The sequence below is a fragment of the Macaca nemestrina genome, chromosome Y (assembly GCF_043159975.1).
Source record: "Macaca nemestrina isolate mMacNem1 chromosome Y, mMacNem.hap1, whole genome shotgun sequence".
Classification (NCBI taxonomy): domain Eukaryota; kingdom Metazoa; phylum Chordata; class Mammalia; order Primates; family Cercopithecidae; genus Macaca; species Macaca nemestrina.
Genome location: NC_092146.1, coordinates 376483 through 448571, shown reverse-complemented (window position 1 = coordinate 448571; position 72089 = coordinate 376483).

Here is a 72089-nt window from a genome sequence, read left to right as displayed (position 1 = left end):
GTACTGATTGACATAGATGATTGATACATAGATGTATTGATAGATAGATGGTAGATAGATAGATGATAGATAGATAGATGATAGATACAGGAATAGATGACCGATATAGAGATGATATAGATAGATATATAGACAGACCTAGAGAACTAGAGAGATGATAGATATAGGTAGGTGGATGACAGTCAGATGATACTTAGATAGACAGAAGACAGATAGCTTTAGGTAGCAGATAGGATAGATAGAAGATTGAGAGAGAGATGACAGAATATAAATAGATGATAGACGGATGAAGGATAAATGGAGATAAATAGATGGATAGACAGAGAGACAGATATAAAGAATGGATAGATGAACGGATAGATTGACAGATGAATAGATGGATGGAGAGATGGTAGATGGATAGATGGAGAATGCATAGGTGGACAGACGGAGACACACCGAATGGATGTATCTATCAAACCAACACCTGTTAGGTTTTCTGATCAGGAGACCTGGTTGCTGTCCGGAGTTGATGACACTCTTTGTGACCATGATATTGCCAGCATTTGTGACCATGACGTTGCCAGCATTTGTTAGTTCTATCTTTGGGAGCAGGTTGGGAGTCAGCTCAACTCTCCCCGTGACTACTGCTGAGGAATGAGACTGACTCTTCTTCAGCCTCAGTCTCTTCATCTGTGAAATGGGGAGATGACGTATCTCAAAGAGCCACAGCAGAGCAAGAAGGTACTTTCTTGGGTCCGACTGGGTCATGGCCACCGGACACATCGCCACAGTTGTCCGCAAAATGCTCTATCTACCCCTGCATCTGAGCACGCAGGTATAAGCCAGGAGTGCGCTGCAGAAAAGAACAAGCCCGCAAGGTGGGACGTGAATGGTGCATCCGTTTGCAGGTGACCCGGACGGACTGGGATAACTTGGCTGTGGGGTGCTCACCTGAGAAAAGAGCCACGCCCTGTACACCAGGCATCTGTGGTAACCAGCTGTGAACACAGGAAATGAACTGGGTCGTTTCACACCCTTCCGACCACACACCTGCCTTCAGGAATCTCCCAGCGCCCCCAGTTCCCTTGAGTTTGCAAACCAGGCTGTCACGGATGCTGAAGAATTCGCACACAAGCGTTACCCAAGTGCTCCCAGCTAGCCCAGGTCACCTTTCGGGTTCTGCCACCGTTCTCCCAGCGTGGGAAGACCCTGTGAATGTATCATTTTGTTTCCTGTGGAGACCAAAGGAAGCCACCTGACTCTCACAGCGGAAAATGAGGCAGCAGGAAATGAGGCATTTTGCAGAAGGTGCCGGGGCTGTCAGCGAAGTAACAGACACGTTTCTCTCTCTGTCAGTACCGGCTTGTCACTCATCTGGGCTGTGACAGGACGCGGTGGATCGTCTGATAACTGCAGAAGACTCGTAAAGACACACGGATTCATTTGCCTGTTGGTGAACGTGCTAAACTCCCACGCGTGTCGGCGAGGTCCGCAGGGGCACCAGCTTCCACGCAGGTAGACCTCAGACCCCCCGTTCTGCAAATCCTCAGCAAAGCGACCTCAGACCCCCCGTTCTGCAAATCCTCAGCAAAGCGACCTCAGACCCCCCGTTCTGCAAATCCTCAGCAAAGCGACCTCAGACCCCCCGTTCTGCAAATCCTCAGCAAAGCGACCTCAGACCCCAGACCCCCCGTTCTGCAAATCCTCAGCAAAGCGACCTCAGACCCCCCGTTCTGCAAATCCTCAGCAAAGTGACCTTGGACATCCCATTTTGCAAATCCTCAGCAAAGCGGTTCATCCACGACAACCCCAAATGGGATCTTATCTTGCTCCAACAGCCGACGAGAACGTCAAAGGAAATCCTCAAGCACGAAAATGTACGATGAGATGTATAAAGAGTTTTTTTTAAAAAAATCTATGAATAAAAATCCCACACGCCCAAAAAAAAAGCTTATCCGGACTCCTGATGTATTAACTCTCTGGCTTTCATTTTTGTGTCATGTTAAGATTTTTGATACAAACTCTTACTACTTGTGTTTTGTGAAGAAGCAAATCAAATATTTGGTTTTTGTTTAAGAAGCAAGTCAAATACTAGCTTTGAAATTCTGAGAGCTGTCAGAATAAATTACTATTGAATATTTTCATAGTAACTGTAAAAATATAAAATTATTATATTTAATATAATAAATTTAAATTATTAAAAAATAATTATCATAAATATTTTAATAAATTTTTATATACTAATTATAAACAAAATATTTATAATGTAATTATATTTTCTAATATTTTAAAATGTACTATATTATATATTTATATTTTTAACATTTTTATTATATTATATATTTATATTTATAATGTATTTAATATATTTATTATAATATATTTATAAAATCATAAATATATTTAATATATTTGTTAACATATTATAAAATTAAAATATTTTTGTAATATTTTCAAAATATTTATTAAAAATACAATTTATGTTTTCAAAATATTTATTAACTATACAACAAATGTTTTTATATTAATTATAGAAATATAAATTTTACATCATATTAAAATTTTTATACAAACTCTCAGCACTTAATTTTTTTAAAAAGTCAAATATTCCCAATAGCAAAGATTTGGAACCAACGCAAATGTCCACCGGTGACAGACTGGATTAAGAAAATGTGGCACATAGACACCATGGAATACTATGCAGCCATAAAAAAGGATGAGTTTGTGTCCTTTGTAGGGACATGGATGCAGCTGGAAACCATCATTCTCAGCAAACTATTGCAAGGACAGTGGACTACAGTCCTGGGTAGAGGAATCAGGAACCGATTTGTAGACGGACTGCCCTGGGGTGCAGGTGTCAGGGCTGACTGGCCGGGTTCTGTCCACCCTTGACGTCTGAACAGCCACAGCCCTGTGAACTCATGTATCTGCGGCTTGGCATTGCTAGTCAAATTCAAATACTTCCCTTACCCTCATTTTCCTGGCTGTGTTTTGGGCGCCCAAGTTTCTTTTTCCACGTGACTGTAAATCATTTTCATTCTCCTCAATGGTGTCTTCTCCATGCCTGAATGCAAGCTCTGACAGGATAGGCTCCTTGGTTCCATAAACAATTGAAATAAAAGAGCATAAAGGGTGTTTTGTTTGTTTGTTTGTTTTTTGAGACAGATTTTCTCATCATCCCGGCTGGAGTGCAGCGGTGCAATCTCAGATCACTGCCATCTCCACCTCCCAGGTTCAAGAGACTCACCTGCCTCAGTCTCCCAAGTTGCTGGGATGACAGGCACCTGCCACCACTCCTGGCTAATTTTCGTGTTTTTAATGAAGAGAGGGTTTCACCATGTTGGCCAGGCTGGTCTCGAACACCTGACCTCAGGCAATCCACCCTCCTCGGCCTCCGAAAGTGCTGGGATTACAGGCGTGAACCACTGCGCCCGGCCTAGACTTTCTTAAGAAGACTCAAATATTAATGTATTTTTTTTGCCCTGTATTCCATCCTAGGTGTCACCCAGGACACAATTCCCCATTCCAGCAATAGCCGTTGTGTATCTTTCTGAACTGATGAACTCATTCGCGATACAGGACGAAACTCGTGGGCACAGCCCAGTTCAGACACAACATTTGCAGACAGTTGCAGGGCATTGTCCGGAATGAAGCGTCAACCTCTCCACTTATGTTTTGACCTTCTTGTTTTGTCGACACATGGAAGACGTCAGACATGAGGTCAAGAGATTACCTGCCGTAACTAAGCTGTTTTGGTGGGTTGGGATCCTAGAAGCAGCATTTGTGTGCAAAATATTTAACTCAGTTTCACTGAAATCAAAGAAGAAATGACTGCAACACAGTTACCCACATAATCCAGACTCATAGCTCAATTACCAAGGGAAGGCCAGTTCAGTTCTCAGTGGTAAACAAAGGCACAAAAAATTAAGCATGATGATAATTTATTCTTTCTCTGTTTCTGTTTTGGTTTTGTTTTGTTTTTTTCCAAGACAGGGTCTTGCTTTGTCACTCAGGCTGGAGCACAGTGGCACGATCACACCTCACTGATGAAACCAATCAGATGCTTGGCTGATTTTTTTTTTTTTAAGAGAAAGCTAGGGGTCTTGCTATGTTGCCCAGGTTGGTCTTGAGCTCCTGGCCTCCAGTGATCCTCCTACCTGGGCCTCCCAGAGCACTAGGGTGAGAGACATGAACCACCACGCCCAGTCAGCTCGTTCTCACTCTGTCTTAACAGCACAATTCGGCTGGGCGCGGTGGCTCACGTCTGTCATCCCAGCACTTTGGGAGGCCGAGGCAGATGGATCACCTGAGGTCGGGAGTTCAAGACCAGCCTGGCCAACATGAAGAAACACCGTCTCTACTAAAAATATAAAAACTAGCCAGGTGTGGTGGTGGGTGCCTGTAATCCCAGCTACTCGGGAGGCTGAGGCAGGAGAATCGCTTGAACCCGGGAGGTGGAGGTTACAGTGAGCTGAGATCGTGCCCCTGCACTCCAGCCTTCGTAATGGCAGCAAGACTCCATCTCAAAAAAATCTATATATATGTGTATGTATATATATTTTGGGTATGTCTATTTTTATAGTGTATTATAATATTATTATATATATTATATAGTATATAGTATATACAAACATATATACAGTATATATAATTATATATTATCTATAAAATGTATACATTTTGTATTCTTATATTTTATATTTTATGTATATATGGCTGTGTAAAAGCACAATGTTAGCAACAGTCTAGGGAGTGCAGGCAGCTGGGGGAGCCTTACAAGGCAGCAGAGACAAGACACACTCTAATTATAATATATAATTATATATGTAACTATACACAGTCTATAATTGTATAATTATATATTATATATAATATATAATAGATCTATAATATAAATATATAATATATTATATATTATTATAATATAATAACATAATAAAATAATTACATTTATATATTTATATATCATTTATATATTATATAATATTTATATATTGTTTATATATTATATAATATTTATATATTATATATGATTTATATAATATAATTATAACATAATATAATAATATATTATATATTATTATAGATTATAGATTATATACATTATATAATATATCATATATAATATATAACATATATAACATATATAACATTATATATGATATGTTATATAATGTATATAATCCATAATCTATTATATTTAATATACATAATATATAATGTATATGATCTATATAATCTATATTATATAGCATACATAATGTATATTATGTATATTATATAATGTGTATAATGTATATTACATAATGTGTATAATGTATGTTATGTAATATACATTAATGTATGTACATAATGCATATAATGTGTATTATATGTAATATACATTATATACATTATATATTATGTATATGATATTATATAAATTATGTAATATATAATATTATTATATATACATCATATACATCATATACATTATATGCTATATTATATATAATTACATATTATACATTATATGCATTGTATAATGCATATAATCTATAATATAATGTATATAATCTTCAATGTGTATTATCTATGATCTATACTGTATATAATGTATATAATCTATAATCTATGATATCTATTAATATATAATATAGCTATAATATTGATATATATACTATACAATATATAATATACCTATTATATAATATATTTCATATAACATATTATAATATTATATTATATATCATATATTATATCATATGTCAATATTATATAACATATGTAAATATATAGATACTACATGTAATTATATATTGTAGATACTTATATATTGTATTGTAATCATATATTGTAGATAATTATAAAATGTAGATACTACATGTAATTATATATTATCTGTGAAATATATATATTTTATATTTTATATATATATATGACTGTGTAAAAGCACCATGTGAGCAACGCTATGGGGAGCCCAGGCGGCTGGGGGAGTCTTACAAGGCAGTAGAGATAAGACTGTGTCACTGCACATGGTAAGTATTCAATACATTGCAATATCATCATCACAAGTAGCATTTCCTACACTGGTTCCCCTGTTCATTTCCTTACAGGAATGACTAGTAACACACACCATTATTTGTCCTTTTTATGACAGTTCTCTGCCTTTTGCTCTCTATAATAAATCTTTACAAGTTCAAACGAAAAGAGCACATGATTGCACAATTGCCTATAACAGTGAAAACATTGCAAACTGTGATCGTGGCAAGTGGTTGCAGGATGTCAGGCAATTATCTCCTCATGTGGGAGCGGGAAATTGGAGCCACAGATTGGAGGGAAAGTCAGTGCTGTCCATGACAATTAAATGCACGTTTTCTTCTGACCAGGCAATCCCACTTCTAAGTATCTACGCTGGAGAAACTGTCATACTCAGGCACGCCATAGTATGAGGAAGAAATGCTTGTTGCAGCAAAGGCTGTGATAGCAGAGAAACGGGTAGAGTTTAATTGTTCGCCCAATGGGGAACCTGAGGGATCCATCCTGTGGATAACATTGAACAGATAAAATGCAGAAAGTGAGCCTCTGTGTGTGGCTAGGGCATATCTCCAACACAGATTGCTGAGTGACAAAAGCAACTTGAAGAATCTCCATACTACAGTTCGATGGGACAGTAGGAATGTTTTCACAAGTCACACAGGTGCAACAACAGGTCCAAATGTGTCTAAACGTGCGGAAAATGTTCTGGAAGGACATTAAGTGACCACGGCAGTTATCTCTGGGGAGTGGATAAGAAATGAGATGTGTCTATTTGTTCCCAAAGCACATTTCTAAAATAATTTCTTGAATGTCTGCAAACCAATATATTTGTCTTTGAAGATGACGAGGCGAAGGCAGAGTAAAAGGGAACACATAGAATAAAAATCATTTTTGTTAAAGAATGTCTGAACTTATCTACTCATCTATCCCTTCATTCATCCACACACCCATCCAGCTATTCAATCATACATCCACCTATCCGTCCATCTATTCATTCATACAACCATCCACCCACCTACTTATCCATTCATCCATCTTTCCATTCACAAGCACATCCATCCCTCCATCTACTAATCCACCCATCCACTTATCTGTACACCCATTCATCCATCCACTCATTTGTCCACCCAGCCATCCACTCATTCACCTACCCACCCACCCACCATCCATCCACCCATCCATCCATGCATCCACCCATCTGTCCATCCATCTATCCACCCATTAACTCATCCATCATCCATCCATCTATCCACCCATCATCCATCCATCTACTCATATACCCATCCATCCATCCATCTTCCATCCATCCATCCACCCACCCATCCATCTATCCACTCCTTAACTCATCCTTCATCCATCCATCTATTCATCCATCATCCATCCATCTACTCATATACCCATCCATCCACCCACCAATCCATTTATCCACTCATTCGTTTTACATCCATCTATCTACTCATACGCACATCCATCCATCCATCTAACCATTCATCCACTCATCCATCTGCCCATTGATCCACTCATCCACCCATCCATCCACCCATTCACCCATTCATCCATCCATCCACCTATCCACTCATTCATTATCCATCTATCATCCCATCTGTCATCCATCCATCCGTCTACTCATACATCCATCTACATACCTATCCAGCCACTCATCCACCCATCCATCCATTCATCCACCCACTCATCTACTCATCCATCATGCATCCATCTATCCATCCAGCCATCTATACAACCGTTAATCCACCCACTCACCCATCCATCTGTCCGCTCTTCCACCCATCCATCCATCCATCCATCCCTTCATCCATCCATTCATCTGCTCATCCATCATGCATTCATCTATCCATCCAACCATCTATCCGTCTATACAATCATTAATTCACCCTCCCACCCATCCATCATCCATCCATTTGTCCTCTCTACCATCCATCCATTCACTCGTCTATCCACCCACTTACCTATCCTGTTTCATAGATGGTGACCTCTTGGTGTGTCCTCACATGGTGGAAGGGGCAAGGGAGCTTTCTAGGATCCCTTTTCTAAGGGCACTAATCCCATTCAGAAGGCTCCACTCTCATGACCTCATCACACCTCAGAGGCCCCACCTCTTAACACCATCACCTGGGGGTGAAGAGTTCAACATAAGAATTTGGGAAGGACCCCTACATTCAGACCACAATGAGGGCAGCTTCTACCACATGAGAGACAATATTAGGGATCCCATTACATAGTAATGTTTTAGGGCCCTGTAGTCTTCAAGAACACAATACTTCCTCATTGTGGACACACTCTGTATTTTCAAATTTGCTTATTCACTACAATTTATTGGTAATCTCAAAGTTAATGCGAATTAGGTCTTTGCTGTCTTTTCTGGACGTGAGAAGAGTGAAGAAACATTGAAGTCCGAGGCCGGGCGCGGTGGCTCACCCCGGTCATCCCAGCACTTCGTGAGGCCGAGGTGGGCAGATCACGAGATCGGGAGATCGAGACCATCCTGGTTAAGACGGTGAAACCCCATCTCCCCTAAAAATACAAAAAAATTAGCCAGGCGTGGTGGCGGGCACCTGTCATCCCAGCTACTCAGGAGGCTGAGGCAGGAGGATGGCATGAACCTGGGAGGCAGAGGTTGCAGTGAGCTGAGATTGTGCCTTTGCACTCCAGCCTGGGGGGCAGAGTGAGACTCTGTGTCCAAAAAAAAAAAAAGTGAGTCGGAATTCTGCCCCATGGGTGACATTGTGCAATGACTGAAGACATTTCTAGTTATCACGAGCAGGGAGGAGGTGGTAGACACTACTAGTTTCTTAGTGGGTAGAGCTCAGGGACACGGTTCAGTATCCTACAGTATGTGAGACAGATCCCAACACGGTGAATTACCTGGCCCCAAATGTCAACAGTGCCTCCGTTGGAAACACCTCATTCCAAGTTGCAGAATCAGCAAGAGGAATATCGATTTTCACCAGGGTGTTGGCATGGTGCAGTCACAGACTCTGTATTATCCTGTGTCACTGTGCTCTAACATTCAGACACCTAAAGCATCTTTCCTGACTCATCACCTAGGCCTCCTTCTCCCTCTGCTTTCCGTTTGATCCCTGTACATCCAACCCGTCGTAGAAAGAAAATGCCTGGAGAAAGGCTTGGAGGCACCAATTTAAAGAAGCTTTGTAAAACTGAACAGGAATCTGGACAACCGTGATACTCGATGGTTTATTTATTTGACATGAAAGGTGTTCTTTTGTTAAAAAAAAAAAAGCTGCCACATGGCAAAAACCGTGGAAGGATGGCTGTGGATAAAATCGTACTTAGCGGAGAAACAAGGCTAGTGAGAGTGGATAAAACGGCACTGAGAGTGCAGTTTCAGAAAAGTTAATTTACAAATACACGTTTTGCATCTTTCACTGAAGCTGGGAAGAATGCACGTAGGTAAAAAAAATATATATTCAATAAAATAGGCAGCTGGGGGAGTCTTACAAGGCAGTAGAGACAAGACACAGTCTAATTATAATATATAATTATATATGTAATTATACACAGTCTGTAATTATAATATATAATTGTATATGTAATTATACACAGTCTATAATTATATATATTATATGTTATCTATAATATATAATAGATCTATAATATAAATATATAATATATTGTTATTATAATATAATAATATAATAATAAAATAATTACATTTATATAATATTTATATATTATTTATAGATTATATAATATTTATATATTATATAATATTTAAATATTATATTATATATAATATATTATATTATATATTATAATATATAAATATTATATTATATTAATATATTATATTTATATATTATATATTATTTATATATTATATTTTATATAAATATAATATTTATGTGTTATATTATATATAAATATGATATTTATGTATTATTTATATAATATGATTATATTATAATATAATATAATAATAATATAATAATAGATTATAGATTATATAACGTAGACATTCACCTTCTGATGAATGGAAAATAAGACTTTACATTCTTGGGATCTGTGTCCATTACGTGGCATCTTGTTAAAAAGAGAGATTATGTTTCAGGAGGCTTGGAATAGGATTTAGGAATCTGCATTTTTTTTCAACATTTTCGAAACCTTTACATTTTAAATTATCATACTATAAAATTGATTTTCGTGATGTGCAGTTCTATGAATTTGAACACATTTTTTGAAACATGTAAACAGCATCACGTTCAAGATAGAGACTAGTTCTATCTCCTCCCCCAATTGTTTATCATTCTATTTCTTTATAGTCACACGCACATGCAGGCAGGCACACACGTGCATGCACACCAACATCTAAGGGAATCTGCATTTTCAACACGTACCCTCGGCCGGGCGCGGTGGCTCACGCCTGTAATCCCAGCACTTTGGGAGGCCGAGGCGGGAGGATCACCTGAGGTCAGGAGTTTCGGACCAGCCTGGCCAACAGGGTGACACCCCGTCTCTAGTAAAAACACAAACATTATCCTGGCATGGTGGTAGGTGCCTGTAATCCCAGCTACCTGGGAGGCTGAAGCAGGAGAATTGCTTGGACCCAGGAAGTAGAGGGTGCATGAGCCGAGATCGCGCCATCGCACTCCAGACTGGGATGCCAAAGTGAGACTCTGTCTCAAACAAACAAACAAACAAGCAAACAAGTACCCTCACATCATCCCTACTTGGTAAACCAATGGTATGGTGAAGTCATCCTCAGAAAGCTTCAAGACTGAATCAGGCTGAAGGGTTTATTGGCTGGCTAGTGTGACTCTTGTCAAACTATTTATCTCTGAACCTCACTTTGCAAAACAGGGATAATATGTATCTTTCAAAATGGGCATGAAGAAAAAGAAATAAGATAAGCAAAGGGTGGCATACAATGCGTGTTCATTAAATAAGGTCTATTATAATGTTTTTAGAAGTCAAGGTTTTAAACATAGAGTTTTAGATAGATAGGAAGACAGGTGGATAGATAATAGATAAGATGATAGATAGATAGATACATACATACATACATAGAGAATATGGTTGATAGATACGCTGATTGCTAGCTACAGAGATACGTAGATAGAGAATATGATACATAGAGAAGATGATGATGATTGATAGATAGAGAGATAGAGAGATAGATAGATAGATAGATAGATAGATAGATAGATAGATAGATAATAGATGGATAGAGAATATGGTTGACAGATAAGCCGATCAGTAAGGAGAGAGATAGGTAGATACACAATACGATAGAGAAGATGATAGATAGATAGATAGATAGATAGATAGATAGATAGATAGATAGATGATAGATAGATAGATAGATAGATGACAGATGATCTATTGGTACATGATAGATAATAGATAGATACACACATAGATAGATACATAGATAGATAGAGAATATGGTTGATAGATAAGCTGATTGGTAGGTAGAGAGATAGGTAGATAGAGAATAAGATAGAGAAGATGATAGATAGATAGAAAGATAGATAGATAGATAGATAGATAGAGATAGATGACAGATACATGATCTATTGATACATGATAGATAATACATAAATAGATAGATACATAGATAGATAGAGAATATGGTTGATAGATAAGCTGATTGGTAGGTAGAGAGATATGTAGATAGAGAATATGATACATAGAGAAGATGATAGATAGATAGATAGATAGATAGATAGATAGATAGATAGATAGGTAGATAGATAGAGAATATGGTTGATAGATTAACTGATCAGTAAATAGAGAGATAGGTAGATACAGAATATGATAGAGAAGATAGATAGATAGATAGATAGATAGATAGATAGATAGATGATAGATAGATAGATTAGATAGATAGATAATATGATAGATAAAGATGATTGGTAGGTAGATGGATGGATAGATAGGTAGACAGATAATATGATGGATAGATAAGATGACTGGTAGATAGATAGGTAGGTAGGTATATGATAGGTAGATAGATAGATATAGAGAATATGATACATAGGTAGAAAGATGATTGGTAGGTAGGTAGATAGGTAGATGGATAATAGGTAGATAGAGAATATGACAGGTAAGACGATTGGTTGATAGATAGGTAGATAGATGATAGATGATAAATAGATGATAGAAGATAGATAGATAGATAGATAGATAGATAGATAGAATGGTAGATAGACAGATAGATGATAGATAGATAGATACATAGATAGATAGATAGATAGATAGATAGATAGATAGATAGATAGAATGGTAGATAGATAGAGAGATAGAATGGTAGATAGATAGAATGGTAGATAGATAGATAGATAGATAGATAGATAGATAGATAGATAGATAGATGATAGATAGAATGGTAGATAGATAGATAGATAGATAGATAGATAGATAGATAGATAGAATGGTAGATAGATAGATAGATAGATAGATAGATAGATAGATAGATAGAACGATAGATAGATAGATAGATAGATAGATAGATAGATAGATAGATAGATAGATAGAATGGTAGATAGATAGAATGGTAGATAGATAGATAGAATGGTAGATAGACAGATAGATAGATAGATAGATAGATAGATAGATAGATAGATAGATAGATAGATAGATAGATAGATAGAATGGTAGATAGACAGATAGATAGATAGATAGATAGATAGATAGATAGATAGATAGATAGATAGATAGAATGGTAGATAGATAGATAGAATGGTAGATAGATAGATAGAATGGTAGATAGACAGATAGATAGATAGATAGATAGATAGATAGATAGATAGATAGATAGATAGATAGAATGGTAGATAGATAGATAGATAGATAGATAGATAGATAGATAGATAGATAGATAGATAGATAGATAGATAGAATGGTAGATAGATAGATAGATAGACAGACAGACAGACAGACAGACAGACAGACAGACAGATAGATAGATAGATAGATAGATAGATAGATAGATAGATAGATAGATAGATAGACAGACAGACAGACAGATGGATGCAGGTTTCTGCTTTTGACCAACATGAATTCACAGAGATCAGAATTATCTTCCACTGGGCAAAATACATGAAACGATGATGTTCAAGACCCTGGATATGAGGCGATGAGCATGATCTCTGAGAGATGGAAAACTAATGCCCTGTGATCACCCGGCTTACTGCCGGAGAGATTGTGTAGGCAGCAGTACAAGGAGCAGCAGCCCAGATGGAACCTGGAAGACCCCTTGAGTTGAGAAGGTGGAGCTGAGAGTCTGGGGAGACCAAGGCAGCAAGAGTTCACAGGACAAGGCAGCAGATGGGAGAGAGCCACGTGGAGAAAGGAGCATGGAGACCTTCTGCAGAAGGTCCACCTAGAGGGACTCCAGCTGGGAACTGATGGACTTGTGTCTATGAGGAAATTATTCAAGGTCAGGGAAAGAACCACCAGAAAGCAGCCGTGGGAAGAGGAACCAGTGACCAGCGCTTGCACAATGCTCAGAAAGTACCTGTTCTGACCTGCTGGTTGGAAAACTTCCATAATTCACGGGGCATGACGTAGGATAGTGACGATGACCTTTCCTCAGTAGCTCGGAGAAATTAATCCCGAATTGAACATCGCTCTTCATCACAACAAAATGAAAGCAAGACCTGAAGGGCTCAGACGACTTCCAGGTGTCCTCACAGAATCCCAGAACCAAGCTTCAAAGTAGTGAGAGGAATATGAAGCTATTCAGGACAAGGTAAAATTAAAAATGCTATCCAGGCCAGGTGCGGTGGCTCACGCCTGTAATCGCAGCACTTTGGAAGGCTGAGGCAGGTGAATCACCCGAATCCAGGAGTTTGCATCCAGCCTGGCCAACATGGCGAAACCCTGTCCCTACTAAAAATACAAAAATAATAGTAATAATAAAATAATAATAAAATAATAATATTATTATTTAATAATATTTAATATATAATAAATATTAATTAAATTTATATTATATATTTATATATAATATAATATATAAATAAAATAAAATAAATATATAATATATAATATATTAATATTTATATAATATTTTTATATAAAATTAATATATAATATTTATTATTTATTATTATATAATTAAATTATATAATTAAATTAAATAATGTATAATTTAATATTTAATATATAATGTAAATATATAATATTTATATAAAATATAAAAATATATAATATATTTTTATATATTTGTATATTACATATTTATATATAATATATTATATATAAATATATAAATAATTATTAAATATATTATATATTTATATATTATTATATATTTATATATTTATATATCATTTATATATTATGTATTACATATAAAATATATGTTATATAAATATAATAACTATTGATTAAATAAATAATAAATACATAATAAATAAATAAATAAATTAATAATAATAATAATAAATTAGCTGGTGGTGGTACCTGTCATCGCAGCTACTCGGGAGACTGAGGCAAGAGAACTGCTTAAACCTGGGAGGTGGAGGTTGCAGTGAGCCGAGATTGCGCCACTGCACTGCAGCCTGGGCGACTAGAGGGAAACTCCATCTCAAAAAAAAATGCAAATGGAAAGACAGCACAGGTCAGGCGCGGTGGCTAACGCCTGTAATCTCACTTCAAGAGGCTGAGGTTGGCTGATCGACTGAGGTCAGGAGTTCGAGACCAGCCTGGACAACATGGCGAAACCCCATCTCTACTAAAAATACAAAATTAGGCTGGGCGCAGTGGCTCAGGCCTGTAATCCCAGCTCTTTGGGAGGCCGAGGTGGGCGGATCATGAGGTCAGGAGATCGAGACCATCCTGGTTAACACGGTGAAACCCCGTCTCTACTAAAACTAGAAAAACAAGCCGGGCGTGGTGGTGGGCACCTGTAGTCCCAGCTACTTGGGAGGCTGAGGCAGGAGAATGGCTTGAACCCAGGAGGCAGAGCTTGCAGTGAGCTGACATTGCACCACTGCACTCCAGCCTGGGTGACAGAGCGAGACTGTGTCTCAGAATAAATAAATTTATCCTCCAGGTTTATCTTGGTGACTGGACACAGCCTATCTTCCCGTTTCTCGAAGCTATTTTACAATCCATGATTTGAGAGCTATGAAGATGCAGGGCCGTCTTGTCTGTGCGTTAGCAAGTCTACAGTAGACAATGAAGGCTGAGAGGATGTAAAGCGTTTTCTTATCTTCCAGGAGGGGACAAAGACCAGGGAAGGAAATCGGGAAAAATGTTGGTTTTATTTCCCTCTCTTTAAAAATACATGTGATCAGCCAGGCACAGTGGCTCACGGTTGTCACCCCAGCACTTTGGGAGCCCGAGGCGGGTGGATCACCTGAGGTCAGAGGTTGGAGACCAGCCTGGCCAACATGGCGAAACCCTGTCTCTACTAAAAATACAAAATTAGCCAGGCGTGGTGGCAGGTGCCTGTCATCCCAGCTACTCGGGAGGCTGAGGCAGGAGAATCGCTTGAACCCAGGAGGCGGAGGTTGCGGTGAGCCGAGATGGTGCCACTGCACTCCAGCCTGGGTAATAAGAGTGAAACTCCATCTCGAAAAATAAAATAAAAATAAAATAAAATAAAATAAAATAAAATAAAATATAAAATAAAATATAGGTGTGATCCTTGAAGAATACACACATTGGCTCAACTTCTCAAGATGGATGGTGTGTAATGATTTTATCTCTGCCCCTCTTAATGAATCGTGTGTGTGTGTGTATGTGTGACTTTTGTTTCGTTTGATGGAAATAAATTTTGCAAGGTTTGGGCTATGAGACTAGGAAGATAATTGATGATGATGACATTAAAATTATATCAGGAACGGGATGTGTCTTCAACAAAACTTCATTAATGGGAATCTCATAAATTCACAATTTAGGCAGAAATTTATCTTAGCGTGGGCTCTTAACCCAAGACTGAGTAAATTAACCGTGTAAAGATTTCAGGAGCGAAGAAAGCAAGATTTTCCATAGCTTAGACGCATTTTTTTTTCATCTGAAAATGTGAGTTTAATTGGGATTGTCTATCAAATAATCAGATTTTCCACCCAACCGGTATTTATCAAAACTTTGAAAGTCTCCAATATCATACTCACGGAAAGTAAGTGTATTTTTATAACATTCTGTAATAGTTAATATAAATTGGTGATTTTTATTAGAGCGCCTTTTAGCTGAGTGCAGTAAATGACTTTCTAAAATTCCGTTTTATAGATTCTGCCAATCCCTTACTCTGCTACTAGTTGATGGTTTTTTTTGCTGAGGGCCTCTTTAGGACTGACTTCTAGTTCTATCTTGCTGATGTCTGCTTTTATTTTATTTTATTTTTTAGACAGAGTTTCACTCTTGTTGCCCAGGCTGGAGTGCAACGGCACGATCTCACCTCATTACCACCTCTTGTCTCCTGGGTTCAAGCGATTCTCCTGCCTCAGCCTCCCAAGTAGCTGGGATGACAGGCACCCACCACCACACCCAGCTAATTTTGGTATTTTTAGTAGAGATGGGGTTTCACCATGTTGATCAAGTTGGATGGTCTTCAACTCCTGACCTCACGTGATCCACCTGCCTCGGCCTCCCAAAGTGCTGGGATTACAGGGGTGAGCCACTGTGCCCGGCCACTGATGCCTGTTTTTTTGTTTGTTTGTTTGTTTGTTTTTTACTTGGATGGGATGCTCAATCTCTCGGCGGGTATTTTGTTATGTGTAGCATCAAAGACCAGATGGATTTAATAATTTCTCGAATTGCTGGGGTGCAGTGGCACGATCACGGCTCACTGCAGCCCCAAACTTCTGGCCTCAAATCATCCTTCCCCTTCAGCACCCCGAGTAGCTGGGACTACAGACATGCGCCACCATGCCCAGGTAATTTGTTGACTTTCTATAGAGATAGGGTCTTGCTATGGTACCCAGGCTGGTCTCAAAGTCCTGGCCTCAAGTCATCCTCCTGTGTCAGATTCTGGAAGCACTGCAATTACACAGCATGACACTATGGCAAATTAATAATCTTTATATTGTGGGGGTTTTTTGTTTGTTTGTTTGTTTCAGACAGAGTTTTAGTCCGTTGCCCAGGCTGGAGTGCGGGAGTATGATCTCAGCTCACTGCAGCCTCCATCTCCTAGGTTCAAGCGATTCTTGTGCCTCAGTCACCCGAGGGGCTGGGATTACAGGCGTGAGCCACCACGCCCAGCTAATTTTTGTAGTTTTAGCAGAGACCAGGTTTCACTAGGTTGGCCAGGCTGGTCTCTAAGTCCTGACCTCGAATGATCCACCAGCCTTGACCTCCCAAAGTGCTGGGATTACAGGTATGATATATTGTGGTTTTCAACTGTTTTCTACTTGATAAATACAGACATGTGGGAGGCTATGTATGAGGAGGATATATTTAATGTGTTTTCTGCAGGTGTGTTTCTTTAAAATAATATTAAACTGGAGATTATTAATATTATTTAGATTAATATTTTAATAATATTAGTATATTAATTATTAAATTATTGTCCCAAAATTATTAATTTAATAATTGCTTCTTGATTAACCATTCAATAACTGATTATCTAAATAATGTTGTATTGAAGCTTATTAATAATATTTAGATTATGTTGAAGATTTTTGATATTCAGATTATTATACTGAAGAGTAATAATAATATTTAGATTAATATCTAAATAATATTAGATGGAAGATACAACATTGCCATTTTCATAGATTAGAAATGGGCAAGGGTTGGCCATTTAATGTGTCTCAAACTTACTAATTTATATGCATATCTTAGTTTTCCTAGTCATGATTCCGAGAGGGTGGGGTTAGGGTATAATGTTCCTGCATCCAGCCAAGAGCCTAGCCCCGAGCCTTCCAAATTAGCTTGTAGCAGTCAGCTATTGGTACGTAACAAACAGCCCCTTCACTCATAAAAGGATAAGCTCTTATTCTTGTTTACTCAAGTGTCATAATATTAAACTGAAGGAAATTATTAATATATTTAGATTAATATTCTAATAATGTTAATATATTAATTATTCCACAATTATTAATTTAATAATTGCTTCTTGATTCATTGACCATTCAATAATTGATTAATATCTAAATACTATTGTATTGAAGCTTATTAATAATATTTAGATTATTATATTGAAGATCATATTTAGATTATTATATTGAAGATTATTAATAACATTTAGATTACTATCTAAATAATACTAGATAGAAGAGATGACATTGCGATTTTCATAGATTAGAAGTGGGCAAGGGTTGGCCATTTAATGTGTGTCAAACTTACTAATTTACATGCACATCTTAGTTTTCCTAGCCATGATTCCGAGAGGGCGGGGTTAGAGTATAATGTTCCTGCGTCCAGCCAAGAGCAGCAGTCAGCTATTGGTACGTAACAAACAGCCCCTTCACTCATAAAAGGATAAGCTTTTATTCTTGTTTACTCAAGTGTCAACCGCTGATCTCAGCTGGGCAGTAGGAGTGGAATCAAGGAAGTGAATTTGAATCAAGGAAATGAATTTTTTTTTTTTTTTTGAGTTGGAGTCTCGCTCTGTCACCCAGACTGGAGTGCAGTGGTGCAATCTCCACTCACTGCAACTTCCACCTCCTGGGTTCCAGCGATTCTCTTGCCTCAGTGTCCAGAGTAGCTGGGACTACAGGCACCTGCCACCACACCTGGCTTATTTTTTGTATTTTTAGTAGAGACGGGTTTTCACCATGTTAGCTAGGCTGGTCTCAAACTCCTGATTCTTGTGATCCACCCCCTCCTTAGCCTCCCAAAGTGCTGGAATTACAGGCATGATCCACCATGACCAGTTACTTTTCTTGAGTGTGTACTTTTCCCTTTGCAGTAAATCTCCATACTTTTACTCTTTTTCTTGTTTTTATTTTTTCAGATAGAGTCTCGCTCTGTTGCCCAAGTTGGAGTGCAGTCGTGCGATCTCAGCTCACTGCAAGCTCCGCCTCCTGGGTTCATGTCATTCTCCTGTCTCAGCCTCCCAAGTAGCTGGGACTACAGGCGCCCACCACTGTGCCCAGCTATTTTTTTTTTTTTTTTGTATTTTTAGTAGAGACAGGGTTTCACTGTGTTAGCCAGGATGGTCTCGATCTCCTGACCTTGTGATCCACCCACCTCAGCCTCCCAAAGTGTTGGGATTACAGGCGTGAGCCACTGCACCCAGCCCTTACTTTTACTCTTTTCTGACTTGTCCTGAATTCATTCTCACCACAGTGTCAAGAGCCTGGATGTTGGCTGGGGTTAAGGTCCCACTGGCATCTGGGGATGTCTCCCAAACCACCAGTATCATTACCATAAGCATTTGTAAATAATTTCCCAGAATAACCCTTGTATTCATCTGTTTTCACGCTGATGATAAAGACGTGCCTGACACTGGGTAATTTATAAAGAAAAAGAGGTTTAATGGACTCAGAGTTCCACGTGGCTGGGGAGGCCTCACGATCATAGCAGAAGGTGAAAGGCATGTCTTACATGGCGGCAGACAAGAGAGAACGAGAACCAAGGGAATGGGGTTTTCCCTGATAAAACCATCAGATCTCACGAAATTTATTCACTACCATGAGAACAGGATGGGGAAAACCACTCCCATAATTCAATTATTTCCCGTGGGGTCCCTCCCACAATACAGGGGGATTACGGGAGCTACCATTTAAGATGAGATTTGGGTGGGGACACAGAGCCCAACCATATCAGCCCTTAAGTCGGCAGCTCTTTGGTTTGGCCCAACTTGGTGTCACAGGTTGACTTGAAGTGGAGTAAAAGAGAGACTGTCTCTGGCCTCAAACCCAGTGACTTTGTGTGCAATTCCCAGGGATCCTGAGACGGCTTAGAATTTGGTATGTGTTTGGGGACATGAGAAAGGAACACAGCTCCTGCCCCTGTAGCAACAATGGAGGGAGAATCTCATTGCCCTAGACTCCTCTTCTATCTCTCGGACTTGCCCATCCTCCTTCCCTCCCAGGGCTACTTCTTTGATTGTCGCTGACGTTTCTCCTTCAGCATTTCTCAGACTGAACCATCCGCCTTTCCTGGCAACCAGCAACTCGCCCACCATGACGCTCAACTGAGACGTTCACGTTCCGGTGGCGCCAAATGAAGGTCTGATCCACTCTGAGTGGTGGACACAGCTGTGTGTTAATGGTTGGTTATCAAACACCAGTGGTGTGGCAACACCTGAGTTTACTAAATTGTCCCAATCTCCCCAAAGGGACATACTGCCTTTGTTTCCCAAATGAGATGAAGAGACATTTTGTGATGGTCGCCTGACCACAAAGTGTCAGGACTCGTATTCCCTCCAGTACCTGCCTGGCCCCAGAGCCTTTATGGGCTACGCCGGACTGTCTAGAGCCATTAGCTGTGACTTTCTCCATCAATGTGGGATGATGGCCACCATCTTGGATTTAGCTCCATTAACTGAACTTGAGTTTCCTTAGGACTTATCCAACAGATACTGTTTGTATCTACTAGATAAAATAGAATGTATGTCTGCTGGAAGGATGGCGCGTGTGAAAGAAAGATGTATTTTCTTACAACTGGCCAACCTGTAGAATATTTGCAACTGGTAACACACATGTTTACGGCAGCATTAGTGGCAACATTCAGAAGGTGAGAAGCGACCCAGGTGTCCATCAATGGGTGGATGGATGAACGCAATGAAATATATTCATACAATGGAATGTCTCTGTGATATAATCATACAATGGAACATTATTGAATATATTTATACAATGGCATATCTCTGTGATATAGCCATACCATGGAGTATTATTAAATATCGTCATACAATGGAATATCTCTGTGATATGGTCATACAATGAAATATTATTAAATATCGTCATACAATGGAATATCTCTGTGATATAGCCATACCATAGAATATTATTAAATGTAGTCATACAATGGAATATTATCAAATATATTCATACAATGGCATATCTCTGTGATATACAATGGAATATTATTACATATTTCTGTGATATATTCATATGGTGGAATATTATTTAGCCTCAAAAAGAAAGGAAGTTTCGACACCTGCTCCCACATGGATGAACCTCAAAGATTTGATGCTCAGTAAAATCACCCAGTTACCAAAGGACAAGTATTTTATGATTCCACTCACAGCTGGTCCCTAGAGTCATCGAAATCACAGAGAAAGGAAATAGAATGGTACGTTCCAGGGGCTGGAGGAGGGGGAGTGCGGAGTCTGTGTTTAATGGGGGCAGAGTTTGAGTTTGGCAAGATGAAGAGTTGTGTAGACAGATGTTGGTGACAGTTAAGAAAAGAAAAAAACAGACAAACAAACAAATGAAAAGCAGCACCTTTATTCAGGAAGAAAAATATGTTGAAAAACTCTGAATGAAAAGATCACAGGTCATTCTGATGAGGATCCACCAGGGTCTGAACCAAGCTCTGCTCACTTTTCAAAGTAACCAAATTTAAGAAAAAGAAGGCCAGGCTGTAATCCCAGCACTTTAGGTGGCTGAGGTGGGCAGATCACTTGAGGTCAGGACTTCAAGACCAGCCTGGCCAACATGGTGAAACCCTGTCTCTACTGAAAATACAGGAAAAAAAAAAAAATTAGCCAGGCATGGTGGCAGGTGCCTGTAGTCCCAGCTACTTGGGAGGCTGAGGTGGGAGAATCGCTTGAACCCGGGAGGTGGAGGTTGCAGTGAGCTGAGATCATACCACTGCACTCCAGCCTGGGCGACAGAGTGAGATTCTGACTTAAGAGGAAAAAAATAAGAAGAAGAAGAAAAAATAAGTGAAAGAAGATATCAGTCCTATTGGATCAGGGTCCAGCCTAGTGGCCTCATTTTACCTGAATCACGTCTTTAATACTCCTGTCTCCAAATACACTCCCATTCTGAGATGCTGGAGCTTACGTTTTCAATATATGAGTCTGAGGAGACAGGGACCAGAATTCAGCCTGACTGTCCCTCAGTGTCTTTTTTCTTTTATTTTTATTTTTTATTTTTTATTTTTGTTTTTTGAGATGGAGTCTTGCTCTTGTCACCCAGGCTGGAGTGCAATGGCACCATCTCAGCTCACTGCAGCCTCCGCCTCTCAGGTTCAAGCGATTCTCCTGCCTCAGCCTCCTGACTAGCTGGGATTACAGGCATCCGCCACCACGCCCGGCTAATTTTTGTATTTTTAGTAGACAGAGGGTTTGTCCATATTGGTTAAGATGGTCTCAAACTCCTGAACTCAGGTGATCCATCTGCCTCGGCCTCCCAAAGTGCTGGGATTACAGGCGTGAGCCACGAGTCATTTTAAAACATCATCTGGCCGGCCACAGTGGCTCATACCCATAATCCTAACGCTCTGGGAGGCTGAGGTGGGAGGATGGCTTGAGGCCAGGAGTTGAAGACCAGCCTAGGCAACACAGCAAGACCCCATCTCTAGAAAAATTAAAAACAGAAGGAACAGGCCCAGTACGGTGGCTCACGCCTGTCATCTCAGCACTTTGGGAGGCCGAGGTGGGTGGATCACCTGAGGTCAGGAGTTCAAGACCAGCCTGGCCAACATGGAGAAATAGCATCTCTACTAAAAATGCAAAAATTAGCCAGGCGTGGTAGCGGGCGCCTGTGATTCCAGTTACTCAGGAGGCTGAGGCAGGAGAATCGTTTGAACCCGGGAGACGGAGGTTGCAGTGAGCTGAGATCGAGCCACTGCACTGCAGCCTGGGCAACAAGAGTGAAACTCCATCTCAAAAAAAGGAAGTTACTAGATGTGGTGGTGTCTGCCTGTGGTCCCAGCTACTTGGGAGACTGAGGCCAGAGGATTGCTTGAACCCAGGACTTTGAGTCCAGCCTGGGCAACATAGCAAGACCCCATCTCTACCAAACTAAAAATTAGCCAGGCATGGTGCCTGTAGTCCCAGCAACTCGGGAGGCTGGGGTGGGAGGATCACTAACGCATGTTAGGTAGAGTCTGCAGTGAGCCGTGATCACATCACTGCATTCCAGTCTTGGCAACAGAGCACACCCTGTCTCTAAAAAACAAACAAACAGGCCGGGCACTGTGGCTCACGTCTGTCATCCCAGCACTTTGGGAGGCCGAGGCGGGCGGAACACCTGAGGTCAGGAGTTCGAGACCAGCCTAGCCAACATGGAGAAACCCTGTCTCTACTAAAAATATAAAAATTAGCCAGGCGTGGTGGCGCATGCCTGTAGTTCCAGCTACTCGGGGGGCTGAGGCAGGAGAATCGCTTGAACTCAGGAAGCAGAGGTTGCAGTGAGCCGAGATCTCACCACTGCACTCCAGCCTGGGGGACAGGGTGAGACTCTGTCTCAAAAAAATAAATTAATTAAAAAGATAAATAGATAAAATAATAAACAAATAATAAATAATATATAAACATAAATAAATCATCAATAAATAAAATAATAAACTATTTATTATATAATTGTTTATTATTTTATAAATATAAAATTATATAATTATATAACATAATTATATAATTATAAAATAATATAATTATATACAAATATAATTATATAATAATATAATTATATATTATATTAAAATTATATAATTATAATATGTAAATTATATAATTATATAATATATAAAATTATAAAATTATATAAATATAAAATTATAAAATTATATAATATATGAAATTATATAATTATATAATATATAAAATTGTATAATTATATAATATATAAAATTATATAATTATATAATATATAAAATTGTATAATTATATAATATATAAAATTGTATAATTATATAATATATAAAATTATATAATTATATAATATATAAAATTGTATAATTATATAATATATAAAATTATATAATTATATAATATATAAAATTGTATAATTATATAATATATAAAATTATATAATTATATAATATATAAAATTGTATAATTATATAATATATAAAATTATGTATTATATAATATATAAAATTGTATAATTATATAATATATAAAATTGTATAATTATATAATATGTAAAATTATATATTATATAATATATAAAACTATATAATATATAAAATTATATAATTATATAATATATAAAATTATATAATTATAAAATAATAAACAATTATATAATAAATAAATAAACAATAATATATAAATAATAAATACATTAATAAATCCATAAAATCAATAAGTAATAAGTAATCAATAAATCTACAAGTAAATAAATAAATAAAACGAAAAAACCTGAAACCAGAAAACCAAGGGTCATCCTTCCCTGAGGTCCAAGCAGCTTCTCCGCCGCCGACGCCGCACCAAATCCCTTTCTGTGCCCTGGAGAGAGAAGCCTGCACGTGAACGTCAGACCTCTGCACACCCTCCGTGAAGGATTTAAAGACAGGTGTGGTCAGGCGTCCAGCTGCCCATTTTTGCAAAGTGCAACGTGCAAAACCCTCCTGGCCTTGGACGTAAGGCGCAAATCCACCTGCTCTGGAGATTTCTGTCACTGGACAAGGGGGCTGGCTTTTCCCCAGAGCCATAAAAGCAGCTGAAAATAAGGTAGCTCAGCTCTGATCGGATGACGTGTGCCTGTTTCTCTGCGTTTAACATGGTGATTAAATCTGGTGAGGTCCCCCGGGGAACGGGGGGGGGGAGAGAATTTTTTATTTGAAGGTTAAGCCAATATTAGCAAGAAAAATAAAATAAAGTGAGTGAAGTTGCCCTAAGCCACACGGGCGCCATCGATTCCAGGAACGTTTGGCTACGAAATGAGCTTCTGCGTAATTGTGTAAATGCTGCTAATTGCGTGTGCAGAGCCCCGAGCCGGGCCACTGCCTGTAACTAATAAGAAATCAATTAGCTAATGAAGTACCCATTAAATGCATTGCTAATCTGAGCTGGGTTTTTTTATTTTTAATGTTTCTCTCCCCCCCCCCACCCCACTCTCTCCTTTATGATTCTGTTTAATTGTGAGTGCCATACGGAGCGTGCAGTGTACGGCATGTCTAATGAAACATCATTATATCGTCGCTGGCATTCTCCGAAGGGCTGAACGAGACCTGCTTCCCAATTATTTTTAATTGCCAGACATTCTCACAACTGCGTCTTCCACGGCACGCTTCAGAGGCCCGGCTGTCATGTCTCTCTCACACAGACACACACACACACACACACACACACACACACACACACACACACGCAGTTTCTGCTTTCTCTGCAGCGTCTGAACGTTCGGCTGTGGTTTCGGCCACGGCCGGTGACAGAGGACAGCGTGGCAAAGCATAAATAGCGCCAGGGCGAAAATACTTCTCCCTTCCTTTGATGGAGGCTGGGGTAGGACCTCTGCATACGTCCCCTCTCCAGTGCACCTGCTCCATACGTCCCCTCTCCAGTGCACCTTCTCCATACGTCCTCTCTCCAGAGCGCCTTCTCCATACGTCCCCTCTCCAGTGCACCTGCTCCATACGTCCCCTCTCCATATGTCTCCTCTCCATACGTCCCCTCTCCAGTGCACCTGCTCCATACATCCCCTCTCCAGTGCACCTGCTCCATACGTCCCTTCTCCATACGTCCCCTCTCCAGTGAACCTGCTCCATACGTCCTCTCTCCAGTGCACCTGCTCCATACGTCCCCTCTCCATATGTCCCCTCTCCATACGTCCCCTCTCCAGTGCACCTGCTCCGTACGTCCCCTCTCCATACGTCCCTTCTCCATATGTCCCCTCTCCAGTGCAGCTTCTCCATACGTCCGCTCTCCACAGCAGACCCAAGGCGGCCAGTCCAAGCGGGGCTGGCTCTGGGGTCAGCGGAGACCTGGCACCTGACACGCCTGTGCTGTTCCCCCGGGGACACACCTGGCCCCCGACATACGTGTTTCCAGCCCTAGACTCCAGCCTTTCCGACACGTGGGGCACATTGCAATTATGAAGTGGCTTAGATGGCGTAACTCTGCAAGTGACAAGCTGTCTCCTCGGCAAAGCACGCTTCTGACCTGGCTGCGGTCCTCGTCCCCTGAAATTGGCAGCCGACGAGAAGACTCCTGGTGCCCCGACCGTTTGATACGTTCCCAGGGAGATTATGTATCTGTATCTCGGTTGCGGGAAGCCTGCATGGCCTGTTGAAGCTTTAAATCTTGGCATCTAAATCTTGCATCCCTGATGTGGACCAACCCGGGTCAGGACGCCTCCTCCTTACCATCCGACACCTGGAATCCATACCATAGCCATTGAAATTCTGCTTTAAAAAGTAGTAATAACGGCAGGGCACGGTGTCTCATGCCTGTCACCCCAGCACTTTGGGAGGCCGAGGCAGGCGGATCACTTGAGGTCAGGAGTTCGAGACCAGCCTGGCCAACATGGTGAAACTCTATCTCTAGTAAAAACACAAAAATTAGCCAGGCGTGGTGGTGGGCACCTGTAATCCCAGGTACTTGGGAAGCTGAGGCAGGAGAATCGCTTGAACCCGGAGGCAGAGGTTGTAGACAGCTGAGATCGCACCACTGCACTCCAGCCTGGGCAACAGAGCGAGACTCCGTCTCAAAAATAATAATAGTTAAATTCAAAAAAATTAGCCGGGCGTGGTGACCGGCACCTGTCATCTCAGTGACTCAGGAGGCTGAGGCAGGAGAATCGCTTGAACCCGGGAGGCGGAGGCTGCAGTGAGCCGAGATGGTGACACTGCACTCCAGGCTGGGGACAGAGGAAGATTCCATCTGAAAAAAAAACAGTAATAATAATAAGTAATAATAATAATATAATAATAATATTATTATAATAAACAGTAATAATAATATTATAATAACAGTAATAATAATAATAATAACAGTAATAATAATAAGTTCCATCAGAGGAGGTGTGTGTCTCTCCTAATTAGTTAATCCAGCCAGTCCCCGTCTACCTCCCCATTTCAGGAAACGCTGCCACCAGCAGCTGCCAGGGGTTCGGACGTCAGGGGAAGAGAGATCTGATGTGACATTTTGTTCATTAAATAAACAAACCTGGTTCGGATAACAGCATTAGGTAGAAAGGCCTATCAATTCTCTTACCGTTAGTTCGCGTAACGAGAAGTGACATTTGTTCTTTTACATTCACAAACGCTCTATCGAGGAACAAAAGGGGGAGAGGCGCCCGGCAACCACAGTTGCTATGAAAAAAAAAAGAGAGAGAGAGAGAGAGAGCGAGAACAGTTGATGTATATTAATGAGAAACGTAACTTCTGGCCCAAGGCAACCTCAAGTCCATGGGGCGTGGGCCTCTACTAACGAGGTTATGGGGGAAAGAAAAAAAAAATCGAACCAGTATTTTTTGTGGAACGGTTTCATTATTTGGGGTTTTCCCCCTGGTTGACTTGGGGCATTCGAGGGAGTCACTGGCCATGAAGAAGACAGCGGGGTTTCTACGTATGAGAAGGAAAAATGGAACCACCGAAGACTTGTACATTTTTCCAGCTGGAGATGATGCGTTGTCTTCAGAATAGGCTCAGATCTGGGAGGAAACGGAGTAAAAATCTGTCTTGAAAGACTCTCAACCCACAGGACGCCTGAGCACGTGGGGACTTTAAAACTTCCATTGCTTTTGGGAGGCTGAGACAGATGAATCATGAGGTCAAGAGTTCGAGACCATCCTGGCTAACACGGTGAAACCCCGTCTCTACTAAAAATACAAAAATTAGCTAGTCGTGGTGGTGGCAGGTGCCTGTAGTCCCAGCTACTCGGGAGGCTGAGGCAGGAGAATCGCTTGAACCCGAAAGGCGGAGGTTGCAGTGAGCCGAGATCACGTCATTGCACTCCAGCCTGGGCGACAGAGTGAGACTCCGTCTCAAAATAAAATAAAAGGCAATTTATGACGAGAATTAACTCAGATGCCATCACAAATCCACCTGTAAACTCAAGGGTCAGGGTCAACAAATCCACCTGTCAAGTCAGCGGTCAGGGTAAACAAATCCACCTGTAACATCAGGGGTCAGGGTAAACAAATTCACCTGTAACATCAGGGGTCAGGGTCAACAAATGTACTTGTCAAATCAGGGGTCAGGGTTAACAAATCCACCTGTCAAGTCCGGGTCAGGGTCTGCGGTCAGGGTCTGCGTCCAGCTCTCAGGTTAGGCTCACGGTTCTGCTGTTAGATACAAATCTCTTCCACAGTGGACTCGTATCTGAAAGGACCTAAAATGTGGGACTTGAACACTGAGAACACATGGACACAGGGAGGGGAACGTCACACGCCGGGGCCTGTCGGGGTGTCAGGGGCTGGAGGGCTAGGGGAGGGGAGAGCATTAGGAGAAATACCTAATGTAGACGACGGGTTGATGGGTGTATCAAACCCCCACGGCACGTGTACACCTGTGTAACAAACCTGCACGTTCTGGACGTGTACCCCAGAACTTAAATATAATTTTAAAAAGTGAAAAAGAAAATGACAGAGAGACAGGGGGAGGCAAAGAGGCGCACAAAAGAGAGACGGGGGAGGGAAACAAATAGACACACATATATGTAGATGTGTGTATCTATAGGCAGGTTTATACATGTTTAGAAATATGTTTACAGAGATATGTAGACATATGCAGACATCTACACACAACTGCAGGTGTGTACGTATACACACACATGCACGGTTATGCATAGATGTATGCCTAGAGAGGGATATGTAGACATCTATACACTACAGGTGCTTACATATAGAAGAATGCATGCTTATATATAGACTATAGACATATTTCTCTCTGTGTGCACATCTATACACATGTACAGGTGTTTGCACATAGACACATATATGCTTATGTGTAGACGTATGTCTATAAAGAGATACATATGCATATGCACATCTATACACATATGCAAGTGTGTGTATATAGACGCATGCAAGCTTATGTGTAGACATATGTCTATAGAGAGATATGTATGCATACAGGTATCATACACATGTACAGGTGTTTACACGTAGACCTATACACGCTTATGTGCACACATAGGTCTATAGAGATATGTGTGAATATGCACATCTATACACATATGCAAGTGTGTGTATATAGACCCATGCACGCTCATGTGTAGACATATGTCTATAGAGAGATATGTATGCATACAGGTATCATACACATGTACAGGTGTTTACACGTAGACCTATACACGCTTATGTGCACACATAGGTCTATAGAGATACGTATGAATATACACATCTATACATTTATGCAAGTGTGTATATTGTATATATACACTTGTGTATATGCAAGTGTGTATATTCTATATACACACTTGCATATATAGACACATGCACACTTATGTATACGCATTTGTCTATGGAGCGATATGTATGCATACCGACATCACACACATGTGCCGGTGTTTACATGGAGACCCATGCACGCGTATGTGTAGACATATGTCCATAGAGAGATATGTATGCTTATAGACATCATACACAGGTACAGGTGTTTACATATAGACGCATGCACGCTTATGTGTAGATATATGTCTATAGAGAGATAGGTATGCATATAGACATCATACATGTGTACAGGTGTTTTCATATGGACACATGCACGCCTATGCATAGGTGTATGTTCATAGACAAATATGTATGCATATAGAAATAGACATATAGAGGTGTTTATATATAGACACACACATGCTTGTGCAGAGAGAGAGACAGGCAGACATATATAGATGTATACATATACAGAGACCGTGTGCATAGAGACGCAAAGACACGTGCCCTAACATCTACATAGCTCTAGGCAAATATAGGTAGCCATCTCCATGTATGTATACCCATGCATGCTTATGTGTATCTATACATATCTAATATATGTGTACATGTGTGTGATGTGTATCTCTACATAAACATGCATGGATCTCTATGTAAACTCCTGTACACGTGTATATACGCATATATCTCTCTCTACAGATGTATGTCTACACATAAGCATGCTTGCGTCTATATGGATGGATAGATGAATTAACAGATGAATGAATAATGGATAGATGAAAGAATGAGTGGATGGATGGATAGATGAATGGATATATGGATACATGGGAGGATGGAGGGATAGATGCATAGATATATGGATGGATGGATGCATAGATAGATGACTGGAAGGTTGGATAGACAACAGATGAATAGATGGATGCGTGGGTAGGTGGATGATGAATGGATAAATGGATGGATGAGTGGATGGATGGACGGATGGATGGATGGATGGATAGATGCATGGGTGGGTTAACGGATGGATAGATAAATACATGAGTGGATGGATGAATGGATGGAACGCTGGATGGATGGATAAATAGATGAGTGAACAGGTGAATGAATAATGGACAGATGAATGAATGAGTAGATGGATGGATGGGTGGAAAGAAGCATAGATAGATGGATGATTGGGAGGTTGGATGGATAATGGATGAATGGATGGATGAGTGGGTAGGTGGGTGGGTGGGTGGGTGGGTGGATGGATGGATGGATAGATGGATGGATGGATAGATGGGTAGATAAATGGACAGATGGGTGAGTGGGTGGATGGATGGGTGAATGGATGAATGGGTGGGTGGATGGATGGATGGATAGTTGCATGGGTGGGTTAACAGATGGATAGATAAATAAATACATGAGTGGATGGATGAATGGATGGAACGCTGGATAGATGGATAGATAGATGAGTGAACAGGTGAATGAATAATGGACAGATGAATGAATGAGTAGATGGATGGATGGATGGAAGGAAGCATAGATAGATGGATGATTGGAAGGTTGGATGGATAATGGATGAATGGATGGATGAGTGGGTAGGTGGGTGGATGGGTGGGTGGGTGGATGGATGGATGGATAGATGGATGGATGGATAGATGGGTAGATAAATGGACAGATGGGTGAGTGGGTGGATGGATGGGTGAATGGATGAATGGGCGGGTGGATGATGTGTAACGAGCTGGCTGGAACGACGTATGGAAAGATGAATAGATAAAGAGATAGATGGGCAGGTGAATGGGCAGATACATAAGAAAAAAAAACTGTCATTGAATATATGTGTCTAGACCGTGTCTGTCTATCTAGTTTTTAGACGGTTGAGCTTCCTCATCCCATTTCTTTAGTGTCATCCAAGAATTCCACGTTCGCTTGTTGACGGAGCGATACGGCAAAGCTATTTTTAAGCCAGACAAAGTTTAACTGTGTATTTTGTCATACAGGGAATTTTTAAACAGAAGAAAATTCTCCTTGCCTTATCATTAAAAGTAGGGTAAGTATTTTCTCTTAAAAAGCTTATATATTTTTTTTGCCTGAGGAAATAAATAAGAAGGGCTGACATTGGTTCAGAAAACGAGTCCGCTGATGCAGCCAGAGAAACCTCTAGATAAGCAGAAAATAAACTCGGACAGAAGCGAGAACCCCCCTAATTAATGGAGCGATCTGCGCAGGCTCTGGCGGTGACTGAGGACAGTCCCGTCTGTCACACGGCGAAGGTGGGGCATTTAATCCTGGCAGGTGCACATTTTTATAGACATCTGTGGAAGTTACGAACAGCTGATTAGTGCAGTTACAGAGATACAGCAAAAGGCCTTCAGGCAGGTCTGTGCCCTAAACTGGGGCGCGGAAATTAAGAGCAGTGACCAAAGAAATGCGTGATCAGGAAAATAATGAATCCAGCATCCCCAGAAAGAGAGACGGACAGCCACCCGCTTCGACAAAACGGTGCGTCCCCTCAAGGAGTTCCAAATGATAAAAACACATTAAACGCTTTTCCAGCCACACCGAGAATCTGTCTTGTTCATTTTGGACCCGCTTACATTTTGTTGTACGTGAGCAAACCGTTTCCCTGGTGGGGGGGGGGGGGGGAGGGAACAAATAACCATACAATAAATCAGTTTCCTCGAGTCATTTAATCCCAGAGTCAGCTCCAGAAATCAATACGATAAAAGAACGTCAGTATTTGTGTCATAAGTATGCAGTTGTGTTTTGTTCTGTTTTGTTTTTTTGAGATGGAGTCTCGCTCTGTTGCCCAGGCTGGAGTGCAGTGGCGAGATCTCGGCTCACGGCAACTTCCACCTCCCGGGTTCAAGTGATTCTCCTGCCTCAGCCTCCCGAGTAGCTGGGATGACAGGCACCTGCCACCACAGCCGGCTAATCTTTGTATTTTTAGTAGAGACGGGGTTTCACCGTGTTGATCAGGCTGGTCTTGAACTCCTGACCTCGTGATCCGCCCATCTTGGCCTCCCAAAGTGCTGGGATGACAGGCTTGAGCCACCGCACCTGGCCTGCTATGTAGATCTTGAGTCAGCATTGAGGCTCAACATCCTTCCTCATTACAGACATTAAAACCACGACATATCACTTCATACCCACAGGAATGGCTATTAAAAAAAAAAAAAAAAGATGTTATTAAGTGTTTGTGAGAATCACTGTGTGTAGAAATGTCAGCTGATACTGTCACTTTGGAAAACGCGTTGACAGTTTTGTAAAAAGTGGAACACACACGCCTGTCATCCCAGCACTTTGGGAGGCCGGGGCAGGTGGATCACCTGAGGTCGGGAGTTCGAGACCAGCCCGGCCAACATGGAGAAACCCCGTCTTCACTAAAAACACAAAAATCAGATGGGTGTGGTGGTGGGTGCCTGTAATCCCAGCTACTCGGGAGGCTGAGGCAGGAGAATCACTTGAACCCAGGAGGTGGAGGTTGCAGTGAGCTGAGATGCAGCCACTGCACTCCAGCCTGGGCGACAGGAGAGAAACACCACTAAAAAAATCAATAAAAAGTTGAACACAAGCTCACCATTCAAACCAGCCATTCCTCCTGTGGGCATCTACCCAAGAGAAATGAAAACTTATATTTACTCAGAGACCTGTCGGTCGATATTCCTAGCAGCACGATTTGTAACAGCCAAGACGTGCGAACAGGCTGTTCAACAGCAGGTGAACAGATCAAGAAATTATGGTCTTTGCCCGCAATGGAGTATTATTCAGCCAATGAGATACTAATATATGTTCCAACACGGGTATACCTCAAAAACACTAAGCTAAGTAGCAGTCTGGGATAAAAGACTATATGTTGTGTAAAGGCTACGGGCAGAAATGGGGTAGAAGGGAAGCGAAGGGAGTGCTGTTAGCTCTACAATTTCTTTTTCGGGGGTGATAAAAATATTCCAGAATTAGATTGTGGTGATGGCAACTCTATGAATTCACTAAGAAGCGTTGACCCGCGTAGTCAAAATGAAAGCATTTCATGGGATGCTGATTAAACCTCAATAAAGTTGTGTTTTTGTTTGGTCGGTTGGTTTTGTTTTGTTGCTTTGTTTTGGAGACAAAGTCTCGCTCTTGTCATCCAGGCTGGAGTGTAGTGAGGCGATCTCAGTTCACTGCAACCTCCGCCTCCCGGGTTCAAGCGATTCTCCTGCCTCAGCCTCCCGAGTAGCTGGGATGACAGGCACCTGCCACCATGCCCAGTTAATTTTTTGTATTTTTAGTACAGATGGGGTTTCGCCATGTTGGCCGGGCTGGTCTCCAACTCCTGACCGCAGGTGATCTGCCCGCCTCAGCAGTTGTTGTAAAAAAATCAACATGTAAGTTGATTTTAAGATTCTGCATCGTCTAAGTTACCATTTTAGAGTAAAATCCTTTTCCTCTCTGTTCATCCGTCAGTATCCTGATGGATCCTCATCTTTCCCTGGTTTGAACAAACTGAAACTGTGTCTCCATTAAACCCTGACTCCCAGCCCATGGCACCCACCTCGGTACTTCCTGTCTCTATGGATTTGACCACTCTCGGGACCTCAGAGAAGCAAAATCCTACTGTGTTTGTCTTTATGAAACGCTGACTGAAGCTGTTTTATTTACCTATACAAATCCTCCTGCAAAGTGGGAGCTGAGTCACCCCGAATGGAGACGGGAGCTTCATGACTAAAGGGTTGGCCAGAGTGAAATGGAGTTCAACCAAGATGAGTTCATACTTCCTGGCACCAACTTTAATTAATTAGTTAATTAATTTAATTATTATTTTTTGAGATGGAGTCTCGCTCTGTCGCCCAGGCTGGAGTGCAGTGGCCGGATCTCAGCTCACTGCAATCTCCGCCTCCCGGGTTCAAGTGATTCTCCTGCCTCAGCCTCCCGAGTAGCTGGGATAACAGGCACCTGCCACCACGCCCGGCTAATTTTTGTATTTTTAGTAGAGACGGGGTTTCACCATGTTGGCCAGGCTGGTCTCGAACTCCTGACCTCAGTTGATCTGCCCGTCTCGGCCTCCCAAATTGCTGGGATGACAGGCATGAGCCACTGTGCCTGGCCCTTTTCTCTTTCTTTTTTTTTATTTTCTTTCCTTTTTTTTTTTTTTTAAGAGTTTCACTCTTGTCGCCCAGGCTGGAGTGCAATGACACGATCTCGGCTCACTGCAACCTCCGCCTCCCGGGTTCAAGTGATTCTCCCGCCTCAGCCTCCCGAGTAGCTGGGATTACAGGCACCTGCCACCACGCCCGGCTAATTTGTGTATTTTTAGTAGAGACGGGGTTTCACCATGTTGGCCAGGCTGGTCTCGAACTCCTGACCTCAGATGATCCACTCGCCTCGGCCTCCCAAAGTGCTGGGATTACAGGCGTGCACCACTGCACCCGGCCCAAATAACGACATTCTTATCACGCATGACTTCCTGAGGCCTTAGAGGTGACCTCCCAGGGCTCAAAGGTAAAGGCCAGACCTCTTTGGGGACAAGCTTCCATCTTTGCTACACATTCACCCAAAAAAAAAATAAAAACTGTTTTTTCTAGATACCAAGACCGCTGCTAAAATTGGTTACTGCCATAAACATGTGGCCGCATTTTGCACTTTTCATGACTGTGTGAGTCACGGTCAGTGCCCACGTCGGACGCTTCCTGTCCAGCAGGATCCAGGAATTCGCGATGCCCGTAGCCCAGCCGCTTCTGTGGCCCAGCCTGGGCCCTGCACGCAGGAGCCTGCTCTGCAAATGGGATGCAGGGGATGCAGCCGGGCCAGCCAGCGCCGCCGCTCAGGGACCCCGGCCTCCCAGGCCAGCCGGTGACATCCCCTTTCTTGGGAGATTAAGCCCCTATTTGTTGTGGTGATTTGCAGTTTCATCCCTAATGATCCGCGGCCCCGCTGCAAAGCTGTGTTCCTGACAGCCAGTGTCACGTGTGATTAGCGGCCCTGAGAGGGTTGACTCCCCCCCTCCCCCCGCACCGTCCACATGCCTGCAATCTAATCACTTCTCAGACAGACAGCGAGGTTCCAGGGACAGGGAGCAACCCGCAATCTCCCCCCTTCTCCCTGCAATGCCTGCAAACACTAACTGGGCCTTGGTCTTCTCCGTGCCAGTCTTGGTGATGTCCTGGACAGCAGCAGCTCCAGGCAAATCATCCAAAAGACCAACGCCCGCTGGCTAGGGGATGGCCAAGTGGTGTCTGAGGCATGAGGCCGACAAAAAGTTCAGAGTTCATCGGATGTCACGGCTGCTAAAGAAAGAAAGGGCGGGCCGGGCGCGGTGGCTCAAGCCTGTCATCCCAGCACTTTGGGAGGCCGAGACGGGCGGATCACGAGGTCAGGAGATCGAGACCATCCTGGCTAACACGGTGAAACCCCGTCTCTACTAAAAATACAAAAAACTAGCCGGGCAAGGCGGCGGGCGCCTGTAGTCCCAGCTACTCGGGAGGCTGAGGCAGGAGAATGGCGTGAACCCGGGAGACGGAGCTTGCAGTGAGCTGAGATTCGGCCACTGCACTCCAGCCTGGGCGACAGAGCGAGACTCCACCTCAAAAAAAAAAAAAAAAGAAAGAAAGAAAGAAACGGTGCCTCCCTCCACGTCTCCCAGACACACACAACCAAGACCTGTTTCCATAATTGGTTACATCTCCCTTTTTACTTCTCACCTTGTATTCATTCGGCGACGGCTCCTGCACGCACCTGCCATGCCCCGTCCCCAAACCCCGCCACTCCCGCTCCGCCGCGACCCCCACCGGGAATAAAAAGACAGAACTCTGGAACTGGAACCAGGGAAGCCATTTATTTTTCCTAAAATCATCCGAGACATCACCTAACTCCCGCCTCGCCGAGGTCCCTCAGGTCTTCTTTCAGTAGGGTGAGCCATTCATTTAAAGGGGGATGTGCAGTGTGAGGTCGGCTAATCCCACTGAACAGTTCCCGGCAGGTAATTCGGAGTAACGTGAAGCCGTCACAGTCACGGACGTCTTGAAACGAAAGAGCAAGGGGGCAGGTTCGTGTCTAGCCCTGAGGAAGCAGCGGGCATCCGAGCCTGCTTACACCCGGCCAAAGACAGATCACAGACGCCCACGCCCAGGTCAACTGAAAGCTACAGAGTGTCTACAGCTCCTCACGCATATTCCAGCTCCCCCTGGACGGCAGCTCCCCGGGTTAAACGCACAAACCTTGTTTGCAACCTGTTACTATTCGTCGTTTTCTTTTTTTTTTTTTTTTTTTTTTTGAGACGGAGTCTCGCTCTGTCGCCCAGGCTGGAGTGTGGTGGCCGGATCTCAGCTCACTGCAAGCTCCGCCTCCCGGGTTCACGCCATTCTCCTGCCTCAGCCTCCGGAGTAGCTGGGACTACAGGCACCCGCCACCTCGCCCGGCTAGTTTTTGTATTTTTTAGGAGAGACGGGGTTTCACCGTGTTAGCCAGGATGGTCTCGATCTCCTGACCTCGTGATCCGCCCGTCTCGGCCTCCCAAAGTGCTGGGATTACAGGCTTGAGCCACTGCGCCGGGCCTATTCGTCGTTTTCTTGACTGAGTGTATGCAAATCTCATTCGAAACCTCCTGACAACAGTTAAGAAACAAGATTCTCCTCCTCAGTGGTCAACAGGGAAGTATCGGTTCGACTTGCCCCGATCACCGGATCCAGCCTCTGGTGTATTTCAAAACATCTCCAACCGTTTCTCACATGATTGGGGTTAGGGATGAGGGGCCGGGCGCGGTGGCTCACGCCTGTCATCCCAGCACTTCGGGAGGCTGAGGCGGGCGGATCACCTGAGGTCAGGAGTTCGAGACCAGCCTGGCCAACATGGTGAAACCCCGTCTCTACTAAAAATACAAAATTAGTTGTGCGTGTTGGCAGGTGCCTGTAATCCCAGCTACTTGGGAGGCTGAGGCAGGAGAATCGCTGGAACCCGGGAGGCGGAGGTTGCACTGAGCCGAGATCGCACCTCGCACTCCAGCCTGGACGACAGAGCGAGACTCCGTCTCAAAAAACTCACAATTAATCCGTAGACACCTGCTGATACCAGTAGCCAAAAGAAATTCCAAATCGTTCCTTTACGGTGAGTTCATGTTCTCCTTTCATTTCTGGCTCTCCCTTGAAGGGTAATTATTTAAAAGAATTATCTTTTTGTTGGCAATGATCTCATTTTTAACAGTTACCCGCAGACCTACCCCAGACTCAGCTTTTTTTACACGTTATTCCAATGAAGAAAAAAAAAAAAACAGCTGTGAGAAAATTCAGTCTCATATTTCAGAAAAAATGAGGTGGAAGGGGGGGATCCTATTTGCCCAGAAATATTCCTCCTGGAATAACAGAACTTTGCCAGCGTTCCTCCCACTTAGCTGGTTGTATTTTTAAATGATATTCTATCCAGGCAAAGAACGCAGACGACTATAAATAAAACCAGTATTTTAACACTTTTCTCTTTTGAAATTTCTTATTTATTTATTTATTTACTTATTTTATTTTATTTATTTATTTATTTATTTATTTATTTTTTTTTTTTTTTTTTTTGAGGCGGAGTCTCGCTCTGTCGCCCAGGCTGGACTGTGGCTGTGTGATCTCGGCTCACTGCAACCTCCGCCTCCCGGGTTCAAGCCATTCTCCTGCCTCAGCCTCCCGAGTAGCTGGGATTCCAGGCGTGCACCACCATATCTGGCTAATTTTTGTATTTTTAGTAGCGACGGGGGTTTCTCCATGTTGGCCAGGCTGGTCTTGAATTCCTGACCTCAGGGGATCCACCTGCCTCAGCCTCTCAAAGTACTGGGATGACACGTGTGAGCCACCGCACCCTGTCCCCAGTAACCATTTTTTTTTTCTATATGTCTTGCTACATTTATCTCATGGATAGTAGTCGCATCCATATGGACAGAAAGGACCATTCTCTTTCACAAAACCAGTTCCTCTTTCCAAGCAGTTTGAGTGCTGGGTTGCAGTTTCCACAGGACAACCTCCAGCAACCAGATCAGCCCAAGCCGTTTTCCACGGTCCCGTTTGCTTACCTTCGACTCGTGACTGCCCTTCTGTTCTACATTTCCACTTTCCGGTGGCCCCGGGATGCAGCATCTAGAAGGCCAGGCTTGGTGGCTCACACCTGTGATTCCAGCATTTTGGGAGGCCGAGACAGGAGGATGATTGCCTGGGGTCAGGAGTTCAAGACCGGCGCGGGCAATGTAGTGAGACCCCGTCTTTAGAAAAATAAAAGTTAGCCGGGCGTGGCGGTGCATGCCCGTCCTGTAATCCCAGCTACTCAGGAGGCTGAGGTAGGAGGATAGCGTGAGCCTGGGAGCTGGAAGCTGCAGTGAGCCGAGATCGCACCACTGCACTCCAGCCTGGGCGGCAGAGTGAGACCCTGTCTCAAAGAAAAAACAAAAAAAAAAATACGTTTTAGATGAGAACAAAAGCAGACTGCATCTGTAGGTGCTCACATCTCGATTTGTGTTCTCATAGAAACCCTCTACTTGTCAATCCAAGGAAGGATTTTAAAAAAAATTTTTTTTAAATAACCTGTCAGAGGCACTCCTGGTTCCATGTTTCCAAGCCCCTTCCTAGCTCCATGTTTCTCTCCAATATCCCGCCAGCTTTGTCCTGAATTACGGACGTTTCCATATAGACCCAGGCCCACAGGAATCTTCCAGGATCTCCCTAGACCTACGCAGCAGGACGTGCTGCACGTTTGGCCGGGTACCGCGGCTCACACCTGTCACCCCAGCACGTTGGGAGGCCGAGGCAGGTGGATCACTTGAGGTCAGGAGTTCGAGACCAGCCTGGCCAACATGAAAAAACCCCGTCTCTACTAAAAATACAAAAATTAGCCGGGCGAGGTGGCGTGCACCTGTCATCCCAGCTCCTCGGGAGGCTGAGGCAGGAGAATGGCTCGAACCCGGGAGGCGGAGGTTGCCGTGAGCCGAGATCACACAGCCACAGTCCAGCCTGGGCCACAGAGCGAGACTCTGTCTCCAACAAGAAAAAAGATGCGTTTCAGTGTCTCGTCTCCGGGAGGACAGTGCCCAGGGGCTAAAAACCGCTGAACCGGACCGAGAAGCCTTTGGCTGGAAAGTATGCAACGCTACCAATTTAGCCCAGGAATGCACCCCGCGGTTTCCCGAAAAAAGCATCACGGATTTTCTCAGTGGAAGAACCGCCCTCCGCAGAGCTGGTAGCAAAACCCACAGGACAGAACGTGGCGTCTCTAGACAGCCCAGCCCTTCCTCCGGCTTGGGACCTGGGACTGGGCTCCATCTTCTGCCGGGGGACGTGGACCCTGCCACGTGGATTCACAGAGTGGCATTTGTGCATGATTTTCTACAGGCCCTGCCCCACCAGAACGGTGGCTGGTGCCCACGTCTTTTCGGTCTGGTCGCGTTTCTGAAGTCCTGAACGTTGTACACGTCCGACCCTGTGGGTGAGAGGGGGATGGCAAAGTCAGCAGAGTCATCAGTGCCAGCCCTGGGATGCCCACAGGCCTCTAGATGCCTTTCTTTGGCATCCAGCGTGTTCGTTGTAAGGAAGACGTTTAGTTTTCCTTCACCAGGAGATAAATGAAAAGAAAACAACACAGGAACGTAAAATCCGGCGAACGGTGGCCTCGCCGCATTTGGGACACTGTCCTCCTTGCTGTTCCCAGCGTCCACGCGTCATAAATATGGAACTGTGCGGTGAACGGCGGGCCTGCCCCGTGTTTGCTCTCGTTACCCACAAATCCAGAGGGTTCCCCCCTCCAGCCCCCCGCTATGTCCACACCACAAGAAGATTTACAACAGCGGCCGGCCTAGGCGGGCTCTCGTTACAGGAAGGTACTTCTTTGGGAAACACACGAAGAACGATAATTATAATTTACGTGGACTATTTTAAAAAGCAGCAAGCCGGGGTTACACGCCTTCTGGGTTTTGCAAAATCGCAGGCCTTTTTTTTTTTTTTTTTTTTTTGAGATGGAGAGTCTCGCTCTGTCTCCCAGGCTGGAGTGCAATGGATCGATCTCGGCTCACTGCAACCTCCGCCTCCCGGGTTCAAGTGATTCTCCTGCCTCAGCCTCCCGAGTCGCTGGGATGACAGGCACCCGCCACCACGCCTGGCTAATTTTTGTATTTTAGTAGAGACGGGGTTTCACCATGTTGGCCAGGCTGGTCTTGAACTCCTGACCTCAGGTGATCCACCCGTCTCGGCCTCCCAAAGTGCTGGGATGACAGGCGTGAGCCACCGCGCCCGGCCAGTCACGGAGCTTTCAATGTTTCTCTTGTCTCAAAAATTCACCCTGTTTGCCGAGGGACACTCTGAGGTCCCCCGACAGGGGCTGAGATGTGTCTCTTTTTTTTTTTTTTTTCTCTCAGAAAGGGCCTCGCTCTGTTGCCCAGGCTGGAGTGCAGTGGCACGATCTCGGCTCACTGCAAGCTCCGCCTCCCTGGTTCAAGCGATTCTCCTGCCTCAGCCTCCCGAGTAGCTGGAATTACAGGTGCCTCACACCACGCCCGGCTAATTTTTTGTATTTTTACTAGAGACGGGTTTTGCCATGTTGGCCAGGCTGGTCTTGAACTCCTGACCTCATGATCCACCCGCCTCAGCCTCCCAAAGTGCTGGGATGACAGACGTGAGCCACCGCGCCCGGCCTTAGCTTGGGATATTTCTATGACGCTGAAGCATAATGAGGACGGTCAGGGCTGGCTACTCACCCAACTCCCTCCTAAGCCCCCAAAACCCTCAAGGGATACCTGGGCCTCTTCGGGCCCCGCACACTCACAGATCCTTCTCCAGTCCATGCTGGTGTGCACATGATTTTATCCCAAACTTGACTTACAAGTTATTCTTCAAATCCATAGGTTTGCAAAACTGTCTGAGCCAAGATCTTTTAAAGCATGAAATAATCTTTTTTTTTTTCTTTTCCTTTCCTTCTTTTTTTGCAGTGGCGCGATCTCGGCTCACCACAACCTCCGCCTCCCGGGTTCAAGCGATTCTCCTGCCTCAGCCTCCCGAGTAGCTGGGATTACAGGTGCCCGCCACCAGGCCCTGCTAATTTTTGTATTTTTAGTAGAGACGGGGTTTCACCGTGTTGGCCAGACTGGTCTCGATCTCTCGACCTCAAGATCCTCCTGCCTTGGCCTCCCAAAGTGCTGGGATGACAGGCATGAGCCACCGCGCCCGGCCTCTGTCCGCTTTTTATTGGTGTTAGAAGCACTTAAGACTCTAGTATCATCTGCAAATGTCCTTGGGATGCTACCTGTCCCTCTTTTGTTTAAAATTTTTTTTTTTTTTTTTTTTTTGAGACGGAGTCTCGCTCTGTCGCCCAGGCTGGAGTGCAGTGGCCGGATCTCAGCTCACTGCAAGCTCCGCCTCCCGGGTTCACGCCATTCTCCTGCCTCAGCCTCCCGAGTAGCTGGGACTACAGGCGCCCGCCACCTCGCCCGGCTAATTTTTGTATTTTTTAGTAGAGACGGGGTTTCACCGTGTCAGCCAGGATGGTCTCGATCTCCTGACCTCGTGATCCGCCCGTCTCGGCCTCCCAAAGTGCTGGGATTACAGGCTTGAGCCACCGCGCCCGGCCGAGATTTTTGTTTTATGAAGTTAAGCTGGAGACAACATAGAGTTTGCCATTTTGAAGTGCACAATTTGGGAGCATTTAGCACATTCGCCGTGTAGCGCAACCAGCAACTCTATCAAATTTCAGACCGTTCTCACCGCTGCAAAAGGAAACCTTGTACCCATGAAGCTGTCATTCCCCATCCCCCTCCCCAACCCCTTGATGACCTTCAATCCGTCTCTTGTCCCTGTGGATTCGCCTGTTCCAGATATTTAAAATCAAAGGAATCCTGGACTGTGTCCTTTAGTGTCTGAGTTCTCTCCTTTATGTCCTCAACGTCATGCTCAGTGTGGACTGTGTCAGAGTCTCTTTCCTTTTCCTGGCTGTGTAGTATTCCACTAGGTTGTAGTAGTGCACTACATTGGAGCCCATGCCAGAGCCTCTTTCATTTTCATGGCTGTGTAATATTCCACTAGGTTGTAGCCTGTGTGGGAACCTCCTTCCTTTTCATGGCTGTGTAATATTCCACTAGGTCATAGCCCATGCCAGAGCCTCTTTCCTATTCATGGCTGTGTAATATTCCACTAGGTCGTAGCCCATGCCAGAGCCTCTTTCCTTTTCATGGCTGTGTAATATTCCACTAGGTTGTAACCCATGCTGGAGCCTCTTTCCATTTCATGGCTGTGTAATATTCCACTAGGTCGTAGCCTGTGTGGGAGCCTCTTTCCTTTTCATGGCTGTGTAATATTCCACTAGGTCGTAGCCCATGCCAGAGCCTCTTTCCTTTTCATGGCTGTGTAATATTCCACTAGGTCGTAGCCCATGCCAGAGCCTCTTTCCTTTTCATGGCTGTGTAATATTCCACTAGGTCGTAACCCATGCTGGAGCCTCTTTCCATTTCATGGCTGTGTAATATTCCACTAGGTTGTAGCCTGTGTGGGAGCCTCTTTCCTTTTCATGGCTGTGTAATATTCCACTAGGTCGTAGCCCATGCCAGAGCCTCTTTCCTTTTCATGGCTGTGTAATATTCCACTAGGTCGTAACCCATGCTGGAGCCTCTTTCCATATCATGGCTGTGTAATATTCCACTAGGTCGTAGCCTGTGTGGGAGCCTCTTTCCTTTTCATGGCTGTGTAATATTCCACTAGGTCGTAGCCCATGCCAGAGCCTCTTTCCTTTTCATGGCTGTGTAATATTCCACTAGGTCGTAGCCCATGCCGGAGCCTCTTTCCTTTTCATGGCTGTGTAATATTCCACTAGGTCGTAGCCCATGCCAGAGCCTCTTTCCTTTTCATGGCTGTGTAATATTCCACTAGGTCGTAGCCTGTGTGGGAGCCTCTTTCCTTTTCATGGCTGTGTAATATTCCACTAGGTTGTAGCCCATGCCAGAGCCTCTTTCCTTTTCATGGCTGTGTAACATTCCACTAGGTTGTAGCCCATGCCAGAGCCTCTTTCCTTTTCATGGCTGTGTAATATTCCACTAGCTCGTAGCCTGTGTGGGAGCCTCTTTCCTTTAAATGGCTGTGTAATATTCCACTAGGTCATAGCCCATGCCAGAGCCTCTTTCCTTTTCATGGCTGTGTAATATTCCACTAGGTCGTAACCCATGCTGGAGCCTCTTTCCATTTCATGGCTGTGTAATATTCCACTAGGTTGTAGCCTGTGTGGGAGCCTCTTTCCTTTTCATGGCTGTGTAATATTCCACTAGGTCGTAGCCCATGCCAGAGCCTCTTTCCTTTTCATGGCTGTGTAATATTCCACTAGGTCGTAACCCATGCTGGAGCCTCTTTCCATTTCATGGCTGTGTAATATTCCACTAGGTCGTAGCCTGTGTGGGAGCCTCTTTCCTTTTCATGGCTGTGTAATATTCCACTAGGTCGTAGCCCATGCCAGAGCCTCTTTCCTTTTCATGGCTGTGTAATATTCCACTAGGTCGTAGCCCATGCCAGAGCCTCTTTCCTTTTCATGGCTGTGTAATATTCCACTAGGTCGTAGCCCATGCCAGAGCCTCTTTCATTTTCATGGCTGTGTAATATTCCACTAGGTCGTAGCCTGTGTGGGAGCCTCTTTCCTTTTCATGGCTGTGTAATATTCCACTAGGTTGTAGCCCATGCCAGAGCCTCTTTCCTTTTCATGGCTGTGTAACATTCCACTAGGTTGTAGCCCATGCCAGAGCCTCTTTCCTTTTCATGGCTGTGTAATATTCCACTAGGTCGTAGCCTGTGTGGGAGCCTCTTTCCTTTAAATGGCTGTGTAATATTCCACTAGGTCGTAGCCCATGCCAGAGCCTCTTTCCTTTTCATGGCTGTGTAATATTCCACTAGGTTGTAGCCCGTGCCAGAGCCTCTTTCCTTTTCATGGCTGTGTAATATTCCACTAGGTTGTAGCCCATGCCAGAGCCTCTTTCCTTTTCATGGCTGTATAATATTCCATTAGGTCGTAGCCCATGCCAGAGCCTCTTTCCTTTTCATGGTTGTGTAATATTCCACTAGGTTGTAACCTGTGTAATAGTCCACTACATTGTAGTCCAGGCCAGAACCTCTTTCCTTTTCATGGCTGTGTAATATTCCACTAGGTCATAGCCTGTGTGGGAGCCTCTTTCCTTTTCATGGCTGTGTAATATTCCACTAGGTTGTAGCCCATGCCAGAGCCTCTTTCCTTTTCATGGCTGTGTAATATTCCACTAGGTTGTAGCCCATGCCAGAGCCTCTTTTCTTTTCATGGCTGTGTAATATTCCACTAGGTCGTAGCCTGTGTGGGAGCCTCTTTCCTTTTCATGGCTGTGTAATATTCCACTAGGTCGTAGCCCATGCCAGAGCCTCTTTCCTTTTCATGGCTGTGTAATATTCCACTAGGTCGTAGCCCATGCCAGAGCCTCTTTCCTTTTCATGGCTGTGTAATATTCCACTAGGTCGTAGCCTGTGTGGGAGCCTCTTTCCTTTTCATGGCTGTGTAATATTCCACTAGGTTGTAGCCCATGCCAGAGCCTCTTTCCTTTTCATGGCTGTGTAACATTCCACTAGGTTGTAGCCCATGCCAGAGCCTCTTTCCTTTTCATGGCTGTGTAATATTCCACTAGGTCGTAGCCTGTGTGGGAGCCTCTTTCCTTTTCATGGCTGTGTAATATTCCACTAGGTTGTAGCCTGTGTGGGAGCCTCTTTCCTTTAAATGGCTGTGTAATATTCCACTAGGTCGTAGCCCATGCCAGAGCCTCTTTCCTTTAAATGGCTGTGTAATATTCCACTAGGTCGTAGCCCATGCCAGAGCCTCTTTCCTTTTCATGGCTGTGTAATATTCCACTAGGTCGTAGCCCATGCCAGAGCCTCTTTCCTTTTCATGGCTGTGTAATATTCCACTAGGTCGTAGCCCATGCCAGAGCCTCTTTCCTTTTCATGGCTGTGTAATATTCCACTAGGTTGTAGCCTGTGTGGGAGCCTCTTTCCTTTTCATGGCTGTGTAATATTCCACTAGGTTGTAGCCTGTGTGGGAACCTCTTTCCTTTTTGTGGCTGTGTAATATTCCACTAGGTCGTAGCCCATGCCAGAGCCTCTTTCCTTTTCATGGTTGTGTAATATTCCACTAGGTTGTAACCTGTGTAATAGTCCACTACATTGTAGTCCAGGCCAGAACCTCTTTCCGTTTCATGGCTGTGTAATATTCCACTAGGTTGTAGCCTGTGTGGGAGCCTCTTTCCTTTTCATGGCTGTGTAATACTCCACTAGGTCATAGCCCATGCCAGAGCCTCTTTCCTTTTCATGGCTGTGTAATAGTCCACTACATTGTAGTTCAGGCCAGAACCTCTTTCCATTTCATGGCTGTGTAATATTCCACTAGGTTGTAGCCTGTGTGGGAACCTCTTTCCTTTTTGTGGCTGTGTAATATTCCACTAGGTTGTAGCCCATGCCAGAGCCTCTTTCCTTTTCATGGTTGTGTAATATTCCACTAGGTCGTAGCCCATGCCAGAGCCTCTTTCCTTTTCAGGGCTGTGTAATATTCCACTAGGTTGTAGCCTGTGTAATAGTCCACTGCATTGTAGTCCAGGCCAGAGCCCCTTTCGTTTTTGTGGCTGTGTAATATTCCACTAGGTCATAGCCCGTGCCAGAGCCTCTTTCCTTTTCATGGTTGTGTAATATTCCACTAGGTTGTCACCTGTGTAACAGTCCACTACATTGTAGTCCAGGCCAGAACCTCTTTCCGTTTCATGGCTGTGTAACATTCCACTAGGTCGTAGCCCATGCCAGAGCCTCTTTCCTTTTCAGGGCTGTGTAGTATTCCACTAGGTTGTAGCCTGTGTAATAGTCCACTGCATTGTAGTCCAGGCCAGAACCTCTTTCCTTTTCATGGGTATGTAATATTCCACTAGGTAATAGCCCATGCCAGAGCCTCATTCCTTTTCATGGCTGTGTAGTATTCCACTACATGGCAGCCCATGCCAGAATCTTTCCTTTTCATGGCTGTGTAATATTCCACTAGGTTGTAGCCCATGCTGGAGCCTCTTTCCATTTCATGGCTGTGTAATATTCCACTAAGTCATAGCCCATGACGGAGCCTCTTTCCTTTTCATGGCTGTGTAATATTCCACTAGGTTGTAACCTGTGTAATAGTCCACTACATTGTAGTCCAGGCCAGAACCTCTTTCTGTTTCATGGCTGTGTAATATTCCACTAGGTTGTAACCTGTGTAATAGTCCACTACATTGTAGTCCAGGCCAGAACCTCTTTCCGTTTCATGGCTGTGTAATATTCCACTAGGTCATAGCCCATGCCAGAGCCTCTTTCCTTTTCAGGGCTGTGTAGTATTCCACTAGGTTGTAGCCTGTGTAATAGTCCACTGCATTGTAGTCCAGGCCAGAACCTCTTTCCTTTTCATGGGTATGTAATATTCCACTAGGTAATAGCCCATGCAAGAGCCTCTTTCCTTTTCGTGGCTCTGTAATATTCCACTAGGTTGTCGCCTGTGCTAGAACCTCTTTCCTTTTCATGGCTGTGTAATATTCCACTACATTCCTTGCCTCATTCCTTTTCATGCCAGAGCCTCATTCCTTTTCATGGCTGTGTAGTATTCCACGAGGTTGTAGCCCAATCCAGAGCCTCTTTCCTTTTCACAGGTGTGTAGTATTCCACTAGATTGTAGCCCATTCTGGAGCCTCTTTCCTTTTTGTGGTTGTGTAATATTCCACTAGGTCATAGCCCATGCCAGAGCCTCTTTCCTTTTCATGGCTATGTAGCATTCCACTAGGTTGTAGCCTGTGTGGGAGCCTCTTTCCTTTTTGTGGCTGTGTAATATTCCACTAGGTCGTAGCCCGTGCCAGAGCCTCTTTCCTTTTCATAGCTGTGTGGTATTCCACTAGGTTGTAGCCTGTGTGGGAGCCTCTTTCCTTTTTGTGGTTGTGTGATATTCCACTAGGTCGTAGCCCATGCCAGAGCCTCTTTCCTTTTCATGGCTGTGTAGTATTCCACTAGGTTGTAGCCTGTGTGATAGCACACTGCATTGTAGCCTAGGCCAGAACCTCTTTCCTTTTCATGGTTGTATAATATTCCACTATGTTGTAGCTTATGCCAGAGCCTCATTCCTTTTCATGGCTGTGTAGTATTCCACTAGGTTATAGCCTGTGCTGGAACCTCATTCCTTTTCATGGCTGTGTAATATTCCACGAGGTTGTAGCCCATTCCAGTGCCTCTGTCCTTTTCATGGCTGTGTAATATTCCACTACATTGTAGCCCATGTCGGAGTCAGCTGCGGTGACTCATGCCTGTCATCTCAGCACTTTGGGAGGCTGAGGCGGGCAGATCACGAGGTCAGGAGTTTCACACCAGCCTGGCCAACATGGTGAAACCCCATCTCTACTAAAAATACAAAAATTAGCCGGGCGTGGTGGCGTGTGCCTGTCATCCCAGCTACTCAGGAGGCTGAGACAGGAGAATCGCTTGAACCCAGGAGGCAGCTGTTGCAGTGAGCCGAGATTGTGCCATTGCCCTCCACCCTGGGTGACAGAGTGAGACTCCATCTCAAAACTAAATAAATAAACCAAAATAATAAATAAAAATAAAATGCATCTTTCACACCAAAAGGAACCACGGCTTCTTGAAGAGATAGAAAAGAGGCCAGGCGCAGTGGCTCACACCTATAATCCCAGCACTTTGGGAGGCCAAGGTGGTAGGATCACTTAAGTACAGGAGTTCAAGACCAACCTGGGCAGCATAGCAAGACCCCATCTCTACAAAAAGTTTAAAAATTACCTGGGCGCGCTGGTGCATATGCATGTCATCCCAGCTACTTGGGAGGCTGAGGTGGGAGGATCGCTTGAACCCGGGACGTTGAGGCTGCAGTGAGCTATGATCTTGCCACTGCACTCCAGCCTGGGTAACAGAGCAAGACTCTATCTCTTAGAGAAAAAAAAAAACGTTTTGAAGGTACAGGAAGCATTTTAGCTCAAGATCACTGAGCCGTTTAACAGCTCAGTGTGACCTGTGAAATGTGAAGAGTGTATGAGATGATGTGAGGGCATCATTATTAATCTTCTGATGTGTGAAAATCATATTTATTATGAAAAAAGACTTATTTTCAGAAGGTGGGTGCCACTATACGGTGGGTAAAAAGTTGTATATGCAACGTATTGACAAACTTGTTTTTGGCCGGGCACGGTGGCTCCCGCCTGTCATTCCAGCACTTTGGGTGGCCGAAGCAGGCGGATCACTTCAGGTTGGGAGTTCGAGACCAGCCTGGCCAACACGGTGAAACCCCGCCTCTACTAAAAATACAAAAATTAGCCAGGCGTGGTGATGGGCGCCTGTAATCCCAGCTACTCGGGAGGCTGAGGCAGGAGAATCACTTGAACCCAGGAGGCGGAGGTTGCAGTGAGCCGAGATCATGCCACTGCACTCCAGCCTGGGCAATACAGCAAGACTCCATCAAAAAAAAAAAAGAAGAAGAAGAAAAGAGGAAAGAAGAAAGAAAGAAGGAAGGAAAGAAAGAAAGAAAGAAAGAAAGAAAGAAAGAAAGAAAGAAAGAAAGAAAGAAAGAAAGAAAGAAAGAAAGAAAGAAAGAAGAAGGAAGGAAGGAAGGAAGGAAGGAAGGAAGGAAGGAAGGAAGGAAGGAAGGAAGGAAGGAAGGAAGGAAGGAAGGAAGGAAGGAAGGAAGGAAGGAGAGGGAGGGAGGGAGGGAGAGAGGGAGGGAGGGAGGGAAAAGAAATCTGTTTTTTAAAAAATACTTGCTTAATATATGTCTCTTATTCATGTGTATAGATAGGTATATTTAATATCATTTCAATGGGTAAATAAATTACTTGTTTATATATTTAGCTCATTTATTTATATGGGCATATCAGTGAATACACACACAACGTGTGTATATATATATATACACATACATATATATATATATATATATATATATATATATATATATATATATGGCACAATGCTGGCCAGGCGCGGTGGCTCACACCTGTCATCCCAGCAGATTGGGAGGCTGAGGTGGGAGGATCACCTGAGGTCAGGAGTTCGAGACCAGCCTGGCCAATATGGTGAAACCCCGTCTCTACTAAAAATACAAAAATTAGCCAGGAGTGGTGCCAGGTGCCTGTAATCCCAGCTACTCAGGAGGCTGAGGCAGGAGAATCACTTGAACCTGGGAGGCGGAGGTTGCAGTGAGCCGGGATCGTGCCACTGAACTCCAGTCTGGGCGACAAAGCGAGACTCCGCCTCAAAAAAAAAAAAAAGAAAAAAAAAAAAAGGCTCAATGTTAGCCAGCCACAGTGGCTCATGTCTGTAATCCCAGCACGTTAGGAGGCTGAGGCAGGAGGATCCCTTGAGCCCAGGAGCTCGAGACCAGCCTGGGCAACGAGGTGAAAACCTGTCTTAACATGAAAATCAAAAACAGAATAAACTGGCACAATGCTAATTACTGAAGCCAGGTGGTGGGTTTACAGGAGTTCTTGTTAGCGTTCTTTTGGCTTTTATATATGGCTGGGTGGTTTTTAAAAACAATACCAATTTCAGCCGGGCGTGGTGGCTCACGCCTGTAATCCCAGCACTTTGGGAGGCCAAGGTGGGTGGATCACCGGAGGTCAGGAGTTCGAGACCAGCCTGGCCAATGTGGTGAAACCCCGTCTCTACTAAAAATACTAAATAATGAAAATACTAAAAAATAAAAATACTAAATAATAAAAATTAGCCTGGCGTGGTAGCAGGCATCCGTTATCCCAGCTACTCGGGAGGCTGAGGCAGGAGAATCGCTCGAACCCGGGAGGCGGAGGTTTCAGTGAGCCGAGATCGCGCCACTGCACTCCAGCCTGGGCAACAAGAGTGAAACTCTGTCTGAAATAATAACAACAATAATAATAATTATTATTTAAAAGTAAAAGTCTCGGGAGGCTGAAGCAGGAGAATCGCTTGAACCCGGGAGGCAGAGGTTGCAGTGAGCCGAGATTGTGCCGTCGCACTCCAGCCTGGGTGACAAGAATGAAACTCCGTCTCAAAAAATTACAATAGTAATTTAAAGTTAAAAGAATCACCGATAATTCTGATAGTCAGACAAGTTAGAGACAAACATTGACATGAAAAGCATGTCAGGGATGGACACACATTCCTGCTAGTCCGAGGCCCTGCCAGGCAGCTCAGTGGGCGTTTGTGCAAAAATCCTGGGGGAGGATAGTGGAGTAGGGGGGACCAGAGGGGGTCTCACCCTCATCAGCCCTATCCTGGTGTCTCGTCCAACAACGTTCCCTGGTACACAACCCCCATCTTCCCCACTGCCATCTATGTCATGAGTATGTTCTAAATTTAATTTAATTTTCATTTTTGCCCTCAGAGGAACTGAGTGCAGCTGGTCCCATTGAGCTTCTTGGTCCTCAAGCCCTGAGGACTGTTATTAAATATCCCCTCAGCTGGTGCTCAGGGATTTCCAGGCCGCGGCCGCATGCAAATCACATCCCAATTGGTATGCAAACAGCCTGGGTGCACCCCTCGCTGTGTTACACACCTGGGCAGAGGCCTGGGGGCAGAAACCCGGTCTCCAGGGCTCCCTGCGGAGCTCTCCAGCCCAACTCAAGGCCGTCTTTTCACCGTGGGAAGGAAAGGGCCCCTGATTCCAGCTCTAAATGCCAGTGGAAAAGGAATCCAACATTACGAGAGGCTGCGGAATAAAAATGCCTCTTAAAGAAATGAAAAAAGTGGCCACGGGACGATGGTCATCGTGAGGGCTTTGAATCGTCCTGCCCCTCGCAGTGACGGCCCTTGTCACTTTGCTGCTACAAGCTCCACGGGAGAGCCTTAGCCAGGTCCTGAGAGACAGGTACACTCACACCCGGGAGAGGCTCACGCTGGCAAAACCCAATGCGGGGGGAGCAAAAGTAAACAGCCAGGCAGCTTCAAAAAGGAGGGAATACAGTTAAACGGGAGAATGCCACTAAGAGGCAAAGGACTGCTGAAAGTTATCTCGGTATACACGCACACACACACACACTATACACACATGCACACACACATATATACACACATGCACACACACACACTATACACACATGCACACACACACACACTATACACACATGCACACACACATATATACACACATGCACACACACACACTATACACACACGCACACACACACACTATACACACATGCACACACACATATATACACACATGCACACACACTATACACACATGCACACACACATATATACACACATGCACACACACTATACACACATGCACACACACACTATACACACATGCACACACATATATACACACATGCACACACACACTATACACACATGCACACACACACACACTATATACACATGCACACACACATACACACACACATGCACACACACACTATACACACATGCACACACACATATATACACACATGCACACACATACTATACACACATGCACACACATATATACATGCACGGATATGCATACGTAACATATACAGGCAGAAACACATTTACATACACACGTTCTAAACACATACACACAAATATGCACATACACTCAGATATACACACATACACAAATACACACATATTATAAACACATACACACGTATACATACACAGATACGCATAAAGAACATATACATGCATACACACATATACATACACACGTTATAGACACATACACACGTATACACACATATAAACACATTATAAACGCATACACATATATATGCATACACTCAAATATACACACATACACATATACGCCCATATCATAAACACATACACACATGTATACATACACAGGTACACGTAAAGAACATATACACACACACATATACCTACACACGTTATAGACACACACGTATACACACATAAACACATATACACACATTATAAACACATACATATATATGCATACACTCAAATATACACACATACACATATACACACATTTTATAAACACATACACACTTATATATACACATGCACGCACATATATACATACACACAGATATGCATACATAACATATATATGCATATACACATACACATACACACGTTATAAACACACACATATACACACATACATACATATACACACATTATAAACATACGCATATATACACATGCAGACACATATATACATACACAGATATGCATATACACATGCACGTTATAGACACATACACACATATACACACATACACATTATAAACACATACACACATATACATACACAGATATGCATGCATACATAATATATGCAGGAACACATGTACATACACATCTTATAAATGCACATATACACATATACACACCTACACACATATATACACAAACACACAAATATACACACATACACACACGTATTATAAACACACACATATACACATGCTCAAATACACACATACACAAACATATACACACATACAAACACATACACACATATACACAAACACTGAAATATACACACATACACTTATATACACACATGCACACATATTAACACACACGGACACATTCACACATATACACACACGTATTATAAACATATACACACACATATAAAAATACACACAAATATACACACACATACACACACGTGTCATAAGCACATACACACATATATACACACATACACAAAAATACATAAAAACATATACACAAACACCTGTTTTATAAACACACACACACATGCCCATACACAAATGTGTACATAGACCCATACACATACACACATTATAAACACATATGCACCTATATACACATAGACACAAATATACACTCATACACATATACACACATATTATAAACACATACACATATTCACATACAAAGAAATGCACACATACACTTACACACATTATAAATACATACACACATATGCACACAAATATACACACAGATATACATACATATGCATGCATACACACAAATCCATCCACACATATACATGTGTAAAACATCAGTCTGTGCATACACACATTATATATACACATATTATACACATATACACACAAATATGCACACACAACACATATACATACACACATTATATATACAGTCATACACACGTATACCATCTATACCTATATACATATGCACATGTTCTATATGCACACAAACACAGGACATACACATAAACACACATGCACATGCACCTATATACCCACATACACATGTATATGTACACAGATACACACATATGATGTGTATAAATGAACACACACATATACACGCATATACATACATACACACAGAAATATACACATGCACACAGATACACATACATACACACACATATATACACAGCCCATATACATACACACATTCTATACACACAGTCATATACATATAGGCATATGTATACACATATATGCACGCACATGTTACATACACACACAAACACACACACAGTATGTACACAAAAACACAGACGCACACATATATACACACACAGACATCTGTATATACACAGATACATACATATGCATACATATAAATAAATACACACAGATACACATATACACATTCACATTTAAAACATACACATATATTCACATAGAGAAATACACACATGCATACAACCATATACACATACATACACACAGGTACACACATACACACACACATCAATATACACATATGCATACAGACATACACACACACGCAAATACGTACGTGTCCACACGTAGGCACCTGCATACGGCTATACGCATCCGTGCAAACTCATACCTATATACATGTACATACGTGCACCTGCAGACACATATGGACGCACACCTGCACACACACATGCACATTCGCACACATATGTCAGGCCTCTGAGTCCAAGCGACGCCATCGTATCCCCTGTGACCTGCAGGTGGACATCCAGGTGGCCCGAAGTCACTGAAGAATCACAAAAGAAGTGAAAACGGCCTGTTCCCCGCCTAACCGATGACATTATTACCTTGTGAAATCCCTTCTCCGGGTTCATCCTGGCTGGAAAGCTCTGCCATTGAACACCTTGTGACCCCCGCCCCTGCCCTCCAGAGAACAGCCCCCTTTGACTGGAATTTTCCTTTACCCACCAAAACCCTATAAAACGGCCCCACCCCATCTCCCGTCACTGACTCTCTTTTCAGACTCAGCCCGCCCGCGCCCAGGTGATTACAAAGCTGGATTGCAGACACGAAGCCTGTTTGGTGGTCTTCACACAGACAGGCGTGACAATATACACATGGGATGGCTTCTCTACCCATTACACTTTCGTTAAACACCTGGCGCTTAAAAATATTTACAAACAATCATCGTGAGCTCCTGGGGACACTGGTTCGGCTTGATGAAGAGAGAAGCCTTGCAAAGTTTGCAAGACACGTCCAGCTGTGAACGGCAACATCTCCATCCAGGTTGGGCGCGGTGGCTCACGCCCGAAATCCCAGCACGTTGGGAGGCCGAGGCAGGAGGATCGCCTGAGCTCAGGACTTTGAGACCAGAGTGGGCCACGTGGGTGAAACCGTGTCTCTACAAAAACGAAGAAAAAAAAAATTAGCTGGGCACGGTGGTGCTCACCTATAGTCCCAGCTACTCGGGAGGCTGAGGCGGGAGGATTGCTGGAGTCCAGGAGGTGGAGGCTGCAGTGAGCTGCGGTTGTACCACTGCACTCCAGTCTGGGCGACAGAGTGAGACCCTGTCTCTAAAACAAAAAAGAGACAGAGAGAGAGAGAAGGAAGGAAGGAAGGAAGGGAGGGAGGGAGGAGGGAGGGAGGGAGGGAGGGAGGGAGGGAGGGAGGAGGGAGGGAGGGAGGGAGGGAGGGAGGGAATAGAGAAAGAAAGAAGAAAGAAAGCGAGAGAGAAAGAAAGAAAGAAAGAAAGAAAGAAAGAAAGAAAGAAAGAAAGAAAGAAAGAAAGAAAGAAAGAAAGAACGAACGAACGAACGAACAGGGAGGGAGGGAGGGAGGAAAGAGAAGAAAGGAAGGAAGGAAGGAAAGGAAGGAAGGAAAGAAGGAAGGAAGGAAGGAAGGAAGGAAGGAAGGAAGGAAAGAAGGAAGGAAGGGAGGGAGGGAGGGAAGGAAGGAAGAAAATAGAGAAGGAAGGAAGGAAAGAAAGAAAGAAAGAACAGGGAGGGAGGAAGGAAGGAAGAAAGGAAAGGAAGGGAAGGACAGAGGGAGGGAAGGAAGGAAGGAAATAGAGAAGGAAGGAAGGAAGGAAAGAAAAAGAAAGAAAGAAAGAAAGAGAAAGAAAGAACAGGGAGGGAGGAGGAAGGAATGAAGGAAAGGAAGGAAAGAAAGAAAGAAGAAAGAAAGAAAGAAAGAAAGAAAGAAAGAAAGAAAGAAAGAAAGAAAGAAAGAAAGAAAGAAGAAAGAAAGAAAGAAAGAAAGAAAGAAAGAGAGAGACAGAAAGAAAGAACGAACAAACGAACGAACAGGGAGGGAGGGAGGAAGAAAGGAAGGAAGGAAAGGAAGAGAAGGACGGAGGGAGGTAAGGAAGGAAGGAAATAGAGAAGGAAGGAAAGAAGAAGAAAGAAAGAAAGAGAGAAAGAAAGAAAGAAAGAGAGAGAGAGAGAAGAAAGAAAGAAAGAAAGAAAGAAAGAAAGAAAGAAAGAAAGAAAGAAAGAAAGAAAGAAAGAAAGGAAGGAAGGAAAGGAGAGAGAGAAAGAAAGAAAGAACGAACGGGGAGGGAGGGAGGAAGGAAAGAAAGAGAGAGAGAGAAGGAACAGGAAGGAAAGAAGGAAGGAAGGAAGGAAGGAAGGAAGGAAGGAAGGAAGGAAGGAAGGAAGGAAGGAAGGAAGGAAGGGAGGGAGGGAGGGAGGGAGGGAGGGAGGGAGGGAGGGAGGGAGGGAGGAAGGAAGGAATTAATTCTCCATGCAGCCTTCAGAATACCCCGGAGAACGGTTTCTCCAGCAGCCGCTGTACTAGCCTCGCTCCCGTGAAACTCTGGAATGTGTCTGCCCCACTCCCCACGGTCACGTTTCCTTTCCCGTCACTGCCCTTCCTCCAGCTGTCTGTGGCTGCCCCGGGGGCAAGGTCAGGCTGAGGAGAGACCCGTTATCCATCCGGACACGTCGCAGAGTGTGGTCAGCGCCAGAGGGACGACGGCCCATGGTTCGAGGGGACGGTCTCCGGGGATGGTCTCCGTGTTCTGCACGGACGTTAGACAAAAGTCAGGGTTAGTAACAGGTACCCAGGGCCTCAGGACAGAAGGAACCACAGCTACTGGAGAAAGAGACCCAGGAAGGAGGCAGGTGCACAGAAGGAAGCAGGGCTGTGCCTCCTGGAAAGACAAGAATCCCAGCCCTCATCCCCAGTCCCCTGCGCACTCCCCAACCCTCTCTGCCACCCCCACGCCAGTGAACACCAGCTGTCACCTCCCGGATGAAGACACGAGCCGGCTCGCCTACCTCGCCCGGCCGACAGGGCCTGGTCGACTTTGATCTCATTCTGTTTGCTGTCGTCGGATGCGTGAAGCTGTCAGACAAAGAACTGTTGAAACACATCCCGCCTGACCTGTCAGGGCCAACAGGGCCCTGCGTGATGGATGATACAGAAAAACAAAAAAAACCTGTAGCACCCAAACCACAGACACTCCTTCCCGGGACAGGGAAACGCGTGCAGGCCACACAAGAGGCCGATCCCATGGGCTCGTACCACAGTCAACACTTTGGCCAGGACCAGGTCCCCCGGCCCGTTCAGCCTTCTTCTGATCAAAGACTCCGCCGTCGCCCCACTCCTGTCCATGTAAAGATTATGCTTTTTTTTTTTTTTTGATATGTGAGTTTGGCTCTTCACACGTGCGTTTACCTACTTTGCAGACACGCCAGCCACACATCACAGCAGGCGTCGCCTTGCAAGGAAGCATCAGCCCTGACGTGGGGTCTGCCGACCTCGGGAAGGGACTGCCCTGGTGGGTGCTGTGTTCCCTTTGTCGTGAATCGGGGAAGGGGATGGCTCCATCCCAGGAATGCTTCTTACCGTGTCTTCACGGTCTTGTCCACACCATCTGCTGGTCTTCACGGCAAACGGATGCGAGGCGGAAACGGACCGTGCGCCCTGGCTGACCACGGATGGCTTCAGAGTTGAGGAAGTCTCTGGATAGGCAGGAGCTGTGGACGGGAACCTCTGTCAGATCAGCCTCCAAGGTGGACGGCCCCTATTTCGGTTTATTTTTGTCTCCCCTTCCTTCCTTCCTTCCTTCCTTCCTTCCTTCCTTCCTTCCTTCCTTCCTTCCTTCCTTCCTTCCTTCCTTTCTTCCTCCCTCCCTCCCTCCCTCCTTCCTTCCTCCCTCCCTCCTTCCTTTCTTTCCTTCCTTCCTTCCTTCTTTCCTTCCTTCCTTCCTTTCTTCCTTCCTCCTCCCTCCCTCCTTCCTTCCTCCCTCCCTCCTTCCTTCTTTCCTTCCTTTCTTTCCTTCCTTCCTTCCTTCCTTCATTTTTCCTTCCTTCCTTCGTTTTTCCTTCCTTCCTTTCTTCCTTCCTCCCTCCCTCCCTTCCTCCCGCTCTCCCTTCCTTCTTCCTTCCTTCCTTCCTCCCTTCCTTCTTTCCTTCCCCCCCTCCTTTCTTTCCTTCCTTCCTTTCTTCCTTCTTTCCTTCCTTCCTCCCTCCTTTCTTTCCTTCCTTCCTTCCTCCCTCCTTTCTTTCCTTCCTTTCTTCCTTCCTTCATTTTTCCTTCCCTCCTTCTTTCCTTCCTTCTTTCCTTCCTTCCTTTCTTCATTCCTCCCTCTCTCCCTTCCTTCTTTCCTTCCTTCCTTCCTCCCTTCCTTCCTCCCTCCCTCCTTTCCTTCCTTCCTTTCTCCTTTCCTTCCTTCCTTCCTCCCTCCTTTCTTTCCTTCCTTCCTTCCTTTCTTCTTCTTTCCTTCCTCCCTCCCTCCTTTCTTTCCTCCCTTCCTTCGTGCCTTCCTCCCTCCTTTCCTTCCTTCCTTCCTCCCTCCCTCTCTTCTTTCCTACTTTCCTTCCTTCCTTCCTCCCTCCTTTCTTTCCTTCGTTCCTTCCTCCCTTCCTCCCTCCTTTCTTGCCTTCGTTCCTTCCTCCCTTCCTCCCTCCTTTCTTTCCTTCGTTCCTTCCTCCCTCCCTCCCTCCTTTCTTTCCTTCCTTCATTCCTTCCTTTCTTCCTCCCTTCCTCTGTCCCTCCTTTCCTTCCTTCGTTCTTTTTCTTTCTTTAAGATTTTTATTTAGATATAATTCACATACCATAAAATTCCCCCATCTGAGGCCGGGCACGGTGGCTCACGTCTGTCATCCCAGCACTTTGGGAGGCCGAGGAGGGTGGATCACCTGAGGTCAGGAATTTGAGTCCATCCTGGCCAACATGGTGAAACCCCGTCTCTACTGAAAATACAAAATTAGCCGGGCGTCGTGGCAGGTGCCTGTCATCCCAGCTACTCGGGAGACTGAGGCAGGAGAATCACTTGAACTCGGGAGGCGGAGGTTGCAGTGAGCTCAGATCGCACCACTACACTCCAGCCTGGGCGACAGAGTGAGACTCTGTCTCAAAATAATAAGAATAAGAATAAGAATAATCCCGTTTGAATGATTTTCAGCGCTTTGCAATCACCACCTCTATTTCGTTCCAGAATATTTTTATCACTCCAGAAAGAAACCCTGCACCGAGGCAGCCATGAGCCCCCAGCCCCTCCCCGGCCCCTGGCAACCACAAATCCACTTTCTGTCTCTTTCTGGGTTTGCCTGTTCCGGACATTTTATATAAATGGAATCCTGCACGACGTGGCTTTTTGTGTCTGGCTTCTCTCACTGAGCATGATGTCTTCAAGGTTCATCCACACTGCAGCCTGTGTCAGAGCTGGCTTCCTTCCTTTTCATGGGTGTATAATATTCCATCGCATGGATCGACCACATTGCGTTTATCCATCAACAGACACTTGGTGTCTGTTCCATCTTTCAGCGACTGTCAAGCTTGCTGCTGTGAACATTGTCCTACAGTCTTTGTTTGACTCCCTTTTTTTTTTTTTTTTTTTTTTGAGACAGAGTCTCGCTCTGTTGCCCATATTGGTCAGGCTGGTCTCAAACTCCCAACCTCAGGTGATCCATCTGCCTCAGCCTCCAAAAGTGCTGGGAATACAGGCAGGCGTGAGCCACGGTCCCTAGGCCCCCTTTTCTTCTCTATCTGCCTAAAATAATGTCTTAATAACTCTTACCACAGTGGCATGATCTGCCCAAGCAGGCTGTATCCAGAGTCCACGGAGGGCTGGATCCGGGGGGAGAGAAGGGCTTGTTCCCAAGCTTCATCCCTTTTCATGGCTGAATAATATTCCATTGCATGGATTAAATGATACTTTGTTTATCTATTTGCCTATTAATGGATACTTGGATCGGTTCCACCTCTCAGCTATGGAGAATGGTGCTGCTATGAACACACATGGCATGGGTGATGTGGACACCTGTTTTCAGTTGTTTGAGGCACATTCCTCAGAAGAGCATTTCTGGGTCCTATCTGGAGATACCGAGGTGATAAGTTGCTCTCAGCCCACAGATTCCTTATCCATAAGTTCGGCTGTGTCCCCACCCAAATCTCAGCTTGAATCCTAGCTCCCATAATTCCCGTATATTCTGGGAGGGACCAGTGGGAGGTCATTGAATGGTAGGGGTGGGCCTTTCCCTTGCTGTTCTCGTGAGAGTGAATAAATCTCACGAGATCTGATGGATTTATACACGGCCGTTCCCCCGCACACACTCTCTTGCCTGCTGCCATGTAAGGCGTGACTTTGCTCCTCCTTTAGCTTCCACCATGATGGTGAGGTCTCCCCAGTCTTGGGGATCTCTGGGTCCATTAAACCGCCATGATGGTGAGGTCTCCCCAGCCATGTGGATCTCTGGGTCCATTAAACCGCCATGATGGTGAGGTCTCCCCAGCCATGTGGATCTCTGGGTCCATTAAACCGCCATGATGGTGAGGTCTCCCCAGCCATGTGGATCTCTGGGTCCATTAAACCGCCATGATGGTGAGGTCTCCCCAGCCATGCGGATCTCTGGGTCCATTAAACCACCATGATGGTGAGGTCTCCCCAGCCATGTGGATCTCTGGGTCCATTAAACCTGTTTCCTTTATAAATGACCCAGTGTCAGGGATGCCTTTACTAGTAGTGTGAGAACAGACGAATATATTTATTTAAAGGATGAAGCAATGCACTAGGTTTTAAAGACACATAGCTGATAATTTTCCTGTGTTGATCTCAATTTTTTGAAGTTAATCAAAATTTTTTTTTTTTTATTGAGATGAAGTCTTGCTCTGTCGCCCAGGCTGGAGTGCAGTGGTGCAATCTCAGCTCACTGCAACCTCCACCTCCCAGGCTCAAGCGATTCTGCTGCCTCAGCCTCCCGAGTAGCTGGGACTACTGGCGCTGCCACCACGCCTGGATAATTTTTTTTTTTTTTGTATTTTTACTAGAGACGGGGTTTCACCCTGTTAGCCAGGATGGTCTCGATCTCCTGACCTCTTGATCTGCCCGCCTTGGCCTCCCAAAGTGCTGGGATGACAGGCGTGAGCCACCGCGCCCGGCCCCAAATGAGAATCTTAAATGTGGCAAAAGAGGATAAAGTCAAAAAAGTAACAAAAGTTACCGTGCTTGTGGGTTTGTAAACTCCGAATAACCACACATACAGAAAATAACACAAAAGCTACAGGTACAAGAACAGTGATGGTCTTTTGTTTATTTGTTTATTTTTATTTATTTTATTTTACTTTTTTACAGACAGGACCTGGTACTATCACCCAGGCTGGAGTCACAGGCAAGGTCCTGTCTCTAAAAAAAATAAAATAAAATAAAATAAAATAGGCAGGGCACAGCGACTCAGGCCTGTCATCCCAGCACTTTGGGAGGCCGAGGCAGGTGGATCACGAGGTCAGGAGTTGGAGACCAGCCTGGCCAACATGGTGAAACCCCGTCTCCACTAAAAATACAAACACTATCCAGGCGTGGTGGCACACACCTGTAATCCCAGCTACTCAGGAGGCTGAGGCAGGAGAATCGCTTGAACCCGGGAGGCAGAGGTTGCCGTGAGCCAAGATCGCACCACTGCACTCCAGCCTGGGGAACAGAGAGAGACTCCATCACAAATTAATTAATTAATTAATTAAAATAAATAAAAATAAATCACGGTTTACTGCAGCCCCAACCTCCGGGGCTCAAGCAACCCTCCTGCTTCAGCCTCCCGAGTAGCTGAGACCACAGGCTCACACCACCACGCTGGGCTAATTTTCAATTTTTTTGTAGAGATGGGGTCTGGCTATGTTGCCCGTGCTTGTCTGAACTCCTGGCCTCAAGCTGTCGTCCTATCTAGGGCTGCCAAAGTGCTGGGATTACAGGTCAAGAACAGAAACATTCCGAGAAACCCAGCAGCCCTTCAGTAGACACTCCCTTCCAGCAAGGAAATCCTCCTTCTTCCCCTCATCTTGACATCTGGGCACATCACTTTCTTGGTTCTTTGTCTGTTTGTTTGTTTCGCTCTTTCTTCGTTTTTTATTTGTTTCAGATGGAGTTTCATTCGGTCGCCCAGGCTCCTCCCCCTTTGCGTCAGCAGCCACCTGGGAGAGAAGGTGGAAACTCACCCTGGGACACGGGCAGCGTCCCTCTTCTCTTCCTGCAGTCAAATGTGTGCTTCCCACAGCATGAAGCCATCCAGGCGAGACTTACTGCGTTAAAGAAACTAAAACTAGGCAACCATCAAAAAGGATGAGTTCATGTCCTTTCCAGGGACGTGGATGAAGCTGAAAATCATCCTTCTCAGCAAACTAACACAGGAAGAGAAAACCAAACACTGCATGTTCTCACTCATAAGTGGGAGTTGAGCAATGAGAACACACGGACACAGGGAGGGGAACGTCACACACTGGGGCCTGTTGGTGGATGGGGGACTAGGGGAGGGAGAGCATTAGGAGAAATACCTAATGTAGATGACAGGTTGATGGGTGCAGGCAACCACCATGGCACGTGTACACCTGTCTCACAAACCTGCCCGTTCTGCACATGTACCCAGAACTTAGTAAAGTAAAATAAAATAAAATAAAAAAGAAACTAATAACATACCAGAAAAAATGAATAAAGGGAAGGTGGTCCTGTGTCTAACACAGTATTACCATGTTTCCAAAAAAAAAAGCCTTCCTTATCTGATATTATTCCCTGTCTCTGACCAGGATCATTTGCATAATGGACCACCGTTGAAAAACACAGGAGAGGAAGACAGATGGGGCCCGTCCGCTACAGATATGGTGAACCGCCCATCCCCGGGGGGAGGGCTCCTGGGACTCCGCCACGGAGACAGAAAAATGGGAAAAAGGGAGAATCCAACTTGAAAAAACTAAAACGAAGTGAACAAAGGCGGCAATATGGAGAGAACGTACATACATCAAATCCTGAGAAGACATGAACTCCAAAGAGAGAAACGGACCTTACGTTACAAGAAGAAAATAACGTTATGCAGGCTGGGGTGGAGGTGGGGGGTTAAAGGGAAGGGAAAGGAGAGATTGAAGGCCAGGCTCTGCGAAACCCCTTCACCTCCCACCCCAACTGGTCCCCGATGTCACTCAATCACTCCCCCACTTACTCATTTCTCCGTCTTCGAATCCAGCCGCGAACCTGAATTCCAGCATTGACCCATACAGGGCACAACTTGGGAGAAAATAATAAATACATCCATCTTGGGACGACTCCCAAATCACTAAGTCAAAGGGAAAAATTCAAGCTGGGAACTATCTCAGGCCAACCCGCTCCCCTTTTTACTCCTAAAAAAAAAGATAGCTACTAGGAGAAAAGAGCTACAGGCTTCCAACCCCACAATCTGTCCACAAGGAAATTCCTCTTGGACAAGAGACAAGAGAGAACTCAAGAACTCATTGCATCCCTCTGTTCCCTGAGATAAATGCGTGTCTCATGGCCTAATCAAAAGCTCAACAGGGCCGGGTGTGGTGGCTCGCGCCTGTCATCCCAGCACTTTGGGAGGCCGAGGCGGGCGGATCACAAGGTCACGAGTTCAAGACCAGCCTGGCCAAGATGGTGAAACCCCGTCTCTACTAAAAATACAAAAATTACCCAGGCATGGTGGCGGGCGCCTGTAGTCCCAGCTACTCGGGAGGATGAGGTGGGAGAATGGTGTGAACCTGGGAGGCGGAGGTTGCAGTGAGCTGAGATTGCACCACTGCACTCTAGCCTGGGTGACAGAGTGAGAAGAAAGAAAGAAAGAAGGGAAGGAAGGAAGGAGGGAAGGGAAGGGAAGGGAAGGGAAGGGAAGGGAAGGGAAGGGAAGGGAAGGGAAGGGAAGGGAAGGGAAGGGAAGGGAAGGGAAGGGAAGGGAAGGGAAGGGAAGGGAGGGAGGAAGGAAGGAAAGAAAGGAAAGGAAAGGAAAGGAAAGGAAAGGAAAGGAAAGGAAAGGAAAGGAAAGGAAAGGAAAGGAAAGGAAGGAAGGAAGGAAGGGAAGGAAGGAAGGAAGGAACGAAGGAAGGAACAAAGGAAGGAGAGAAGAGAGAGAGGGAAAAGAGAGAAAAGAGAGAGGACAGAAAAAGGAGAGGGAAAGAGAAAGAGAGAAAACAAAAAGAGAGAAAAGAATGGGGAGAGGGAGAAACAGAGAGAAGAGAAAGAAAGAGAGAGAGAGGGAGAGGCAGAGTCCAGTCCGCAATCCACACAGAGCTTGCAGCCTCTGCCAGTGCGAAAAGCCCCAGCGCAGACCCTTCATCTTCTCAGCGGAGAAAGGAGCTCCTGCTCCCGCAGGAAAAGGGGCTGGGGGCAGAGGGGCCATAGGTGGCCTCTTATCTCTCTTATCCCAGCCGGCTGAGGCTGCCGCTGTCACAGAACAGAATACAGTGGGTGACTTACGAACAGCAGACATTTACCGCTCACAGCTCTGGAGGCTGGAAGACGGAGATCAAGGTGCGGTGGGTTCTGTGCCTTTTCTCTGTGCCCTCACGTGGAGGAAGGGGCCGGGGAGCTCGCCCCGGTGTCCCTTTTATAAGGTCACTCATCCCATCCATGAGGCTCCAAGCCTATGACCTCTTACCTCTCAAACAGTCCATCCACCAACACCATCAACTTTGGAGAGAGGATTTATTCTCTTAATTATACTTTAAGTTCCACGGTACATGTGCAGAACGTGCAGGTTCGTTACGTAGGTAGACACGTACCATGTTGGTTTGCTGCACCCATCAACCTGTCATCTACATTACGTATTTCTCCTAATGCTGTCCCTCCCCTACCCCCATCCCCCAACAGGCCCCGGTGTGTGAAGTGTCCATGTATTCTCGCAAAGGACATGAACTCATCCTTTTTCATGGCTGCATAGTATTCCATGGTGTCTGTGTGCCACATTTTCTTCATCCAGTCTATCATCAATGGACAGTTGGGTTGGTTCCAAGTCTGGGTTTTAAGCTCCACGTGCATTAGGTATATGTCCTAATGCTCTCCCTCCCCTAGCCCCCACCCGCCGACAGGCCCCAGTGTGTGATGTTCCCCTCCCTGTGTCCATGTGTTCTCATTGTTCACCTCCCACTGATGAGTGAGAACATGTGGTGTTTGGTTTTCTGTTCCTGTGTGAGTTTGCTGAGAATGATGGTTTCCAGCTTCACCCATGTCCCTCCAAAGGACAGGAACTCATCCTTTTTCATGGCTGCATAGTATTCCATGGTGTCTATGTACCACATTTTCTTTATCAAGTCTATCATCAATGGGCATTTCGGTTGGTTCCAAGTCTAGCTTTTAAGCCCCACATGCATTAAGTATGTGTCCTAATGCTCTCCCTCCCTTAGCCCCCACCCGCCGACAGGCCCCAGTGTGTGACGTTCCCCTCCCTGTGTCCGTGTGTTCTCATTGTTCAACTCCCACTGATGAGTGAGAACATGTGGTGTTTGGTTTTCTGTCCTTGTGTGAGTTTGCTGAGAATGATGGTTTCCAGCTTCACCCATGTCCCTGCAAAGGTCATGAACTCATCCTTTTTCATGGCCGCATAGTATTCCATGGTATCCATGTACCACATTTTCTTTATCCAGTCTGTCATCGATGGGCATTTGTGTTGGTTCCAAGTCTTTGCTATTGTGACCAGTCCCACAATAAACATACGTGTGCATGTGTCTTTACAGTAGAACAATTTATAATCCTTTGGGTATATACTCAGTAATGAAATTGCTGGGTCAAATGGTATTTCTGGTTCTAGGTCCTTGAGGAATCGCCACACTGTCTTCCATGGGGGTTGAACTAAGGACGGGGAGACAATTTCAACACAGGAATTTGGTGAACACAGACTGCTTAGGCCACAGCTGAGCATTGGACAAGCATCACTGCTGAGCGGGCTGCCCTGTGGACACCACCTATCTGCATACCCGCTTACCTGTCAAAGATCAAATGCCAAGGAGGTCAAAAAACCCAACGTTTATCAAGCTCTCTGTGGGAACCACGTCCTTCTGCACACCTGGCCTGATGAAGACACGGATAGAAACCGCGTTTGTTGGAATCTGAACACGGAGATACCGTAAATACCCTGCCAGAAGGAAGGAATCTCTGAAAACATTCTCACAACGGTTATATTAACAGATGTTTCATCTTTTCATCTTCCCTGCCTTGGGTAGGGCTTTGCGAGGTCTTCGTAGAGAATTCCCGTTGAAGCCTTCAAGAATCCTCTGCCTCTGGAAGGATTCGAAGGTCTTGGTGGAGACAGCGTTGAAGAAATATCATTAAAAGCAAAATCTGCCGACCCTGAGGACCTCGCCACAAAGGTAAAAGAAACAAGAAAATGATTTCATTATCGAACCAGCATCAAACCAGAATGCAAAGCCCGTCACAGGCAAGACACTAAAGAGGTGGCAACGACACAAAGAAATCTCAGCCTTCCGTAGAGCGAAGTGTGTACAATCCATTGACTTAGCTGGGTTTTGCAATCTCGAGTCGGGTGACAAGTTAGACCCTCCTCGTCCCCAGACACTGGGGCTACGGGCATCTTCCTCCTTCATGAAAAAGATTGACACGCATTTGAAAAAGACAAAAAAAAAAAAGAAATTCTGAAAGAGGTAAGGGAGGGGGTTGGGAAAAAGCCTCTTGCCTTATTTTTAACAGGAAGAATCAAGCCTCTTATTCTTAACTTGTCTACACGGCAGACATTCTGCGCTGGTCCCGGAGGAGCCTTGGGGCTCTTCGGACCCTGGAAGGCTTTCTGGGGTCTTGGTGAAGGCAGGCGGCCCTTGAAGTGATGCCCCAAGCTGCACGACTCAATTCACACAGGGCGGGGCACAGCAAGCCGTGGGTCCCAGGACACCAGTGGCTACGTCATCAGTACTGGGATGCCAGTGGCCATGTCATCAACACTGGAAACCCAATAACCACGTCACCAATCCTGGGAACACAAATGGCCATGTCACCAACACTGGGACACCAATGGCCACGTCATCAGTACTGGGACATCAATGGCCACGTCACCAACACTGGGACACCAATGGCCACCTCACCAACATTGGGACACCAATGGCCATGTCACCAACATTGGGACACCAATGGCCATGTCACCAACATTGGGACACCAATGACTGCATCATCAGTACCAGGACACCAATGGCCGTGTCAGACACCAACGGCCACATCATTGATACCAGGATACCAGCGGCCATGTCATTGACACGAGGACACCAACGGCCACATCATCAATACCAGGACACCAATGGTCACATCAACAATATCAACACACCAATGGGTGTGTCATCAGACTTGGGACACCAATGGCCACATCGTCAGTACTGGGACACCAATGGCCACATCACCAATCCTAGGACACCAATGGCCATGGCGTTGATACCAGGACACCAATGGCCACATCATCAATACCAGGACACCAGCGGCTGTGTCAGACACCAATGGCTGCATCATTAATACTAGGATACCAACGGCCATGTCATTGATACCAGAATACCAATGGCCGCGTCAACAATATCAAGACACCAATGGGTGTGTCATCCATACTGGGACACTAATGATCACATCAACAATATCAAGACACCAATGGTGTGTCATCAGACCTGGGACACCAATGGCCACATCATTGACACCAGGACACCAACGGCTGCCTCATCAATACTGGGACACCAACAGCCACACCATAAATGGTAGGACAGCAATGGCCAGCTCATCAATACGGGACACCCAATGGCTGTGTCATCAATACTAGATCTCAACGGCCACATCTTTGAGATGGAGATACCAACGGCTCGGTCATTGACACTGGGACAGCAATGCCCACGTCGTCAATACCAGGAGACCAATGGCCAGAACAAACACCAGCGTCCCAGTGTCTGCCTTTGGGATGTATTTGCTGACTCTTCTCTCTACCTCACACAGAACTCAAAGCGTCTCCCCTTCAACACAAAAAGTCCTCCTCTCCTATTCAATACTTTACTCCTAAAAGAGCAATTTGAAGCTTTTGCTGAAAGATGGATGGAGTTTAATGATATGAGTATTTTATTTTCATTTTTTTCTTTTTTTCTTTTTTTTTTTTGAGATGGAGTCTCGCTCTGTCACCCAGGCTGGAGTGCAGTGGCGTGATCTCGGCTCACTGCACCCTCTGCCTCCCGGGTTCAAGCGATTCTCCTGCCTCAGTCTCCTGAGTAGCTGGGACTACAGATGCATGCCACCATGGCCAGGTAATTTTTTATTTTTATTTTTATTATTTTGTATTTTTAGTAGAGACGAGGTTTCACCATGTTGGCCATATCATCTTGATCTCTTAACCTCGTGATCCGCCCGCCTCCGCCTCCCAAAATGCTGGGATTACTGGCCACCGTGCCCGGCCTGTCTCTTATTTTCAACAGAAAGAATCAGGCCTCTTGTGAAGTCTACAGTAGTCGAGCGTAATGTTCCCTGGGTAATCTCCAGGGGGGTGGTGGGGGCTGAGAAGGTACCACTAGCCACATTTCTGTGTTTTTCCTTCCTGACAGTAAATATCGCACACTGTAAAATTAGTATTCAGTGGTGCAGAAGAATAAGTAGTTAAACATCCAGAGGGCCAGGATATGAAACCAAAAAAAAAATGCCACTTCCGCATAAGAATTATTTTGCCGCCGGGCGCGGTGGCTCACGTCTGTCATCCCAGCACTTTGGGAGGCCGAGGCAGGTGGATCACAAGGTCAGGAGTTCAAGTCCAGCCTGGCCAACATGGTGAAACCCCGTCTCTCCTAAAAATACAAAAATTAGCCAGGCGTGGTGGCAGGTGCCTGTAATCCCAGCTACTGGGGAGGCTGAGGCAGGAGAATCACTTGAACCCAGGAGGCAGAGGTTGCAGTGAGCCGAGATCGCACCACTGCACTCCAGCCTGGGCAACAGAGCGAGACTCCATTTCAAAAAAAAAAAAAAAAAAAAAAGAAACACTTCTCTGTTTTTCTCCTGCAAGGATCAGCAAGCAAACATGTGACATATTTTTTTTTAGAAAAGAAAAGGTTTTAGTCGCGTGACATAATATGTCAAGAAATGATTCGCATCTCAAGACGAGACACTTGGAGGTCACTGGGGTTTACGACGTTGTCCCTGGCACGCGGTTCAGTTGGGGGTCTGCTCTTGACCTGGCACACGAGCCTCTCCTGGGCGCTGCCACGCAACACGGCGTTCAGAATGTCACAGAAGCAAACGAAATGAGGCGTAAAGACATCAGGGACATCTGATGACTACGTTGGGGTTTTTCTTCTTCTCTTTTACACATCATGCTGTTTAATTATGGTTTTGTTGTTTTTTGGGGTTTTTTAGAGACGGAGTCTCGCTCTGTCGCCCAGGCTGGAGTGCAGTGGCACGATCTCGGCTCGCCGCAACCTCCACCTCCCGGGTTCACGCCGTTCTCCTGCCTCAGCCTCCCGAGTAGCTGGGACGACAGGCGCCGCCACCACGCCCGGCTCATTTTTTTATATTTTTAGTAGAGATGGGATTTCACCATCGTGGCCAGGCTGGTCTTGAACTCCTGACTTTGTGATCCACCTGCCTCGGCCTCCCAAAGTGCTGGGATGACAAGCGTGAGCCACCGCGCCTGGCCCCTGCAATTTATTTATTTATGTATTTTTTGGTGGCATATTCTGAAGCTGTTCAGGGTCTCCAGGCTAATTCTTGAGAGAGTCACCATTTTCCCTCCAGTGGAAACTTGCAGCTTCATCGGGAAATGGTACGTTTCCATCAGGATGTAGGGGACCTCGTAGAACCACCATGCTATTTGGACAGGAAAAGCAAAAAATGTTTAAAAAAAAAAAAAAAAAAAAAAGCTGACGCGCTTGTTTTTTAATACAGGACGTAACTTAATTAATTAACTCTAAAATCCAGCATATAAAGTAGACAGCTGGCCACGAGAAGAACAGTAATTGATTTTTTTTTCCTATCCAATACAGTTGCATAATTTATTCTTATTATTCATTTATATGGCATCTCTCTTTTGAGAAGTGCATAATGGTTTTGCAACTTTGGCGTCTTATTAAACATTCATAATCGCCCTCAGAGGACAGAAAGAAGCCGATATTATTACATTATCCAACAATTTCTCCATGAAAACCTATAATTGGAATGAAAAAGCAATTTCAAGGAATGAAATAATGCCAGGGAAAGGTAACACTGAGATAATTGAATGATCGGTTGTTCTGATACTCAGCACAAAAGAGTTGTAAATTGACTCTTGTCCAGCCCGGGTACCACGTTGCTAACTGTGACGTGACCACAGACCCCAGGAATGCAGCTCCCTACAGGTGGGTGTCTGCCTCTCCCGGCGAGGAATCGGGAGGGAGTCACTTCCTGTCGCGTTCTGCCTGCTTTTGGAAAGATCTCAGAAGCAGAGAGGGAGGGGGAGAGGTTGAGAGTGAGAGAGAGAGAGAGAAATATGTGTGGAAGCATGGATATTGGTAATCCAGTTGGATGATAGATAGAAGGATGGATAGATAGAAAGATAGATAGATACATAGATACATAGATAGATAGATAGATAGATAGATACATGATAGATAGATATAATACATAGATACATAGATGATATAGATAGATGATAGATAGATAGATAGATACATGATAGATAGGTATAACACATAGATACATACATGATAGAGATAGATGATAGATAGATGGATAGATACATGATAGATAGATATAATACATAGATACATACATGATAGAGATAGATGATAGATAGATAGATAGATAGATAGATAGATAGATAGATAGATAGATAGAATGGTAGATAGACAGATAGATGATAGATAGATAGATAGATAGATAGATAGATAGATAGATAGATAGATAGATAGAATGGTAGATAGATAGATAGATAGATAGAATGGTAGATAGATAGATAGATAGATAGATAGATAGATAGATAGATAGATAGATAGATAGATAGAATGGTAGATAGATAGATAGATAGATAGATAGATAGATAGATACATGATAGATAGATAGATAGATACATGATAGATAGATATAATACATAGATACATAGATGATATAGATAGATGATAGATAGATAGATAGATAGATAGATAGATAGATACATGATAGATAGGTATAACACATAGATACATACATGATAGAAATAGATGATAGATAGATACATAGATACATGATAGATAGATATAATACATAGATACATACATGATAGAGATAGATGATAGATAGATAGATAGATAGATAGATAGATAGATAGATAGACAGACATAATAGATGATAGATAAGATAGATGATAGGTATAATAGATAGATACATAGATGATAGATAGATATAGATAGATATGATAGATAGATGATAGATATTGAACTGTGGGTTTGTTTTTTGTTTTTAAGAGGCCAAGACACATGGATTTAGGGTAATTTCTGCAAAAACAAAAAAATGCGAGAAGTATGAACATTTCTTTCTGTATGTTAGAAATGTGTCTCAAAATGCAGGATATTGGATAAAAAGAGGAACAACACCATAGCGAGGTAACATAATCTCACGGTGGCCCCTGGGCTTTGTTTAAAGAAAATAAATTAGTCCGGGCGTGGTGGCTCACGCCTGTCATCCCAGCACTTTGGGAGGCCGAGGCAGGTGGATCACCTGAGGTCAGGAATTCGAGACCAGCCTGGCCAACACGGTGAAACCCCGTCTCTACTAAAAATACAAAAAAATGAGCCAGGCCTGGTGGCAGGTGCCTGTCATCCCAGCTACTCGGGAGGCTGAGGCAGGAGAATCACTTGAACCCGGGAGGCGGAGGTTGCAGTGAGCAGAGATCGTGCCACTGCCCTCCAGCCTGCAAGACAGAGCAAGACTCCATCTCAACAAAAAGAACAGAATTTGGCTGGGCACGGTGGCTCATGTCTGTGATTCCAACACTTTGGAGAAGCCGAGGTGGGTGGACAGCCTGAGGTCAGGGGTTCGAGACCAGCCTGGCCAACACGGTGAAACCCTACCTCAACTAAAAATACAAAAATTAGCCGGGTGTGGTGGCGGGCGCCTGTAATCCCAACTACTCAGGAGGCTGAGGCAGGAGAATCGCTTGAACCCGGGAGGCAGAGGTTGCAATGAGCGGAGATCGCACCACTGCACTCCAGCCTGGGCAACAGAGCGAGACTCCGTCTCAAAAAAAAAAAAAAAAGAACAGAAGTCAGATGTCCTCAGGGATTCTGATGCTAATGGAAGAATTCTATGGGTTTTTGGCCTCTTGGGGGCCATACGCATTTCCCTCCATCCTAAGGGGACATCCTAAGAAGTATCAAGACCCCAAAGCCACCAGGCTACAGTAGCGAGCACACACAGACCACACAAAACGTATCTGCTGTCTGTGCGTGTCATACACGTGGGATGTGTATTGTGTAATCAGTATGATACATTAGATCACGCTCTGCTCTCATACCTCACTAAACACACACGCTATGAACAACATCGATGCCACACAACACCCACACTCAACACGCACAATACACAGCACCACAACACACACACACAACACACACACAACACACAAAATACACGCACACACAACACACACACACTCAACATGCAAAATACACAGCAC